Below are 72,089 nucleotides of genomic sequence, written 5' to 3' on the forward strand. Positions count from 1 at the left end.
AAGAACTGAACCTCTATCATGAGAATTTCAAAGTCCTGAAAAGGAAATTAACACAGAATTAAGGAAGCAGAAAAACCTCCCATGTTCCTGGTTTGGGAGGACTAACATTGTGAAAATGGCAATACTGCCAAAAGCTATCTACAAATTCAATGTAATAACCATAAGTATCCCAACCTTATTCTTTAATGAAATAGAGGAAGCAAACCAAAAATTCATATTGAACAATAAAAGACCCTGAATAGCAAAAATAAACCTTACCAGAAAGAACAATGCTAGAGGAATATCAATACCAAACTTCAAACTCTATTACAAAATTATAGTAATCAATACAGCTTGGTACTGGCACAATAACAAACCTAAGGACCAATGGAATAGAACTAGTTAACAATTTCTTCTGATAAAGTCATTTGTTGAATGAAATTTTCTACCAGGCTATTGATACCCATTGTCTTGTTTAATCTCTTTACAATTTTAGAATTTATTCCCTTAAATTCTCCTAATCAGGGAGTCTTGTTTCCATTTTAGAGATCTTGAAACAAAGTATCCAAGGAGTTAACTAACATACACTAGTTAAATTCACATAGTCATATCTCTGAATATAAATTTCATCCTTCTTCATAGTTTGTAAAAATCTTTAGACATCTAGTTGGAGGAGAAAATGTATTCTATATTAATGATTAGAAAATAAAACAAAATTTTGAGTATTATAATTGATGCTTCATCATGGTAAATGAATGCCACACAGGATTGAATATTGCTGGCCATGAGGTGAAACTTTGTTTTGCCTCTCGCTCTTCTGTGTAAAGTACTGCTTTACCATAGGCCAAAGGCAACACAGCCATGGACTGAAACCTCTAGAACTTTTCCCTTTATAACCCTTTTCTCTTTATAAGGTAATTATCTCACATAATTGTTGAAGTGAAGAGCTAACTAACACATACCAAGGGAACATGTCTCAGATAGAATCATCCCCAGTTGTAAGAGAAAAGACACTCGAACTTATTTATTTAGGAATAACATCGTATCAGGCTCCCCTCATACTCTTATAAAACTAAGGCACAGGAGCTCATCAAGACTTTGTCCTTTACCTCTGATTAGCTCATTCTTGATTTTACTCTCAGGCACACTTCCTGAAAGCAGGGGCTCCGGGCATTTCCCCAATACATTCAACCATGAATTTGTGCCCTGAAACTTGTTAAGATATGAGCTTCTGAATTTTGTTCTGGCAAATGCAGACTGGACAGAAGAGCCTATTAAGGGATGCAGAAAATGACAGAAAGGTACCTGATAGAAAATTACAGGATATGGGCACAGAGCCTACTTTAGATGCCAAGATGGGGACATCAGATGTGCCCATATTCTCTTGACTTCTTAGACAACAGCACTAAAGTGGCAAATAGACAACTGTTGGGATTCCAGTTACCCACATTTATGAATGATGCTGGGTGTACTCAAAATATCACACTCGACTGCTTTAACAAGAAATCTCTTCATAACGTAACAGACATTGAACCTAATTGGGCAGATTTAAGACCCATGCTGATGTTGGACCATATACTTGCAGCCAGAGAACTGTTTATGCTGATTAGCAAGTCTTGTTTGAAACATATATCTGGAATTGGTCTTGGGGTCATTACCACAGAGCCAGGGTAGCAGGATCCTGTCAATCCATCTAAAGTGAGAAATGAAAAATAGGAGCCCCTTGATAAGATAAGTGGAATAGATAGACTCTATTCCAAAAATACTTCAAAATAAAAAGCAGGAGATGTGTCTCAGTAGTAAAACAAGCAATCAGTTTCAAGGCTGAGTTCAAACCCCAAATATAAAAAAAATAAACAAATAAATAAAGCATAGTTCTGGAGCTTCTCCTTGCAGATTACAAAAGTTGCTATTTGATTTTGACTTCAAAACATTTTTCCTTTCCTCTGTCTAATTTTTAATTTATTTTTAATATGTTTTATTGTAAACATACTGTACAGAGGGGTTACAGTTACATGAGCAAGGTAATGAGTACATTTCCTATCAAGCATTGTTGCCTCCTCCTTTGTTTTTCCCCTATCATCCCTTCCCTCCCACCTCCCCAAGTACACTCTCCCCTCCCCCTTCTCCCCTGTCTAAATTGTAAAGTTCGTGTCTTGCACATCTCATTGTTACAATGGGTCAACCTACATCCCTATTTAAGCACTTTGTTTTTTTCCTTCTCCTCCCTAAATTAGAGAAGTGTATATACAAGATGCAGGGCATTGACATGAAATACAGTGAAAACAGGGGTTATACCCTGGGGGAGGAACATACAAAGGAAAAAATCACATGGTACATTATAGTGAGCCAGGCCCAAAGAAACACAGGTCCCATGCTTTCCCTCATTTGCAATAACTAGTATATGTCTGGGACAAACAGAAAATGTCAAAAGCTATGTACATATGACCAGATAAGATGATGTTAAGCGAAATGTACCTCAAGATAGGGACACAAGTGCCTTTTTTCTTGCATGCTATTGTTTCTTTCTAATTTTTAAAAGTATGAACTTTGTAAATAATTTTATTTGCCTAAGGAACATGAGTTGGAAAGAATAATGAGAGACAAATTTCTGTTAAATGCTTTAGGGGATAGTTTCATAATTTTAAAAAAATAAAAGCTGAGAAAAAGTCTTTTCCTTTTGTTTTATTTTTATTATCATTATTTAAAATATGCAAATACAGAAATAATTTAAAAATTTTCATTTGTGAATTGTCAGTATAGTAAATGGTTCAAAATCAAACCAATGCAAAATTAAAACATTAAATTAAAACTTTCTATCTATGGCCTTTCTGCTTTTTTTTGATAATCACTCTAATAGTCTTTTGTACCTTTTAGATGTTATTAAAATTATTATACAAAACAATTCCAACATAACTGAAGATTTTCAGTTTTCCACATTCTTTAGAAGTGTTTCATGAGCAAACTTGAGTCATAGTTTCATGTCCTTTATATGATATTTTTTGTCCCCTGAAATATTGCAACTTAATTTCACCTACTCTTCATCCTATGTAAATGAGAACTTTAGTGTCCATAATATCTAAGTCCAGATGCACAGTCCAGGCACCATGACTAAAAGTGATTTTCCAGAAGATATCAGATAATACAGAGCAGCTATCACCTGTCAGTATCTCAGAACCATGGGAATTGAACTGTTGCATACCTGGAATTTGTAGTTAAGTCATCAAGAGCTAACATGTAAAAGAAGAATACTACTAGGAAAGTCAGAAGGCAGAGGAGAACAGGATGGATGTTGAAGGCATGTGGTTTTGATATAGCCAAGGGGACAACAGACATAGTTGCTCATTTAATACCCAACTTTCTCATTTTTTGTTGTTTCTTCTCATACACTAGGTTTCAAATCATACAGACACATTTTGTTTCACTAGTTTAGGACCAATTTATTCCTTTTATGGCTTCTGTGAAAGGGAGAGTTTTATATCAGAAGGGTTTCAAAATACACTTAGGTCTATATCTTCATAAAAGTGGAGGTGATCATCTTTAAATCTCCATGCTACTCTAAAATTCTACACCACTTAATGTGATGACACAGGAAGAATAGCAGCACGTTGTGAAAGGGAGAGTTTTATATCAGAAGGGTTTCAAAATACACTTAGGTCTATATCTTCATAAAAGTGGAGGTGATCATCTTTAAATCTCCATGCTACTCTAAAATTCTACACCACTTAATGTGATGACACAGGAAGAATAGCAGCACGTTGTGCAGAAGAGTTTGGTATTGGAGACACCGACAAGCACTTCTACACTTGGAGAAATCAGTCTACTCTCTTACTGCTAAGGAAGTCAGGATCGGAGCTTGATGTATTGGAGAAAAAGTAAGTGGTATATAATATTAATATTCTTGTCAGATAAAAAAGAAAACAAAACAAAAAATGAGAAATAAAAACAACACAAAATGAAGACATATAGGAGGGAATAGAAAAAGAGATAGAAGTCACAAATCAGAAGCAAATGGGAGTGGAGTACTGGATGTTTGCTTGCTTGATTGCTTGTTTTATTTGCCTTCTTTAACTGAACTCTCCAGTTGAAATTTTTCATTCAGCATCTAAACAATATGGTAAACACCCACAATAGATTTGATACTAAATTCAGTATGATTCAAAGTCTACTAGTCCAAAAAGAAATCTAAATAGAAATCTGATGTAAAGGAACTTCCAAAAATATAAATTCTTACCTTTTTTGAATATGTAATTATTTCCTAGGAGATGGCTTTCCTTCCTCTGAGGAAGGGATTCAGAACCAAGAGAAGCTGAGAGCTAAGCATGTGCTAAGGGAACTCTGATTCACAAGATTCGCAGGCCAGAACCTACAGCTCCTTCTAGAACAGCTAGATCCCTCCACAGGGAGGCCAGTAACTGCCATCCTTAACCACAGCTTCATAGTTAGAGAGATAACACAGGAATTAAATTATCCTCTAATTAATCTGCCTTTAACTCCCCCCCATTGTCATCTCCATCCTTAAAGCTAGAATTTCTCTTCTTAGGATGCAAAGAAATAAAGTGGTCATTAAAAAAAATCATGTCACTTAATATTCTGGAGACATTGTACCTCATCCCTAACCCCTAACTTTAGTAAGCATAGATTTGGGATCTAGCAAGCATTATTTTTAAAGGACCATGATTATATGGCACGAGAAACGGAGAAAAAAGCAGCTTACAATCGGGCCCTCTAAATCAACCTCAGAACAGGAGTATTTCTTAGGACAGAATTTAAAAGCTTGGCCCTTGATGGCCTGTTACTTCCTCTCTGTGAATTTTTACTTCTGAGTGGCTGAGGATAGAAATCCTTTGGAGATTTAGAATGGGTGGGGGTGGAGTAACTAGGTCTCAGAGTAATTAGAAAGGCAAAATAGCCTCCTCCCTCTTGTTCTCCCTCTCCCTCTCCTTCTTCCTTCCCCTCTCCCTCTCCCTTTCCTTACTCTCCCTCTCTCCCTCTCTCTCTCAAAAAAGCATCAAAGTATACCGCCACCTTTTCTGCTCATAGCAGAGGCTGCAATGCCTCACATTTAGGCATTTAGAACTAAGTTGTAACAAGCAACTTGTCAAGGAGTGCCATTAGTGCAGATGGGCCATAGGCACTCGGGGATAGAGTGGAGGGCAACCTGAGATGAGCTCAGAGGAGAAGGCATCGGGTGGTAACAACTCTCAGTCATTACTGACCTGGGCTCTATTCAAACCAGTGACCTAGAAATGCAGGGCTCCAAATCCCATTACTAATTCCCCGAGCCATCAAGTCTCCCCTAAGGCCTGGATCTTGTCCTAAAACCCAGGTCTCCTGTTGAAATAGCATTAGAGAGCAGCCACTGCATTGGCAGGCAGGATTTTTTAAAACTAAAGAGAAGAGTGGGGAGGGGGGGCTGTACATGTAGAGTTAGCTTTAATTATTACTTTAAAGTTTTTGAGCTCCTTGAACTTTAAAATCCTGAAACTTGTCTAAGTTGAATGCTTGCTAGGGAGTACAAGGACAGTGTTCAAACAAACACAGCCTTCTGTTTTGTTAGAATGGTGAAAATACACATGCCCCCTCCAAAACTGAGGAGTAATGAGAGGAGACCAAATGAGAGGAAGTTGTTGAAAAGAAAGAAAGAGATTAAACGAGTATTTCCAGGACCAGAAGAATATTCACTGCCAATGAAAGGAAAAGAGCTAAATAAAAGTCCCTCAACAAATTTCCGCTCACTTATGATCTCTGTGTGGCTGTCTAGATTCCTTAATCAAAGAGAGACCATTATTTTTCTGTAAAAAAAAAATAAGTAGGGTATTTTGAGTGAGGTTAAAACCTCAACTTGCAAAGCAAGCTGGTTTAAAAATTGCAGCTAAATTTCTGTCTTGGGTTTTAAGCAAAAAGGTCCAATTTACAAATTGCCCTGTAGATGGAGCTACACTCTGCAATTCTAAGATCACTGCTTCAACAATGAAGCAATTGTTTCCTGTCTCCACTTAGCAATTCCTCCCTCTCTTTCAGTTCTTTCTGGTTGCATGTTCTATTTATTTTAATGTATACCTTTGTGTAAAGCCTGTCTCTGAGTGGTTAGATATCCCGTTGATATGTGGCCTTCAGGGGGGAAAAGGGAGTGCAGCCTATTCCCATGACATCCTAAGGCTTTGTAGAGCCAAAAAAACCTTCTCAGGAACACCTAATCCTTGGGCTCCATCCAAGTACCACAATCTCTCTGCACAACTGACATGGGCCACGTGGGACCCTTGAGAGTTTTAGGTGTGTCTCTCTGAAGTCAGCCTCCGCCAAGCATGAGGCAAATGTGCCCGACCAAAGAAAATAAATTTTGTGGACTCCAATTTTCAGCAGTTATGAAGTATTGAGTTACACATGCAAAGAATTCACTTCGTGATTAACCCTTTGGAATCATAACAAAGCTTGTCAGGATGTCGGTGAGAGGAATAAACTCTGTGAAAGGCCAGTGTTTCCAAAGATAGCCAGTTGGCTGACCAAGAGCAAAAATGCTCAGTTACGGGAGATTGTGATTAAACATGAATGTGTTAAACTGACCCTATGTTCCATAAAGTATAGTAGGCAGTTTTTCCCTGTCTCAGGTTGTGCTGGTGCTTTACACCCTGAGTTTTCATAGCATTGTAAAGTTTAAAGATGCCCTGCAATTGCCACTTTCATTATTTAATCAAAATGAATTTTAGCATAATTTTCACAGCCGCTAGAGCCACTTTTTTCATGCAGATTTAGACAAGTGGTTTGAGAGCCAGTGGAAATACTCCAGAACCCTTGAAATGGCATTTGTCCTCTGTGACTCAGTGAGCAATAGGAAAGGACATCAACTCTGCCCTTTCAAGAATGCCTGCTAAGCTATAACCCTCTGAGCACTAAGCTGTTAGTACATGATGTGACTGCAATTTAGCACATGAACCTTGTAATACTGAAACAAAACCTGGATTATTTCCTCTTTAAAGCTACTTATTTACCAAATGACCATAGAAAGAAAATTTCCAACAAAAACAGAAGGAAATCAATCTCAAAGAATTGTAAAAAAAATAAACTTAATAATACAGAAAACTATATGTTTTGATCATACAAAGTAGGATTTGTAGAAATTTATACCCCTGTTTGTCTCTGCAGGTTCATATAAGAAAGAGTATAAATTCCAGGAGGGTGCCACCTTTGGAGACTAATAAATCTTATTATAATGCAGATCTGACACCTTTGTCCCTCACATGTACCTTTGAAGAGATCTAAGTGTACAGTGCTATCCCTAAGAGACACTACATAACCCATCTGATTATTTTGTTTTAAACAAGGAACACAGTGAGGTTGGCAGAGTTTTCATGAGTCTCTGAAAGCCACAGAACTAGGAATAGAAAACATTTCTAAATCAAATCTTCAAGTAGAGAACTATGTGTGTCCTCTCATTTCACACCATGCTCATGTCTCTTCAGAGAGATGTCAAATCTCCTTTTCAAAACCTGCCATTTTGAGTTATATGAGATATTATGAAGCACATGTAAAGATTTGAGTGCTAATAAGTGTATGCATGTGTGTTTGTATATGTGGAGAGACAAGAAACGGGTAGAGATGAAGAGGACAGGAAGAGATGATATTTCTGACATCATGTGGTTTTTGGGTGGAGAAACTAATAAAAGTAATTGCTAAATTCTGTGAAAATAGATTGTTGTGTAAAGCTAAACCAGAATGAACCAAAATTTGCAAATGTCATGAAACTTATTTTCAACAGGTGGCATTTAAGAATGCAAACTATTAGCACCAAAATGAGAGCTCAGTTCCCCTCAAAGGGGAAGAGATATGGGGATTTACACACTTAGGAAATTGGACTGGCTCAAAAAAAAATCATTCCTCTTGTTCACTTTCCCAGAGGAATTGCTGATTGTACTTAGGAACTATTTAGAAAAATGTACTTAGAAAATATTCCTACTTCTTTTCTGATTTCGGGTTAATGTAGGCTTTTTTTTTTTTTTTTAGTGAAGAACATCAAAGTAAGAAAATTTCTTAGGAAACAAAGGTGAAACCAACTGACTGTTCATTGACAAAATGTGAATGAGTCAAAAACCAAAATGATGAAGGCAGTGAAGCAATACCAAATCCACCCCTTGCAACTATCCAGACATTTTAACCAGATTGCTTCTGAAGCACCAGATCCACCCTCATATATTTACTCAGATAAGAAGGAACTTTTTACTGGCAAGCCTACGTTTGTTGTATCACTCACAACAGGAAACAGCTGCCAAGTAAGCCTTTATAATTCCCCAGCCCTTACAGTTATTCTCATCATTAAGCCAAGAAAGAAGATTATGGAAGAAGGTAAGGATTTGCACTGACTAATGGTAAGAAATTGGTTTTTGAGCTAGATCTCTCCACTTAAAGATATCATGAAAGGGGAACCTTATTCATGCCACACTCAGGAAACATTCCTGTAAGCAGCATGAAAAAAAACCGACACAAAAGGATTTGTGTAATGTGGCAAATTCCTTATGACTACATTATTTCTCCAAAACAGGAAGTAAAGACTAAAGTGTTCTTTTTGATAGTGATGGTTATCTGATTTGCTTGGACAAGGAATTCAAGTTCTCAACCCAAGGACTATAATGATTAATTCAGTGAAATCTGAATCCTTCTCCGAGTGTTGAAGACCTAATTTAATCAACTGGGATTTTTTCTTTTGAATATCCAAAGCATTAGGCCTTCAGAAATTTGTTCCACAGCAAGGAATTAGATAATGAAATATGATTTAACTTCCTCTTCTCCAAATAGCCAAATCCCAGCCTAGATGGGGTGTGTGTGTGTGTGTGTGTGTGTGTGTGTGTGTGTGTGTGTGTGTGTGTGTGTGTGTGTGTGTGTGTGCGTGTGTGTCTGTGTCTGTGTCTGTGTCTGTGTCTGTGAACCCAGTGTATGTGCTGGTACTGGAGCTTGAATGCAGAGCCTGGATGTCATCCCTTAGGTCAAGACTGACACGCTACAACTTGAGCCACACCTCCACTTCTAGTATTTTGCTTGTCAGTTGGAGTTAAAGAGATTCGTAGACTTTCTTGCCAGGGTTGGCTCAAACCTTGATATCCCAAACTCAGCCTCCGAAAGTAGCTAGGATTACAGACATGAACCAAATATAAGTTTCTAGAAATCTTGTCTTCCTAGATCTTCCTCACTATGTTATAAAAAATAGGTTAGAGTTTAGGTTCTCCCCACTTAAGACTTCGTGACATTAGCTTTTAAAACAACTTTATTTCAAGTAGTTAGAAAGCTCTATATGAAGAATGCACAATTTAATGTGCATATTTATTTTTGTGAGGTGAGGCTTTGGCCTGTTATCATTAAAAGTAATCTTCAGTATCTCTTTTACATTGTCTCCTTTGTTTAAACAATACATGAACACTAGCTGTTAGAAGATTTTGATGAGTGTATATATGATTTTTTTAAAGCAGCCAAAGGCATTTTAATGAATATGCATTTCGAGAGCAGAGATTATACAAACATATGAATATAAAATACATACATTTGTACAAGACTGAAGCAAATCTGCATTCAATATAGAAATATTGGTAATTATTTCTTTGTTTATTTGATATTAAAGTTTGAACTCAGGGCTTGTCATCTATTTGGTGGGTGCTCTACCCCTGAGCCAGACCTCCAGCTCTTTTTGTAGTCGTTATTTTGAAGATACAATTTGTTTACCTCTGGACCACAATCTATCTATTGTAAGCTTTCCTTTGTACTTGGCATCACAATCACAAGCCACCACACTCAGCATTTTCCATGGAAATGGTTTCTCTCAGACATTAGAACTGTAATCTTCCTGATCTTTGTTTCTCACATAGTCGTGTCCCTTGCTTGAGAAGGCGTTCTTGTTTGAGAAGGGGATCTGTGTGTATACCAAGGCTCGACTGCAATGGTAGTCTTCACAATCTTGAGATTGCAAACAGGAGGCATTGACACAAGGCTTAGCCTAGTTTGTAAACTTTACTAAGTGTAGAGAAACTCCTTTCAATTCCTCATATATGGAGAAAAAGATAGATTATGATGTGAATTAATCTTGACAGGAGAGAAAATAAATAGGTCTTATCTTTGAGACCACTATCCTGAAATAAGACCTATTTATTTTCTGTCAGGACTCAGATTTGTTAATATTCTGTAATGAGGTCCATCAGCAAGGGTTTTGAAAAATGGTCTTGAACCCAAGACATGTGACTCTTACAGTGTTTATGGCTATGCCATCTCTCTATCGAGAATACACTGATGATAAATCCATAATCACTTGTATTCATTCCAAAGTGAAGTAAAGCTACTTATGTAAGTATGTAAATTTGATACGATACAATTTAATAAGTCAAGTAGATTTAGGAATCAGGATAAAGGTAGAAATGATAAAACAGGAGAAGTGAGATCAGTCAATACAATGTGCCTCTTAAAGTACTTGGCAGTTTCTTGGATAGCTAACAAATTATGCTTTCAGAAGCAAGATAAACAGGATTTATAAACTATTTTATGACTCTTAGTATATATTATAAACCAATGAATATATCTCAGGAGAAGACAATTGTACACTAGTAGGAACTAAAAATAACCTTCTTTCATGAAGTCTCAAAGACATAAAAACAAACTGAAAAATACCAATTTGTGGAGTAATAGTCCCCAAATCTGCTCCTGACACTTACTGTCTCTTTCACCACAATCATTGAAATTTTCTGAATCTCTCTGTGAAACAGGGATAATGCCAGTGAAGACCAGACTACAGTGTGCTATATATTCCCTAGATTAAATGAGAAAGTGCTGTAATATGTGCATACAGGAACCATAAAATTATGTCAGATTCTCTTTTTTCAATTTCTGGCTGTAGAACTTGCTGAATGTGCAGAGCAGTTATTAATACAAGGAGCCATGTTTTCCTAGTGTCCAGATCTAGAAAGTCTAAATTATGTCATCACATAGTTCCTTTTGTTCTTGGCAGAGATAAGAAGTTTACAGCAAAGGTAGATTTGGAGAGCCATATCATTATCATTTTTGAGCAAAGCAACTATTTCTCCAAAAATTATACTTGGGATGCTTATACAGAAGTTATTAATTGCTGTGCCCCCATCGCTCTTGCCTGTGATCTAAGATAATCAGGAGGCCTGATCTGAGGATTGGGGCTCAAAGATGTCTAGCAGAAAGTCTGTGAGGCTCTTTATCTCAATAAACTACCTCTTCCCCACTCCCAAGCTATGGCTTAAGTAGAGGAGTGCTAGCAATGAGCAACAGAAGCTCAGGGTAAAACTCAGGCCCTGAATTCAAGCAACAGGTCTGACATTAAAAATGATTAATTATGGGGCTGGGAAGGTGGCTCAGTGGTAGAGTGCTTGCCTCACATGCATGAGGCCCTGGGTTCAATTCCTCAGCAGCACATAAGCGGAAAAACCCGGAAGTGGCGCTGTCGCTCAAGTGGTAGAGAGCTAGCCTTGAGCTGAAGAGCTGAGGGACAGTGCCCAGGCCCAGAATTCAGGCCCCACCACCGATCAAAAAAAAAAAAAAAGATTAATTACGGTATCAAAATGTAAAGCACAATTCAAGAGCATATCGCCACATCCATTAAACGTCCTAGAAAACTCATCAGTTAAGAGACTGAGTGACATAGAAAATTAAATTCTTAGGAATCATTGTTATATGGTCCCTTTGTGATAGTTTTCACCTTACTTTCTATGGATAATGGTTTTGAGCAGTTTATTGTTATAAAAAGAAAATCTTAGAAGAATATGAGAAATCTATAAGGAAGAAAGACTTGTGTTAAACTGATTTCTCAAAATTAACACTTTTTCTTGACTTTCTTTTTCCAAAGAATATTAAAAGCAAGGGGATGAGAAGGTGGTTCAGTGGTAGAGTGCTTGCCTTGCATGCATGAGGCCCTGGGTTCCATTCCTCAGCACCACATAAGCTGAAAAAGCTGGAAGTAGCGTTGTGGCTCAGGTGGTAGAGCACTAGCATTGAGCTGAAGAGCTGAGGGACAGCACCTAGGCCCAGAGTTCAAGCCCCACAACTGACCAAAAAAAAAAAAAAAAAAAAAACCAACCACACCTCAGGTAAGTAGAACATACTTTAAAAGAATATTAAAATCATTCACAAAGAGCAACAGACTCACAGACACAGACACACACAGACACAAAGACAGACAGACAGACAGACAGACAGACACACACACACACACACACACACACACACACACACACACACACACACAAACAGAGCTACTCTTTCTCCAGGAATTTCTTGAAAGTTAATTTTCATCTACATATCTTTAGCAATCTATGCACCATTTTGTCTATAGGAGTATATAGGTACACTGATGTCTATCTTTTAACAACAAGGGAATTATTATCTTTTCCTATAATGTAGAAAATCCAATAAGAACTTTTATCAGGTTAACAATATAACAAAAGTCTCATGTTTTCAGCATTCGATTTGAATTTGTAGAGTTGAAGACACATAAGTAGAAAAATGGTAATTTTACCTTTGTGGATCTTTGATATGTGGGATTTTCCTCTGCGTACTTTCTTAAATGTTCACTGCCAATTAAAGTAAAAAAAAAATGTTTCTCTTATTTTTTCTTTTTCTTTTTCTCAGCGTTCCTCTTTGCTTGAGAACATAAAAGAGTTTCAGTAAATGACTTGTTTGGCTGGCTAGTTTGAGTTTGTCATATACCTGCAACGTTGCAGGTAGGGTAGTAGAGAGATAAGACAAAGGAAGAAAATAAAGAGGTATGAAAGACCCTATTCTTTCCTGGAGTAACCTCCTCATTTAGATGGACAATTTGTGTTTATGTTGGCATTCATCTTTATTATACTTACCTCAAAGTTGTACATTAGAAATAAATTCCTATAGATCAAAAGCAGTGTAAGATACAAGCACTGGACTTAGTTTCTTTGTCCTAGTTGCAATATTTAGTATCTCTTATAAACAATGCTATATCACAAAATAGTTTTAAATCAATTACTGAGTAGGAGAATTCTATTTATTATTATTATTATTATTTGTCTGTAGTGGGTCTTGAAGTCTGAGCTGGACACTGTCCCTCAGCTCTTCAGCTCAAGGCTAGTGCTCTACCACTTGAGCCACAGCACCACTTCCAGTTTTCTGGTGGTTAGTTGGAGATAAAGAGTCTCAGGAACATTCCTGCCCAGGCTGTCTTTCAACTGTGATCCTCAGCCTTGATTTTTTAATTTTTTAATTGGTTTTCATTTGGGTTGAATTTAAATCAGGCTAGAAGTAAATAGGGATCATGATATAGAAAGAAGTTACTTTACAAAATTTAAGTGGACACGAAAGATCCGTTCTATGTCTAGTCATTATTTTCAGATGAAATTCAAAAAATATAATCATAATATATAGTAGAAAAGTTGCTATTACTCTGCAATTATCTAACTATTATGTATATTGTTCTATACTGTTCCAACAGTTATGAAAATGCTAGAAATACAACAATTAGAAATATACTGGTCTATCTCCCAGGGAACACTGACTGGTTTTGATCAATAAGGATTTATTATTGCTTTGCAAATATTTGCTTTGAATTTAGAATCCAAATAATATGAATTATACTGTAGTCAAATAATTAATAAGCTAAAGTAATTGTTGTGATGAATTAATTAATTGAAAACCTATAAATTTATCTCTGGCAATTTCCATTTCTGAAAGGAAGAAACACAAAAGTTTTCCAATTGTAGGGTGATTCCTTCTTCTACTTTAATTCAGAGTATATTTTTTTCACAGTGTATCATATTACATTGATTTGCTCAGTAAAGGTACAGAATATAATTGTGAGGGAAAATAGTACAGACAAAATGATTTAATAAAGTTGTCTTTGTGTAATTATAATTAGCAACTTACTATTAAGAAGTCTGGGCTAACATTCTGAGTCGACTTCCACTCTGATTTTCTTCTGTCTCCCTCCTTCACAGAAGAGGTCAATTAAGATGGCAATACCAGACCAGAATTTTAGATCTGTCTAAAGATTCTTATATTTTTTAAAACATTTTTTCCCTTTTTCTGATCATGCCATCTAGGAGGACTGCAATTCTGCAGATATTAACATTGGACTTCCTTGGAAATATTAACCCTGTTGATGCTGAGACTCACGTAAGGCTCTGCCTCTAAATTCCCATGAAGTAGATTCTTCAGCCAGATGTTCCTATAAAACCTTTGCCACAATTATTTATATGTTTCAGGCAAAATGTACTCTTTTGGCCTGTGTTGTTGAGCTAATGACCTCAATTTTCCACAACCATTGCATATTTTAGCACAGCTCTGAGCTAGAATGTGTAGCCATTCAGTTGTTTTTTAAAACTGATTATGAATAGCTGTTCCTTCAGCTGCATCTATTCATAAGCAACTCAATTCTTAATCTCTTCTATTAGCAGTAGATCTCAACATGAAGAACCTTGCTAAATTTGTTTCCTTGTTAAGAAGAGGGTATTCAGTGATGAATCCTTGTTATGTGGGATCTGTAAAACACTAATATTAGTTTGGAAGTATTTTCTTTTATTGGGGGGTTGGAGAGTGAGGAGTGTGAGCAGTCCTGGGGCTTGAACTCAGCCTGCACGCTGTCTTTGACCTTCTTTTTGTTCAAGACTAGTGCTCTACAGACACTTGAGCCACAGTGCAACATCAGACATTTTCTGAGTAGTTTATTGGAGATAGGGGGTCTCACAGACTTTCCTTCCCCAGGTTGGCTTTGAACTGGATCGTTATGTTTCAACCTCCTCAGTAGCTATGATTGTAGGTGTGAGCATTGGGGCCTGCCTAGAAATATTTACTGTATTAGTCATTCTATCATTTTTCCTTTACAGTCACAAGTTGATGTTAATCCTAGTGTTTTGAAAAGCAATGCAGTGCCACTCAGAGGAAGAAAGGAGAAGAAGACATTCTAGGTATGTAAATAGATACATAACCTGTGAAACTCAGAAATAGAGAAGAGTTGAGAAGAGTGAAGCACTAGATAAGACCAATTTGAATGATTAAATTTTTCCAGAATTTCACAAATTGAAAGCAAAATAAAGCTCCACCAATCAATGAAAAGGATCCAACAGGGGTAAAAACAAATGAATATGAGAAAAATACTGGAAAAATAGGAGCCATGGAGAAAGAAAATGACATTGCCTAATCTGGAGAAGAAACGGTTTGAGGGGAACAATAGAAATTTCATGAAATGAAGAGTTATTTTATAGATGATAGGGTCCAGATGTTTCCCTGTCCCCTTAGCTAATACAGAATTATGTGACAACAGAAATTTTAGGTTAATTATTGTGACTGCACAGGCTGAGAAACCCTGAAATTGTTTATCAAGAGATTTGTATAGGAAGATTTATTCAACCATGCAAATTGACATGGGGCCAGGTACCCACAGGGCCTTATTAAAATTAACCTTCAAACAAGAAGCTGAGGTTGTGATGGCCCTGAGCAGTACAGATACATTCATATATGTAAGACATACAAATTTCTTTGAAAGGAATTATATATCTTTCTACTTGAGTTTATTCAGGATTGTTATTCTACCTTATCTATATCTGAGAACAGCCAGTTTCCTCAGGCGTGTTTTCTATGATTTTAGTGCTTTCAAGTAAATGCTTCTATGAACCCAGATATCTAGGAATGAATTCCAGTCAGGCATATCTAGGTAGATCCTGTTTAGACACAGGCACACAAACATGCACACACACACACACACACACACACACACACACACACACACACACACAATAAAACTACAGTACATTCAGAATAAAAAGATTTTAATCAAGAATACAACATTTCCAAGAGTTGTGGCTCAAGTTTGTAACCTTAGTTACTTGGTAAGCAGAGATGTGGGGATCATGGTTGAGTTAAAATGCCACGACCACCAAAGGGGGAAAATTACTGAAATGTATACAATAAACTCAAGATTGCCTAGTCTTATTGAAATTCAGATCCTTGGAAAAATTCTAATCCTCATTTTTCATGGCATGATCCCTGGACAAGAAAAAGAACATTCAAATATAACAAGATGGTTGCATAGCTACATCAGTTTGAATGGAAGGGTAGATTTTAATTTTTTATTTACCTTAGCTAAATGTTTTGTTCGGCAATGTTCTTAGAGATAATATTCCAAATCACCAAAAGACCTGTATATTCAGAATCAGATCATAAACACTGATTAGATCCAAAACAATATTTGAGGTTATCTTGACTCATATTTTAGAGTGAACCATCACAACTCATGAATGCCATTGATAACAACAAAAAAGGACTAAAATATTGCTACCTAAAAATACTAATAGACAAAACTACTGCTATTGTACAGCAGATAAAATTCAGAGAAGCAATTTATATGAGGATGTATATACACACTGGGCTTGAATTCGAGGACTTGCACTTTTGCTTTTTGCTGGTTAGAGATAAGTCTTGCTGGGTACTGGTGACTTATGCCTGTAATCCTAGCCAGTCAGGAGACTGAGATCTGAGGATCATGATTCAAAGCCAGCCTGGGCAGGAAAGTCCATGAGAGTCTTATTTCCAATTAACTACCAGAAAATCAGAAATGGTACTGTGGCTCAAGTGGTAGAGCACTTGTCTTCAGCTGAAGAGCTAAGGGACAGTGCCCAGACCCAGAGTCCAAGCCCCACATCTAACAATAACCAACAACAAAAGAGAGAGAGAGAGACAGAGAGAGACAGAGAGAGCAGAAAGAGAGAGAGAGAGAGAAGTCTCATGGATTTGTCCACAATTACCTGATATATGAAAGTCGCAAACTAAAATAATTAAAATACAAAACTCTCAATGCATTGAGTAAAAACTAATGATGGCAGAAAAAGAAGAAATGGATAGAAAAAGGATTTAAACAAAAAAGCAGTTCAAACAAATTGTAGACTGAGACCTTTGCAACAATGTCGAATTGTCAAACAAATATATTCCTGGAGTCCTACAGGAAGAAACATTGAAGCTGGAGGTAATAGATAAAACTGTCCTAAATTTTGTAGGGGACATAAATTGACAAATAAAGAAACCCTCAGAATTATGAACATAAAGCATTTGAAGAAACCACACCAGTATTTATCATAATGCACATGCTGAAATCAGAAGTAAGAAATTGTATTAACAATACCTAGAGAAAGTGGCATAATAGGTACAGGAGAATAATGATTCTAGATGATATTACATTTGTCAACAAAATTACTGGAGATCAGAAAACAGAATCATTTTCAAAACTGAAAGTTCTGTTCATCCATAATTAGCATCATGGGCAATGAATTTTAAGAATGAAAGTAAAATGAAGCACAAAAATGTAAAATTAATCCGGGCACTGGTGGCTCACACCTGTAATCCTAGCTACTCAGGAGGCTGAGATCTGAGGATCACGGTTCAAAGCCAGTCGGGGCAGGAAAGTCCTTGAGACTCTTATCTCCAATAAACCACTAGAACACCGGAAGTGGTGCTGTGGCTCAAGCGGTAGAGTGCTTGCCTTGAGCTGAAGAGCACAGGGACAGCTCTCTGGACCAGCATTCAAGCCCCACGACCGACCAAAATCAAAACAAAACAATAATATATATATATATTATATATAATTACATTAAGCCTTTAAGACTGTTCAAAAATGTTAAAATAAATTGTCTAAATAGATAAGACGATGTTAAGCAAAATGAACCCCAAGATAGGGACACAAGTGGTCTTTTCTTCCTTGCTATTGTTTCTAACATATTTATAAGGTACCATGTGATTTTTTGTTGTTGTTGTTGCTTTGTATGTCCCTCCCCTACGGTACAACCCCTCTTTTCACTGCATTTGATGTTGGTATAATTTGGGGAGGGAAAGGGAAAAAATTGTTTAAATAGGGATACAGATTGACCCATTGCAACAATGAGATACACAAGACACTATGTCGAAAAACGAACTTTACAATTTAGGCCAAGTGGAGTGGAGGAGTGTAGCTGAGGAGGTGGGAGGGAAGGAATGGTAGGGGAAAAACAAAGGAGGAGGCAACAATGCTGGATAAGAAATGCACTCATTACCTTGCTCATGTAACTGTAAACCCTCTGAACAGTATTTTCATGATAAAAAATTTAATTGAAAATAAATTGTCTAAATAAAGGAAAATAATGATAAATTTTAGCTTCTAGAAATAAACACATATGGAAATAGTACATGATTTTAAGAACAACGTAGTTAGGTGGAAAACATCTGTACATGGGTATACAAATGTTCCATTTGATAACATCTTATGGGCTTCTAAAATTTGTAAGTTTATTTAATGAAAAATTATGTTCTTTGGTGAAATTCTTAATTTTTATGACTGTATATTTATTTACATATGTGTATGTGTGTGTGTGTGTGTGTGTGTGTGTGTGGCTATTCTGGGGACTGAAAAGAGGGACTGTGTGCTGTCCTTGGGCTTTTATGTACAAGGATAACTTTTTATCACTTGAGCCACAGCTCCACTTTCTGTTTTTTGGTGGTTAATTGGAGATGAGAGTCTCACTCATTTTCCTGCCTGGGCTGGTTTTGAAACATGATCTTCAGATCTCAGCCTCCTGAGTAGCTAAGATCATATGCGTGAGCCACTGGTACCCTGCATATGTTGTAAATTTTACAACTATAACTTAAGTATCCATAGGAAATGAAATAGAAATCTGATACTTTCAGAACTTAAAATAGGTTTGACTTTTCTTCAGTATCAACTATATAAAACTGAAAGGCATTAAGCATACAGATTTTTCAAACAATGCTCTCATTTTTTCTGTCTCTCATCAAGACACACATGCATACTCACACACAAAGAGCAAACAGAAGATATAGCAAAAAAAAGAGCAAACTTTTAATTTGGACTGAAATGTTAAGAATATTAACTTAGGGCTAGGAAGGTGGCTCAGTGGTAGAGTGCTTGCCTTGCATGCCTGAAGCCCTGGGTTCGATTCCTCAGCACCACATAAGCAAAAAAAGAAAAAAGCCAGAAGTGGCGCTGTGGCTCAAGTGGTAGAGCACTAACTTTGAGCTGAAGAGCTGAGGGACAGCGCCCAGGCTCAGAATTCAGGCCCCACAACCGGACCAAAAAAAAAAAAAAAAGAATATTAACTTAATCAAATGGAGGGAGGGAGGGAGGGAGGGAGGGAGGAAGGAAGGAAGGAAGGAAGGAGGAAAGAAAGAAGGAGTGATGAGCAAGAAACAAGGAGAAACTAACTGTGGACATATTCTACATAATTACATAAAATATGTTTTGGTTTGATCAATAGTACTACAAAGTTAGGATGACCTAATTATACAAAAGCAAGACTATAACTAATAAAGTCTTCTGACTATAAGGAACATGTTTTAAATATAAAAGCAATAATGTTTGAATATAAATGACAGAATAAAATTAAAAGAGCATGAAAAATTGGAGTGGCTGTTTTTTAAAAATCAGATAAAATAGACTTTTAGGAAACAAACAAACAAAAAAACCCAAGACAGATGGACAAGACTTTTCACTACAATAAAAATATCACCTCAAAAATGAGGATGGAGGTGTGGTCAGGTTGGTAGAACACTAACTAATGAACAATAGCATTAGGCACTGAGTTTAAGTCTTGGACTCAGATTTTTTTTTTAAATGCATGAAACAAAATTTTATTTAATTGCATAATGAAATAAACTACACAATCATTAATGAAAAGATTTTAACACCTATTCAATGAGAAACGGACATCATTTTAAACATTTTGTTGACAGCTTTTAAGGAAGCTGCCCTGTTTTTCTACATACTACACAAATGTGTAGTCTATTTGTGTAAGATCATAAGAAAGTCCTGGTGAAAGCTGCTTCTGCTCCTAAGGAATTTCAAACTCCATATTCCCTGCACCTCAATGGTTAGAAATTGGGACCTCAGTTTGGTCCCTGTCTAACCACAATTGGGTATCCAGACCCTTCTTCTAGCCTTGCTCTCCTTCTTGCTTGAAAGGTAGGTTTTGATCTTCCCAGAAAGTTCAGCTGTATAAATTAGGGACCTTTGCATGTCCTTTTAGCCAGTATGGAATCAACAGCCTTGATAACCATACCAAATTCTAGGTAGGGTTTCATCTACCTCTCTACCTCTACCAAGAAAGCACAAGAACTCAGCTTTCAACATATACTCAAGCTCATTTAAACTATAAATTTCCTATTTTGGCCACCGATTCAATCAATATATTTTTTCAACTATATTACTTTATAAATTATAAACAAACAAAAGAATTAGAGCAAATATTTATAAAATGTTTATCAAATAGCAATGAATCCAAACTGTATAAAAGCACATTTTTTATAATAAACAAGAAAAATAATTAAACCTTTTCATAGTTAATGAGCAAAAGATTTATCAATAAATAAGAAATATATAAAGAGATATTCTGTTTTTAAAGAAATCAACATAGAAATAATAATACCATAACAATGTGATTACTAAACATGGACTAGCGACACTGTTAATGTTAAATATTTTTCACTGAACCAAGTACTGGAAAGGATAAAAAAAAAAGTGACTAGAATTTTGCTACACATTTTATTTGTTTATTTATTTATTTGTTTGTTGTCAGTCATGGGGCTTGAACTAGGAGCCTAGGCACTGTTCTTAAGCTCGGTCAATGAATGCTAGTGCCCTACCATTTGGGGACACAACACTACATCCAGTTTTTGGGTAGTTAACTGGAGATAAGTATCATGGACTTTTCTTCCCCAGCTAGCTTTGAACTGAGATATTAATATTTCACCCTTTTGAGTCACTAAAATTACAAGCGTGAACCATTAGCACCTATTTTTCCTCCACATTTGATGAGAATATTTATTGTATTCTTTAGTAAACAATTTGGCAGTATGGATTTTTAATTAATTAAATTATTTTTTATTATCGTTAAGTACTTGTGCCAAGGGGTTGCCATTGAACGAAGGTGTTAATGAATACCATGCATCTTGACCATTGTCAGCCCTTCCAAGATTCTCACCCATCCCTCCTCTTCCCCCTTTCCTTTGGCAGTTTTTAAAAAGTTAAATATGCACTCAACAGAGCATTCAACTATTCCATACTTCACTATTTTCTCAAGAGAAACAAATCCAAAAACATATGTCTGCAGGGACTCTCGCTTGAGTATTCATAGCAGCATCCTTGTAATTGTCTGAAACTGGAATTATACAACTGGTGAATGGATACTAGTATATCTATGGAGCAGAATGTTTTTTCTAACATAAGAAAGTATTTGTGCACATTAAGCACTGAATAATATAAAAATAATAAAATTGCAGGGAAGAAGCCAAACAGAAAAGTAAAATCAAATGCATATTTCCCCACTGTATAAATCGTTTGTAAGTGAAAATTAATTTGTAGTTACAGAAAGGATTTCATAGGTCAGAGAAGGGATAGAGTTTGAAGAAATTTGAAGAAATATAGTAGTTTCAGTAATAGTAGTTTCAGTTAGATAGGTAAAATCCAGAAAAAAAGCTTTACTTATTTATTAATCTTTTGATTTTCTGTTTAATATTCACCCTTTGTCCCACAATTTCTGTAAATCCCCTTTCTTTCCCCAAATCAGATAAACATATCGGAGACAAAGGGTATCAAAATAAAAAAAAAAATGACAACAGGATATTAACCAAAAAAAAGAAAGAAAAAAAGAAATAACTGAGAACAGTAAAATAAAAAACTCATTTTTTCCCAAACTAATGTATCATTAATATTCAGAGATGATTATGAATGTAGGTAAATTCATTCTTCATGACATTATCTGAATAGTCTTATGGATATTTATCTCTCTCCTTCTGTTACAATGCTCTCTATTCATCATTAAAGTTTTCCCTGAGTTCATATGCTGACCTATTAAATGCCAAAGCCCTCATTAATATGTACTTTCAAATAACATGGAAACAAAATTATGTGAGAGAATGAGAGTTCCTGGACAATTGGAGCTGCATTAGGATATACGGAATTCATGAAAGAAGAGATGTCACCAAAAGAAGGAAAGCACATTAGAAAATAGGGTGCTGTAATAAAGCGATCCAATTATGATAAGTTTCATCCCTTATCTAGTTTTCCAACTTGCACACTTTTAGCTAATTTTATCTTTCTAACACTATAATAAGCAAAATAGATTAAAATAGAAAAGGCTAAAAAGATTCTGAAACTTGTAAAGATTTATATATTTTAATGTACTTATCTAAAGCAGATTCATTTTAATGATTGTACTTTAATAGGCTCATGATAGATATATAAAAGATCAAAATAACCACTTGAGGCATAATATATATAAATATATTTATCAATTTAGATAGACCAATATAGATGGATGAGTTTATCCTTCATATCTATTGAATACTTTCAGTTTCAGTGTGTATTTAGTGACTAAGAGTAGAAACTGAAGGTAGGTTTTCAGATATTTGTTAATAGAATTTCCATGAAAAAAAATGCACACTTCTACAAAAGCTGTGTCATAAAACTGACACTGAAATATTTACATAGTGTCAACATGCATTTAAATGTATACTAATATTATAGTAATCTACAAGATACATTATTTAATGTATGCTATTATATTGAGAAAGTATTTATAAAGGTATATCTTTCACCAAATTCTACAACAAGAGAGCTCCTGAACTGAAGCAGAGACAATGAATTAATCTATGTTATTTCTGTATCCTTACTCTGTGCAAGGTGGAGTGCATTAGAATGGTTTGACTCCACTCACACTACTTTTTCCATGTAACAAGTGGCTTGTATTGAGATACAATGACCATGCTCTTTCCAAAGCCAACAAAGAATAGCATCCCATATTATGAATATTTAACAACACAGTGTCTATGACCCTTGTGGCAATGGCAGATAGAGAAAAATGCAGGAGTAAAGTCTCAGATGACATCGAAAGTCTGACAACTAACATTTACAACAATGTTAATGATTCACAGATTGCAGCTCTATACCATCAAGAGAGCCTCCAGTGATGCCATCACCTGCATGATTTATATGCTGTCTTCCCTAGAACTGAAGAAGAAAATAGAACTTGAGATTGTTTAAAAATTGAGGGACACAAAATTCAGCCAATCTCTTGTAATTGGTCAGTATTTATTTTAAAAAACTTTAAAAAATCATGCATTTTCTAAATTGACATTATGTACATTTACATTATCATTATATATTTATGACCTTAATATATTTTGCATTTTTCCCTATGTATATTAAACACGAATGCAATAGAAGCAGGGAAGATTTTGGTTTTTGCTTTTATTTTAGGAACTGTGGTACAGATTATAGCAGAAATCAACATTCTGTACTCTAGGAGGTCTGAAGGTCCATAACAATCTAATTTTATGAACTACTCTAGTGTCAAAATTTCTTGAATGTCATCTGTACCCCATTTCTTATTCCTAGCCATACTCAAGAGTAATTTTATAATCAGGAGTTAACCTTGTCTTAATTTTTTAGATTTTTGTGAAGGCACATTTTGGTGGTGCCTCTATGCCTTGGTTTTGCAAACATATTAAAAATCTTAGGTGCATTTGGGTGCTCCGTTGTTTGGTGAATAGATATTTAGAATTGCAATATCCTCCTGAAGGAGAGATCCCTTAATTAGTATGTAGCGACCTTCTTTATCTCTTCTCACTAATTTTAATTTGAAGCCAATTTTAGCTGATATTAGGATTGTAACTCCTGCCTGTTTTGGGGGGCCATTTTGCTTGGTAGATTTTATTTCAGATTTTCACTTTCAGAATATGTTTTTTAAATTTTTTATGGGCAAGGTGTGACTATTGAAGGCAGCAGATAGAAGGATCTTGCTTTTTAATCCAACTAGAGTCTGTCACTTAATTGAAAAGTTAAGTCCATTAATGTTGAGAGTTAGGACTGAGAGGTGTTTGGTAGTTCCTGCCATGTTATCCATCTTCTTAGAGGCTGCAACAACAGGGTTCTTCCTATGGTTCTTGGATTCTCAGTTTGGGTGTGGTTTCTTGGCCCTTATTATGGTATTGTTGGTTTTCTATGTTTAGGATATCTTTAAGTATCTTTTGTAGGGCTGTTTTGGTGGAGATGAATGTTTCAGTTTTTCTTTGCTATGGAAGGTTTTTATTTGACCTTCCTTTATGAAGGAGAGTTTAGCTGGGTACAGTATTCTTGGTTGATAGTTGTTTGTCTTTAGAGCATGGCATACATCATTCCAGGCTCTTCTTGCTTTAATTGTCTCTACTGAGAAATCTGAGGATATTCTAATTGTTTCCCTTTATAGGTGATTAATCTTTTCTCCTTGACACCTTTAAGGATCCTTACCTTGGTCTGAATTGATCCTGTGCAGATTATTATGTGAGGATGGGATTTCCTATTCTGGTCTGATCTATTTGGGGTTCTAAAAGCTTCTTATATCTGAATAGGCCTATCTAGGCATGTTTGGGAAGTTCTCTGCTAGGATCCTGTTAAGTAAATTTCCTAGATCATTAACTTCGGTCTCTAGGTGCTCCTCTATACCCATTATCCTCAGATTAGGCCTTCTGATGGTGTCTTCCAAATGTTGAATAGATCTATCAAGTTTTTGTAATCGATTGTTAAAATTATCAAAATTAAGTAAGAATTTTACTATCCTGGTTTATGTTTATTTCTCAATAATATGTCGATTTAAGAAATTAAAACTAAAATCATTAATCATGTAAGTTTCAACATAGTTGATGATTCTGGTTAATTGGCAAAATTCAGTCAATAATAAATGTAACTTGTCACTACATAGAAAACAATAATTAGATGTTTTTATAATTTGTGAAAATAAATTTCACAGCTCTTGTCTTAAAATTAAAATGATTCCAATCTTAAAAATAATCAAATTAGTTTAATTAGTATTTTTTAAATTTATGAATTTACTTATATTGTAGAGGTGGAGTACAGAAGTGTTACAGTTACATAAGGTAATAAGTACATTTTTTTAACAATATTACCTCTTCCTTCATTTTCTTCCAAGTTTTCCCTCCCTAGTTAGTATTTTACAAATGAAGGAAGTTGTGGTCAGAAAAGATGAAAATAGATGGAAAACCAAATGTAGCAATGTTGACACATTGTACATATTTTATATGATGCAGAGTATTTACAAATACATCATATAACATATGCTAGCTTCACAAAATAATTACATTATTAATGCTATCAAACTGCATGTTATATATACATTATTTCATTAGCTACTAACATATTTCTGCTACTGAAATGTAGAGCCAGTTCTTTATTTGTTATTTAATTTCACTAGCTATGCTTTAATAGGAATAAACATCATAGATTTCATATAAAATATATTATATTGTGTTAAAGCATTTTAAGCTTCCAATTATTCACTAAGGCTTTATCCGATATTTTGCTTTCTTGGTTAACTTTACAAATATTTTATGTTACCAGAAATTGAACTCCATTACACAGAACACAAATAGACTCTCTAAGTTTGTGCACAATTTGACCAAAAAACAGAGCAAAAATTTTATTTCTTTACTTTTTCATTTTTAAAATCTTCTATTATTTTTCTAATTGAGAAGACAATAACTTTTCTCTAAGTTTTGACTTTGTGAATTTTTAACATGCCAATAATTCTCTTTTGAATATTCTATGCATCAGAAACTTTCTACTACCATTCTAGTTATTTCTATTCAATCTGAACATACTTTGTTGTTGCTGTTTTTATAATCTATGCATTCTGTCCATTTGGCATGTTAGAAATTCACTGTTTCTTATATCACATATCTTCCTATTTCTTCTCTCTTTTAAATGAATAATAGAACAGCAAACTTTTCAATTTACTTGGAAGTCAAATATTCTAAGTTTGCATGGCTAACATTACCCAGTTGGATCTCAAACCAAATAGGATAATAGTATTTCTTGGTATCAAATACTCTTCTAAAGTTCATTTGCCTTTAATTTTTTATAGAATTTACTTCATAAATTCATAGAATCTAAAGCTACAATTAAAAAGCTGGTACTGATTCATATCATTATTAAAATTTCATTTTCTTTGTCCAGTAAGAGAATATGTCTAAATAAAAATCTTTCCTTCATTTGGTTGGGCAAGTGATAGTCCTGTCCAAGTTGCATTTGTAACTCTAACAACATTTCATGCTTAATTATTAATCCTTTTTATAGTTCTCTTTTTGCTCTATGACTGTCATGACTTCTTAAAAACAACAAATATTTATAAAAGTGATATCTATTTCTGTTCTGTTTTCTATTCCTAAAAATAACTTTTATTCATCAAAGATCAGTTCTAATGTTTTTTTGATTTCACATTACTTTCCATTTTGTTGTATTTTCCCATATATCTGGAGATTCTTAGATTTCATTCATATTTAAGATTTAAGAACTAGATAATTCATGTGGTGTTCCAGTATTAATTATAAATAGATAAATTCTACAAAATTCATCTTCTATAAGTTAGAATTAAAATTGGAAATAACAATAGAGTGAGTCTCTGTCTCTGATTTTTCTTTATAATAAATGATTGAGGAGCTGGTTTTCAGAATGAAGTCTCTATGTTGCAACTTGAAGAAGAGGAAACTGAATAAGGAAAACATTTTATAATATAAGTTTTCATTAGTAAAACGTTATAATAAAAGTTTTCATATAGCACATGATAATTTATGTTTACATATTCATGATTTACCTATATAACTAAAATTCTCTTCATTTTCTTGAGAGATGAGAGAATAATTATGTATCAGTTTTTCCACTCATATTGTTTTTCCCCTTAGGTTCATATTCCTCTTTTCAGCTCTATGGTTTATACTTCATCATATCTAAAAAATGTATACTTGACATATCTTTAGTGTTCTTAATGAAATGTGTATTTTTCAGTATGTTTTAGGTGATATCTTCCTCTTATATCTCCATTATAAGTGTTATAAGTGTAAATTTAAGCCTTTCCTCTACTTAAAATCACTTATCAATTCTCTTTTCTGTTTTAACTCATTCTATCTCTATATATTTCCATTTACTAATGTAAAGTAAGCATACTACTTCAGTACCTTGAACTAGGAGATTTTTAATACTGCTAAGTGATACATTTAAGTAATTTTTGAAATTATACATATTATCTTGTGAGTTTCCAAGTATAAAAAGAAAAATAATGTCCTCACCATGCTTTGGTGAAAACCTTTTCTTTTTCTTTTTTCTTTTTTTTTTTTTGTCTGGTCATGGGGCCTGAACTCTGGACCTAGGCACTCACCCTCAGCTCTTCACCTCAATGCTAGCGCTCTACCACTTGAGCCACAGTGCCACGTCCAACTTTTTTTTTTCTGCTTATGCGGTGCTGAGGAATCGAACCCAGGGCCTCATGCATGCAAGGCAAGCACTCTACCACTGAGCCACCTTCCCAGTTCTGGTGAAAATCTTTTCTTTCCTACTTTATCTCAAATCCTCTCTCTTTTACAATTGTTTAAGTCATAAATTTAATAACTTTTACATCTTTATGAGTACAATAAAATCTCTCATATTATTTTGTGTAATGATCAGAACTGAAAACCAAAAAGCAGTGTTCTGATTGTCTGTTGCAGAACTTGTTATTCAGGAGATCAAAAATATTTCAAACATTAACATGACATTGAGGATGATAAAATGTTTCTCAATTTTTTAAGCCCTATTTATTATTTTAATAAAAATGAAAGCTGATGTTGTAGAGAGATTGATCAGACATACCAATAATGTAAGTTCTCTATTATTCTTTGTTAAATAGTATTCCTGAAATCCAGATGCAAACACAACAAACTTTTTCCACATGCTTTTCTACTCAAAGACTCTGAATGAGGAGCATCAAACTTCTGTGTGGATTTACTACACTGTTTTTGCATTTCAAGTATATGATAGCTTTGATTACTCTATAAGCATAACTTCTATTCCTCATCACATACTTTTAATTCTAAACTTCGGGTTTGTGTGTGAGTCTATTTCACTCACCATGGTTTTGTGTCTATTTGGTGAGTGTTTGATCAGTATTTCCTGTAAATTTTTGACCATTTTCACATAAATGTTTCCTAGACACCAGAATAGAAATAATTGTTCTTTCTATTCCCCTCTACCGTGAGATATGTCCCTTATGTGTTTCCTATTTCATTCATTAAATCAACTTTGCCAAGTCATTCAGTCGAGGCACACATTCCTACTATTTTCCTGCCATTAAAGCTATCTACTTTGCCACAGGGTTTCTTTTACTCGTCTCTTCCTGTCCGATTCCTTTTTGGGTATGCAAATTAATCTCACAACATGTTTTGCCTATGTTACTACAATAACATTCCAACTGATCTTTCTAGCTTCAGTCGATGTCTTCTCTCAACATGTAGTTCATAATAGGCCATATTACCTTTATTCTCAAACATGCAAATGCTGACAAGTGTTCTCAGAAGGAAGTCTGACATTCTCACTGTTAGCACAAAAGGATTCATTAGATACTGTATGTTTCAACTTCATTCCTGCAATTGTCTCATTCACTGAATTTTCTAGTTAATTGATTTTTGTCCTTGAAGTGTGTCTCATCACACTGTCTGTCATAACCATACTCATCATTCAAGATTGAATCCAACTATTTCCCTTTCCTACCTTCTCTGTTGTATCTTCATTGATATTTGTCTGACTTTTTTTTTGGGAGGGGGGGTATCCGGTAGTGGGGCCTGAACTCTGGGCCTGGGTGCTGTCCCTCAGCTCTTCAGCTCAAGGCTAGTGCTCTACCATTTGAGCCACAGTGCCACTTCCAGCTTTTTTTCCTTTTTGCTTATGTGGTGCTGAGGAATCGAACCCAGGGCTTCATGCATGCCAAGCAAGTGCTCTACCACTGAGCCACCTTCCCAGCCCCTATTTATCTGACTTTTAAATTCCCCTTTTAACATCTTGTGTACAATGTGCTAATGCTGATGTAGGAATGATTTGTTTTTTCTAGGACATCTCATATTCTGAAAGCATTATTTTTCTTTATGAGTTAAGGAGAAATGGAGAGAGAATTTCATGTTACTTTTAGGTAGAGGCTAGGAATATTACTAAAAACTCGATTCAGCATAGTTATCTCCCTACCATAAATATCAGTGGTTCTGGGACTAAGCAAGCTTGTTCTACTGTATTACTTGGTATAGTTTTCTCAACTCTGATTATTTGTAACATTTAACACACTGAAAATATAATCTTTGATATATTTTGCTTTCTTTTTTTTGACTATGTAGCCCAATAATTTGAAAAGAAAATTGGCATTAAATTAATACTTGTTCAATTGAAATAAGAATCTCATTAACCCACTTGTAGGTTACAAACTCACTGGTCTTACCTTTCTATACATTCTTCACTTTCTCTAATAGTCATATAGTTCTGTAATATCTATATTGTGTCAAAGCAAACTTTATTTTTCTTTAAGTGATTTTTCAAAGGATTAGCCATTCAACAAAGTAGCTTATGAAAACAATGCATCAGGATCTTTTCTGTTTAACAACATTAAAGCTTGAAATCAAGGCTTTATGATTGCTAGGCTGTCACTCTATACTAGTCATTGGTTATTTTTGGAGCAGAATACTGCATTTTCCTAGTCATGTCTGGATGACTTGCTTTCTGCCATAATTGTGATAGCTAGTGCATGACACCATGTCATATTCTTGTGAGATTTGAGTCTTATTTTTTTTTTTGGTCTGGAAACGTGATGTTTCTGATCTCAGACTCCTGAATGGCCGGGATAACTGAAATGCCTTACCACAGGCTGATGTTGGTTGAGGTAGGGTCTTGTGGGTATTTTCCCTGGGGTGGGTGGCCTCAAAACGCTATTCTGTTGGCCTCTGTCTGCCTAGTAACTAGGATTGCTATTCAGCTGGCTTAGGCTTCTGTAGTTCTTAAAGTATTGCATTTGGTTTTATTCATTTCTCAATTAAGTCGGACACTATATCCTTACTTTTTTGGAGTTTTTGGTGGTAGTAGGGCTTGAACTCAGGGCCTGAGCACTGTCTCTGAGCTTTTTTGCTCAAGGCTAGTGCTCTACCACTTTAAGCCAGACTATTACTTTCAGTTTTCTGGTAGTTAATTAGATATAAGAGTCACTCAGACTTTGCTGCTCCAGCTGGCTTCAAACCTCAATCCTCAGATCTCAGCCCCCTGAGTAGGTAGGATTACAGTCATGCCACAAGCGCCCTGATCCTTACATTTTTTTTAAAGAAAAGGAACAATGTACCTTCATCCCTGTAACTCTATAATCTAGGACAGTGTCTAAGTGATACTTCAGGTGATATAATTGAATGAACGTATTGTACAAGATAATTTCAAGCCAGGCATGGTGGCAAATCCTTAAAATTACAGCATTTGGTAAGTTGAGGTAGGACCACCTCAATTATTAATTTAGCGTCAAAATGTAGTACCATGCTTTTACAGTCTAGAAAGTAATCAAAAATAAATAAATCAAAATGAAAATAATTTAAAAGATGAGTGTTTTGCGAAGGTTTACATAAATGTTTCCCCAAGGAAAAATGTGGAAAATGGGAACCTTTCCATTAGGTTATTGGGATGTAATGGAAAAAGGGGTGAAAGTCAAAATCAAGTTGCATTGTATTCATAAACTGATAAATGCAAAAAAGTCAATCCATACCCTAAAAATTCAAGGAAAGTGAGGGAAAGGGTAGTTTGAGAGAGGTGTGTGAGAATGTTGAAAAGAATAATGTTGATGAAGTCATACTGTATTCATAAACTGCTTTGTCGAATGGAAACTCCTTTGTACAACTACTTTAAGAAAATAAAATATTCAAAAGCAAAAGAAAACCACAAAATTGCATTCTTTAAGTTGATATTAGTATCCAATTCCTTTCCTCTTCCTCTCTCCTTCCCTACCATGCTTTGAGCAATCTACACAAACATGGTTCTTATTGGCATGTATTTTCTCACTTCAGGGCCAAAAGCAGATCAATTATGGACTAGAAGTTTTATAAATGTAAGCCAGAATAAAGCTTTTCCCTTTAGAAATTATCTTTAATATTTGTTACAGTAATGGATAAATTATTAGCATACGAATTCATTTATATTGCACCTAGAAACTTCTATAAAGAAGTTATAAACTTAGATGGCTTTTAGCTGATGCTTATATTGTATAGCCTCGAGAAATAGCATAAATGACATCAAGACCAAACTAGGTATTTCCAATCATTGATTATAGTAGTTAGGTTCCTTTGTCAGCATTCCTATGAAGGAAGTGTTTTCTTCAGTGTATCTCAGAGTCTAGTCACCTGTATCAGAATCACTGGAGGGCCTTATGTAAAACAAACAAACAGTTTAAGTCTTTAGAGGCAGACTCCCAATTATCATTTGTATAAGCAAGCAAGCATGCGTGTGTGTGTGTGTGTGTGTGTGTGTGTGTGTGTGTGTGTGTGTGTGTGTGTGTGTGTGTGTGTGCTGGTCTTGTTCCTTGAATCAGAGTTTGAGTATGATTGTGATTAAGGATAATGCTTTATCACCTGAGCCACAGCTCTACTTCTGGCTTTTTCATGATTAACTGGAGAGAATAGTCCCATTGAGTTTCCTGCTCAGGCTGGCTTCAAACCAGGATCCTCAGATCTCAGCCTCCTCAGTAACTAAGATTATAAGTATGAGCCACTGTCACCCAGCCATTTGAGTGATTATTAAACACAGAAATATAAGAGCCATCTTTCTTGGTTTTTTTTCCTGGAAAATATTCTATTCATCTTCATAACAGTTATTTCAGTTTCATAATAGTATGGATGATAAAAATAACTAAGATGTTTTCCTTACATAGAAAATATTCCATGAAATGTATTATGTCTATATAATTATCATTTGCTACTTACAACAAATTTACCAGAGATCAGTTATGTCTAGTGAGAAGACATGAGATTCCATTTGTAGAAAATTATATGCCTAATGTCATATATATATACAAAATTCTCTATCCTGATTTAAAACTTGTTATTTAAAAATGATAATTTTATGCTTCTATATTATTTGAAAAATCAATGTTTATTTATTTATTTTACCCCCAAATATTCTCCAGATTTGGAATTCCTGTTTAACTTCAGACAGCTCAACTATATTTTAATTGGCTTCCTTGTTTGTGAACCAAAAGATTAATGTATATGCCAAAGGATATATTCCGTCTGAAATCAAGGTTGAATGTCTGATGTTTCAATTTCCTTAATTGATGACGGTTTTCAAAGTGTATTCCTTTCGACATATGATAGAATCACTAGGAAATATAGATTTAGGACTGCTGTGAAAAGTTCAGCTAAATTGCCTATCAGAGTTCAGCAGTTTGAAGAAAACCTCAAAAAGGAAAACCTTTTAAAATTTACTACTGGGGTAACATGAGCCAGCCAAGCTGTTATCACCTGATAATGCATTTCTAGGTGAGCTAAGTTTGCCAAGGACTGTGGTATCCTGGGGTGATGATGGCTTCTTAGCTGTGCAGCCCACTGGGCAGCCTTGAGAGAAAATGTCTTAGGTCGTATAGAGAACAACACAAATAATGTGCTCTGTTCCTCAGAAAAGCAGGAGACATACAACCTTTGTCAGTGTCATTTAAGAAATCACTCTCCCCTTAGCGAAATACTTCCCACATAGATTCTATCATTACTTAAAAGCGTAGGAGCTACCTTTCTGACAAATACCTGGCCCTGACATATACCACATGAGCCTCCTGGTTTTAGGGGAGGGAACCAAGAGCAGACCCCAATAAGGTCACCTTCTGTCCCTGCCACCTGTTTATTGACTTGGAAACATGAGCTTGTTTGTCTTTATCACTGCCCAAACTGATCTTCATCTAGTATTTTTCTTGGCTGTCTCATTCTGCTATCTCCTGGCTGTGTGGTGTATGGCTGTAACTGGAATTCCGATGGCTCTCATTTTACGTCCAAACAGTGCTAGTTTCCCCTTACCATATGGTCATCCTGATGTTACCATTTGCCTCAATCATCCTTTTTGTAGCTGCTTGAACATCTTAATTGATCTCATGAGCTGTGTTAGGGATTTATAACAGACATCAGTATAATTCACACATACACATGGACTCAGTCTTTTTTCTGATTGGATGTGTGTTACATATACATAGATACTTACATTTCTCTAAAACCTAGCTTTCACCTTAGTGATAACATGAATTAGCTTTCAAGGACTATAGCTCATCAGAGAAAACTATTACCTGTATTCTTCTGTGAAATACAAGGTTTCCCATCTCCCTGGAGTGTTTGTACATTAGAATAAATTTAAGCACTTTTCTCCTGTTTAAACGAAGTGGTAGATATACTCAGTTTTGAAAGCTTTCTGGATTAGAGTGTGTTTTTTTTTTTTTATTTTACTAGGCAATCACTCTGTTTTCCTTATTTTCTCCCCCATTCATTTCTACTGTCAGACACTTAAAAAACCATTAAACATTATGTATTTATATTTTAACCCCTAAGATGCACTAAGATACAAGAGATAATTCCACATTCATCAGTGATTTTGCTTGTTTCTAAAGGCTGCAACAAAATATATTCTCAAAGGAAGATTTTTATAGTTATGTAAACTCACCCTGGAACACATCCCTAACAAACCCACTCAAGTGAAAGCTAACACTATAGAAAGAAATAATAGGCTATGAAATTTCCTACGTAGTACATTTTAGGCACTAAAAAGGGAATATGTAACTAAGTCACTCTTTCCAGAGGAAGATAATTGACTAATTGAGTCATTTTCAGTGTTTGAAAATTAGATCTTTGATAGCTCATCTTTGATAGGTCTTCTTTGTTCCTCTTAATTTTCTATACTACTTTAAATCAGTACTACCTTTAATCTTTGACTGCCCTTCTCTGTACCTCTTAATTTTCTGTTATTTTAAATCAGGATTACCTTTGTGTGTTTTCAAATTTCCTCTATTTTATCTGCTGAGTATAAAATATACCTTATGTGTTATATAGGTTAATCCATACTAGAAAACTGATTTAAAATTGTGAAACAAAAGTATCCGTCTTTAGGCTGAATTTTGACATTTTAGAATTGATTCGTTTTTTTTGTGGGCCCATTGGATGATCTGGTTTCTTAAAATGATATGCCTCAAGTGTTATCTCTTGTGTCTAGTGTATCAGGCAGATTTTTTTGACTCTGCCTAGGGAAGGCCTGCTGGGCCTTTTAAAATCTGAAGTCAGGTCTTTCCAAGAAGAGAAAAAAAAAGAACACTGAATGTCTTAAATAAATAATACCAAAATGGCTCTGAGGCGATATGAACCCAGGGTTTTTGCTTGCATTTTGTTAGTCCATTGGGGAATTTCAGTGAATAGATTAGTCTCCATAGGCAGTATAGTCCATAGAAGCTATGTGCAACACCAAGGAAACTTCACTCCAAAAATCAAGGGACTTCAAAATCACACCCTTTGGTTGCTTACCTTTGTGATTTAACATTTCATTTAAGTGCCTTAACTTGACTAATGAGGACAAGCACACATCTGAGCATTTACTTAACTCCATGGATTTATTTTGTGTATTATGCTCATAACTTATTAATTTCCTAAAATCAGAACATTTGTATACATGTTCATTTCTTGTATGTATGGCATATTATGGGGTGAATGACAGTTACCAATGACCAGCAGGTTTATACCCATGATGTGATTTCCACATAAGGAAACAGAGGAAGTCTTTTATCTTTGGAGAACAGAATTGCTGTGGTAGGAGCACACAAATTCTGTTACTTGCTCTGGATTTACTAGGGAGGTATTTAACCCTCAATTTCTTTAAAACAGAGCTTACATCAATGGGTGGATGTTTATACAAAACTCAGTGATAGGCAAAGAGGGCTTTTCCCAGGTATCAGTTTCCTTCTCTATCAGTGTACCTAGCAATGATTAATTTTTCCCTATATCAATATTTTTTCCACAGAGAGATTATAGAATATGAATGAGTCTAGGAATAATGCTATCAATATAGACATACTTCCTTGTAAAATAGAAACAATTGAATTGATGATTATTCAATTGGGTAAATGTACTAAAACGTGACTTATAAATAGAGGTAAAAGCTTGAATGTGAAACTCAGAAATTCATTGGAAGGATGCCAAAGGTAATGGATTAAAATACTCATTAAAATATTCACACAAAGATAAAAATAGAGAAAATAAACACAGCAATTGGTGCAGATAGAGTTTCATCCTAAATTTAAGGTATGATCAAAAATATTTGGAGACTACAAAGAGATTCATGAATGGATCATCTGTCATTCCTTAAGGGTTCAGTTAGAGATTCAAATTTGGAACTCTTCCAAATGATGAGCATGATTGAAAGATTGGATTGATGAGGAATAAATAAATAATAAAACAAAATAATAAAAAATATTGTTAAAGAATTTAAAACTAGGAAATAAATACAACAAAGATAATCTTACGAATCAGGGTAGAAACTGGACTGGCAATGTCTTCAAGGTGACTCAAAAGGCCTGTTGATAACAAGGACAAAAGATGGAGAAAGTAGCATAACTGAAGGGGGTAATCTTCAAAGGAACTCAAGATTAAGTAAGCACAAAAAATGAAGCACTGGAGAGCAGCAGGAGTCATTCCCACAGAGGTGATAATTGAAGCCGGAAATAGATGTGATTGCCAATGGCTAATATAGGGAAGTGGACTTCAAGGATGAATCCTTGAAGCCAATGTAGATGACAGAAGTAGAATTGTTTTTATTTTATAAAGTGGATCACATTGAGTACTGCATCTAACAGTATATGATTGGTCCTTGTGTGGAATTATGATATATATATATGTATATATATACCATCTATATATATATAAATGTTGTTAAATCAGATGTCTACTTGCCTAACATCCTTATGATAGATACCTGTTACACAATAATATTCTACAATAGTTTCTTAAATAGTATCAGAGTAGTTACTATCTTCTTACAGTTTGCAGAGACATTATGTTTACCTTTTATTGAAAGCACTGTTGTTCTGAGATTCATTATCATTATTTAGTTAAAAATCAGGAAATCTATTAGAAAAGATACTATGACAGTTTAGGAGTCAGTGGTAGAACTAGGTAAGAAAAGTTTTGAAGATGAGGTAAAAATGTTTTCCCCTTAGCTATACAAATCATATATATATATATATATATATATATATATATGTTTAATTCAATTTTATTGTGAAAATACTGTACAAAAGGGTTATAGTTACATGAGCAAGGTAATGAGTACATTTCTTATCCAGCATTGTCGCCTCCTCCTTTGTTTTTCCCCTACCATCACTTCCCTCCCACCTCCTCAGCCCCACTCCCCACCCCTCCACCCCACCACTTCCCCACCCCTGCCTAAATTGTAAAGTTCGTTTTTCAACATAGCGTCTTGTACATCTCATTGTTGCAATGGGTCTACTTGTATCCCTATTTAAACAATTTGTTTCTTCCCTTCCCCTCCCCAAATTATACCAACATCAAATACAGTGAAAACGGGTTATACTATGCGGAAGGGACATACAAAGAAAGAAAAAATCACATGGTACCTTATAAATATCTTAGAAACAATAGCAAGGAAGAAAAAAACCACTTGTGTCTCTATCCTGGGGTTCATTTTGCTTCACATCATCTTATCTGACCTTTTCTGCTTGTCCCAGACATATATTTTTAAATTGATATCTCGTCCATTGAATTTATTTTTAGTTCAATGATTATTGTATTTGCTTGCCTTCATCATTAGAAAGTAAATGTATTGCATAAGTCATGATTCAGCAATAGGCCAATGTTCTTAATACAACAGCTGAGATATCCCGAGTTTAGCATTTTTTGTGCAATTTTTTTCTGATCAGATAAAAGCTGAATTATGAGTTTGTTTAGAAACATTTTCCAGGAGAAGGATCAGAATTTTCAAAATAAATCTCAGAAATCAAGATTTTTTTTTCTTATAGAGAGTTTCTACACATTTCAACCCTTTTTCAAATATGTTGCGTTCAAATGATAACAATGAGTTTCTTGGAAGACATCATGTTTTATGGCTTATCTTCATTTCTTACAGCTAAAATACAGTTCGTGAATTTTTATTATTATACAACAAGCATAACTAGAATATTTCAAAAAGTAAAAGAAATGTTAGTAACAATCATCCATGTATGTAAGTCACACTAATTATATCTCCTCTAGTTATGTAGAAACTAAAGCACAGAGTTTATTTTAAAAAAGTCATAGCCAATGCAATGAGCATGCTCATTTCATATTTTTAGCAGTCTACAAAATTCATATGTAAATTATTTAAATGGATTTATTTTTCTCTATAGTAGTTTAATCTTTAGAACTGTTAGTAATAGAAGTTTAATCCTAGAATGGAACCACTTCTAGCTTAGAATTGTGTCAGTCCATATTCAGCTGAGCATTCTTTATCTTTATCATTTCCCTTAAGGAAGACAGAGATGCCACCTGGAGGTGAGTGAGAAAGGATACTTGGTGAATGTCCCTTCTCCTACATTGCTTTCTCTGAAATAGAGACTGCAGTTGCTAAATTAACATCAATTCCTCTAAATCCAACCATTTTAGAGCAGCCCCAGGTCACTCAAAGGTTTTCTACTTTAACTCTGAGAACTACAATAGGGATCTTACTCATTCTGAATTCTTCTCTTCATTTCCAGGGACTCAGAGACTGTGTTTTGTCCACATCATACAGAAGTACACTTGATCTTATGAGGCTGCCCTCTGAGGTTTCAGACTAAGGGACCTTCCCTATGTTTGTGCCTATAATGAGGCATAAAACTTCCGAGGATTTAATATGGGAAAGCAGCCTACGCTTGCTTCTTTGGAATTCTCTAAATCCATCTGGGGTCCTGGCATGTATCTCTACAGCTTGTCCCAGAAGAATGAGGGGTTGTACACCTTCTCAGATATGCCAGTCCTTTTATTCCGACTTACACCCTCACCAACTGTTCTTCTCTTACCATCTGGTCAAAGTTTTATCCCCTTCTACAGTGCCAAAAAGTATTCCCCTATATCCTTATTCTTTACATATTCTGCTCTTCCTCTGTAGTTTGTGGCTTAAAGTCTAGTTATTAATTTGTTAAGGCAAAACTAAAACTTGATTGCATGATCAAATGATACAATTCCTGTTTAGTAATAGCTAGGACTTGAGTTCAGAGCATAGCACAGGAAAAAAGCAAAACAAAACAAAACAACTCTTGAGAATTATAAAAAAAAAAAGTGAGTAAAACTCACAAAGAAATGAGTGAAAAAAAGAACTGAGTGAAGTATAATTTATGTCACAAAAAAGTGCAATTCAGTATTCTCTGTGAGAGAAAAATGTTTACAAATTAACATAACAAGAATTTGAAATGTTGTCCTGTGATCTTATGCCTTGTAATTTATAAGACAAGAAGGTTGAGTCCTGCAAGTTCTGGGGGTACAAAAGTATAATAAAGAGTCACTGAGAAGTTCAAATGACTGCAAGAATTTTCTGATCTTCTCTACAACCGGAAACAGCAGAGAAGAAACAAATGACAGTATTTTTCTCCTAAGGTTTACACTATGTTATGAACTATAATATGTTTTAACAGAGCTCAGTGCAAATAGAAAGTTATTTATATTTGGAACTGGTTGTTGTTTCTTACTGATTTTTCAATAATTGTTAAATTCACTGTATAACATGTATAAGACTAAACCACATGATGTAGAAATTGAATAGCCATATTCCTTCTCCTTAAATTTTCTACAACTGTATTGAAACAGGTTGCGAAATAAACAATTATATAGAGTTCTTTTGAGATGACTTTAGCATTTCCAATAGGAAGGTCTCCATTATTGCCTTTGGGAGGCCAGTCAACTTGAATTTCCATAAACTGTCTGAAAGTTTTGTTTTTCCTTTGTAAGTACATTCATTGTGTAACAGGCTGTAAAAACGTAAGTATTTTAATCTTATGTTCAATGGTAGCAATCCCCAGATAGATATTAATACTAAAAACAATAATTAAGGAAAATAAATCCAAACAGGAAAAAAACTGCGAAGAAAAAAATAACAAATATTGGGATCTTATTTTATAATACTTAGATTCTTCTGCCATTTGAGAGCATAAAAGAATCATCTCCACACATAGAGAATTGAATAATTTTAATTGAACATAGTGTGATTTCTAGAAAGAATGTCCAGTGGTATTAGATGTCATAGAGGACTGAGTGATCTCTAAATCAACAAAAGTAGCTGTTGACCACATGAGAGTGATGTGGGATTTTCCCAGATCCCAGAGTTTACTGGGGGAAAGATGTATGCGAATTTCAGGGAAGTGAATATGAGCCACACAGAGAAAGTAGTGGAATACATTGCCAGAATTGCTGAAGAATGCCACAGAAGTCCAGAGGCAGACTGTATGTAAAACATCATGAGCATCATGAACTTTGTGAACAGTGGGATGAGAAATTCATCTATATGTCATTAAGGAAGTCCTCCACTCTCATATCATGCAGTGCAGAGATAACAAAGCTAGTGTACACAAGTATCCATCACCAGCCAAATAATCTATCCAGCTTCATACCTTTATGTTGTTCCTGGTACTTTCTAAAACCCAGGGTGTCTGACATAACAGCTAGGATTCTGGATGGAAGGGAAAAAGAAGAGAGAGAAACAACAGCACCTTTCCAACCTCACTATATTTTCTGTAATAATTCCATTTCAAAGGGATTTAAGCCTGTTTATAGATGATGGGTGTGTAAAAAAATGTGAGTATCAGTTTATCTAGAGGAAGAGTGGCCAAGTCCCAAATACTATAGTTTAAAGCCACAGTGGAAAAAATAGAAAAAAGGAAGTAAATGGTACAATTTGATTGTATTAGAAATGAGTTTACAGAATATAATTTGTGATATTTGCAAGGATTTATTTTTGATAAAGCTTTAACAATTTATGTGTTGAGCAATATATAACCTTGAACTTGACATCTAAAAATTCTTAGCCACAATTTCAACTGCTACGGAAAAGTTCCAATTAAAACTAAATGAGAAACATTACTAGAATATTTTTTAGGCTTTTTTTGCTTCAAGTACTTTAAATCAGTTTACAATCATCTTCTTCCAAATAACTTTATATATGTTTAGCCCTTTGAGTTATTTGATAGAATGTTCAAACTAAAAGACATTTTAGTTAGTCCATGATTTTAGCAGAGAATTGCTGTTACCTGCAAACTCAGACACAATTTTCACATCCACAAAGCCTCCAGGTGGCTCCCTTTTATTCTAAGTGTAGATCCCCTGAGAATAATATTGCGTCTTTCTCCTATAGTTATCATTGCGCACTCTTAAATTTGTAATTTTCTCTCTAAAGTGTGTCTATCAACAGGTGAATTCAATATCCTGCTCCTGAAAAAAAAAAAGACATGACTACATGGAAGAACACACATTTCTGCCCGTTCATGTAAACAAAAGTACAAAAATTATGGACAACTCATACACAAACGTGTACACAAGCAAGCATAATTTGTATGTATGTATGTGGTAAGAGCATTTTAAGCCATGGTGAAGAATGTAATTTATGACTGACTTATTTTGAAAGTCTAATACAAAAATCAATGTCAGAGGAAATTTTAGTTTCCAAAGTTGAACTAATATTTGGACATTATTAGTTGTGTGATTATAGTAAGCTTAATTCTTTTTCTGAACACTAATTCTTATTCAGGAAAGTTGACATAATTAACATTCTCCAATTCAAAATGTGTACTTATTAAAGGCACTGAAAGTAGGAAAGTACATAGTGTTGTCTTGTAATAAATGGTAGCACTGTTTCCTTTGTTGTTGTTTTGTTGTTTGCTTTCCTTGTTTTTCTTTCTCTTTCTTTCTTTCTCTCTCTCTCTTTCTTTCTTGATTTTTTTTTTACTTTTCTTGGACTACTAGAATATGAAGAAGCAAATGAAATACATAAGTACAAAATGGAATTGTAAATTGTTACTATTCCCAGCCCCAATCTTCTGTGTGTGTATGTGTGTAGAATTAGTTCATCACAGAAAAAAATGAGATTTAACATCATCCCCTGACATTACTTACCAATTCTTATGGCAATCAAAAGAATTGAGTCTTTGTTTCCTTATTTTTAGGATGGCTATATAATGAGTTGTTGGATGAATTAAAGACAATCATGTATGCAAAATGGACAACATGAAGTCGAACTTCATTTAATTAAAAATGTCCTTTTAAAAAAAATCATATAGCTCTGCTGGGTGCTGGTAAGTCACACCTGTAATCCTAGCTACTCAGGAGGCTGAAATCTGAGGATTGGTTCAAAGCCAGCCTAGGCAGAAAAGACCATCAGACTTTTATTTCCAATAAACTACCAGAAAACCAGAAGTGGTGCTGTGGCTCAAGTGGTAGAGTGCTAGCTGTGAGCTGAAGAGCTGAGGGACAGCACCCAGGCCCAGAGGTCAAGCCCCATGACTGACAAAAAGAGAAAAAAAATCACATAGCTCATAAAAATCCTCTGCAGTGCTACATGAGGATGAGAATGAGGATGTTTTAGCTAGTTACACTAGATCTTCAGTAACTTCTTAAGCCAATGGCATTGTTCTCACTCCAAGGCAAGGGGTATTATGTAATGTTATTAAATGGAACATTTCCCTTTGGAAAAATAACTTCTGTTTTTTTATCAAACATTCTTTCTCACTAGATGTGTTGCTTGGGCAAATTTGATTCTTAATTTCTTCAACTATAGAATAAAATTTAACATCCCTCTCAACAGAATTGCTCTTATATTCTAATAATGGATTATTTAGAAAAAGAAAAGAAAACTAGGACTATTTTATGACAAGTAAAATGTATCTAAAGGAACAGTATATCCTTTCAACCAAAATTGTTTCTGAGCATATCAATGACTTCAGTTAAGAGTTCTTTCATTCCAGGTCATGGAGGGTTCAAGACGTGGTTCTAGAAATGTGGGCATGCACATCTCATTCGGGAGCCCCTCTACCATATAAAAAAGAGAACAAACCTTAAGCCAGAGCTGCTTAGTCTATATCTAAGCTTGAATAGTGTGAACAATGTTAATAATTATCATCCATTTACTGTTTATTACATAGCATAGGGTAACTGGAATAATGCAAATATATTCTTTTCTGTCACATTGAAAATATATTTTCCAAATAAATTGTATTTATAATCTCTAAAGCAATTTTAACCAATGTTTATTGAATGAAAAGCACTTGGTATACTAATTTGTGGAGGGGAAGGGGAAAAACAAAGCGTTTAAATAGGGATGGAGGTGGACCCATTGCAACCATGAGATGTACAAGTCGTTAGGTTGAAAACGAACTTTACAACTTTGGTGGGGGGGAGGGGAGAATTGGGTGGGAGGGATTGGGTGGGGGGGGAGCAGGGGGAGGATGGGAAGGGATGGGAAGGGGAAACAAAGGAGGAGGCTACAATGCTTGATAAGAAATGTATTCATTTTCTTGCCCATGTAACTGTAACCCCTCTGTTCAGTCTTTTCACAATAAAAAAAAGAAATAATTCTTTAAAAAAAAATAAAAAAATAAAAAGTAAATACATAAAATCCTTAATTTTAAAATTATTTTCTGCTTTATTCATTTGGTTGCAATTTATTTATGTTGTATTATATACTATACTATTCTTAAGTTAGATCTGTTGGGTTTTTTTTTACACTTGCTGTACTATATAAGTAATATTTAAAATAGTTGTGCAAGAAAAAGGAAAAGAGTGCAAAAGAGGAAAATATATAGAGGGAAACTGGGGGAAGAAGCACTAGGAAGGGAAGAAACAAGATTCTCCCTTAGCCAATTATCAAGATTATCCAGAAAATGAGAAGGCCCCAAGAGAATAATGAAACAAAATTATAATAAGAAATGCTTTTAGTAGTTGAGTAAGATATGAACCACTCTAGTTCATATCCCTTGAACATTTTTTTTCTGTGACATTAAAATAGATCAACAATTTGTCTCTACCTTTCCTGCCACTGCCAATTATCAGTTTATTTTGGCTTAAGACTCTATTATCTGTTTACACATTTTGTCTGTTTGACTTATGCTCTCTCCACTTCTATTTCACCTCAAGTACTTTCCATATGTGACTTTGATTCAAATTCACTAGAAAGGAATCTTATTACCTCAGATAATCACATCATCCAGGTTAGGCCTTCAGGGTAGGCTGACTCACACCTCAAACAAAATTGGTAATCTAATGAATGTCTGTCCTTGATCAAGAGCTCCTTTGTTCCAGCTCTGGGAGGATCATGCATGCATCATTTGTTCTGATAGAGTCATCCACACACAACTTGATTGCTCCTTAGTTGTCTCTCAAGAACAGTCTAATACTTAGATGGTTTTTCTAAAGAGCCTAAAACTGGGAGGGTTTATGCCCATGCTTCTCAGAATACACAAAAACATCACTTACACAGACATTGTCTTTTGTTCCCCTACTCACTATCAACACTTCGGTCATTATTACACAAAATTAGCAAGAACTTTCTTCTAACAGTTTGCCTTATTCTAACCTCATTTATTTTTCAGTTATCTAACCATGAAAAGCCCAATGAACTGTGTTGATTCTGTTTATTTCTTTTAGTCTTCTAGTAATAATGAACACACAGTTCAAAATTTCCCTTAAGTTATTGGATTCATTTTTAATCCCTTCTTACAAATCTATGCCAATTGCCTACCATTCATTAACATGTCTTGTTTACAGTGTTTTCTTTCAAAATTCTTCCTCTCTCACCTGAGCCTGAACTAAGCATTTCTCAAAACCCATATTAAATCAGTGAAATATCCTTGAATGTCACCTTTAGAAATGACCCTCACTTTTTAGGATAACCTATTTGCTTGAAAGGTGGCTATATTATTATAATTACATAACATATTATATAATTCTCATTGATCATAAGCTTCTTAAAGACAGTAGATTCATTTCTAATTTCATAATTGTTTCCCCATTTCACCTACCAGTATATGTAAAATATGACTCAACAAGTATAAATTAGTAAATAGCTATACAATTATCAACTTTCTTACAAAGAACAATCTGAAAGAATACAATGTGGATAAATTTATTAACATAAGTAAAATGTATTGAAATGAGTGATCTAGATATCAATATTTAAGGATACTGTAATTTTAAATGTTAGGGAATTGTATTTGGGATAATGTTTTTATACGTCCCATTCCTTGATTCACCTGTCCATTCATTTATTCCGCACATTGTTATTTTACATTTACTCTATAGTAGGAAATTTATGAAACTGGCCACACAATCTAACAGCAAATGCCATTATCTTAATCAAAACTTCTGATATTAAACCAGAACAATGAATCTATAATTAAGACCACAGTGCTGACAAATATTGTGAAAGTCCTCAATGTAAAAACAAATTACCTTTTTCTGATTTTTGAGAAGGAAAATAATTCCACCTCTTTTCTTTAAAGAGGTGAATAAAAGTGAAAAATACTTCTTAGAAAGTCTGAGGGAAAATGTTTTCAAGCATAAAAACAATAAGAAAAAAATAGGCCAAACTTCTTTTTTTTAATTTTATTTTTTTTTATTGTGAAAATACGGTAAAGAGGGGTTACAATTACATGGGCAAGATAGTGAGTACATTTTTTTATCAAGCATTGTAACCTCCTGCTTTGTTTCCGCTTTCCATCCCATCCTCCCCTGCCCTCCCCCAACCCTCCTCTCTCCCCCACCCACCAAAGTTGTAAAGTTCGTTTTCGACGTACGACTTGTATGTCTCATTGTTGCAATGGATCCACCTGTATCCCTATTTAAACGATTTGTTTTTTCCCTTCCCCCCACAAATTATACCGACATCAAATACAGTGAAGGCAGGGGTTATACAGTGGGGGAGGGACATACAAAGCAACAAAGAAATAATCTTATAAATGCGTTAGAAACAATCGCATGAAAAAAAAAAAAAAACATTTGAATACATAGGCCAAACTTCTTCAGTTAGAAAAGCCAAGATGTCAATGACACTACAGCAAATTAATGGCTAAGAATCAAGAGTAAAGCAAGTATTGGGATGTGTGCATGTGTACACTTGATCACATACACATTCAATCCAGAAAAAAAGTGAATATTGTTGTAAGGTTTTGATGACATCATTGGAGAGTTGTGATCAGGAATGAGCCAGGATTTGGTTTATGACTTCACAAAAATATTAGATAGCCGGGCGCTGGTGGCTCACGCCTGTAATCCTAGCTACTCAGGAGGCTGAGATCTGAGGATCGCGGTTCAAAGCCAGCCCGGGCAGGAGAGACCGTGAGACTCCTATCTCTAATAAACCACCAGAAAACCGGAAGTGGCGCTGTAGCTCAAGTGGTAGAGCGCTCGCCTTGAGCTGAAGAGCTGAGGGACAGTGCCTAAGCCCAGAGTTCAAGCCCCACGACCGACAAAAAAAAAAAAAAATTAGATATTTTACTAGAGATACTTTATGAGGAGCTAGGTATGAAGCAGAAACCATAAGCCAAAACAAAACAAAAAAAAAAAACTAGTCAAGAAACATGCAGGAGTTCAAAAGCGATGATGATGGCTTGGAAGTTAGTGGCAATGGTAAGAGAGCATCAGATTCAGGCTTGGTTTTGAAAGGAACTACATGACATGAGAGCACAGAGATTAAATAGAGTAAGATTAGAGTCATTTCAGTTCTCTTTACCTGGATAGGCAGAAACATAGCACAATGAGGCGAATTTTCATGTTTTCTTTGGTATATTTTATGTTATTTAGAAGCACACATTTAAATGGCTATCTCCAGGCATGGTAGGAAACACATATAGTCCTAATATTTGGAAGGTAGAGACAGTAGGATTACATATGTGTGGATAGCCTGTGCTACCTAGTAAGACAATGTAGGCTCCAAATAATTTACATATCTGTCTGCATTTGAAGCACTATTTGTAAATTAGTTGTACTCAAAATAACATACAAATAAATAACAAGCAGAGTATGTAAAGTTTTACATAATTTTCATTTGAATTTAAGAGCTTTTGTTTCCTTGAACAAAATTCATTTTAATTTTGGACCTGGCAAGTGAATTAAGAGTTATAATAGGGGCTGGGAAGGTGGCTCAGTGGTAGAGTGCTTGCCTTGCATGCATGAGGCCTTGGTTTGATCTTCAGCACCACATAAGCAAAAAAAGCTGGAAGTACACTGTGGCTCAAGTGGTAGAGCGCTAGCCTTGAGCTGAAGAGCTGAGGGACAGTGCCCAGGCCCAGAGTTCAGGCCCCAGGACTGACAAAAAAAAAAGTTATAATAGTAGGCAAAATTTCATGCTTTAGTGGTATTTACAAGAATTTTCTTAGGTCATATACGTTCTCACATGTCTGCATTTTATCCATCTCATTTAATTCACATGTGTTCCAATGTAAAAGAAATTGATAATTAAATAATCACAATTTCTCTCATATATGAGCATCAATCAAGAAATATTTAAGTATGGATGGTAGTTATTGCCTAAAAATGACTTTGTGTTATACACAGATTCTTTACCCTGCTTCCTGTTAATTTCACCAGATAATTTCACCTGTTTTGTCCTTACATTGATGGAGAGTATTTTTTTAATTTATTTTCTATTGATTTATGGAATATGTACTATTTTATCTTTTTAAATATTTTTACTTTTATTTTGCTTTTAAGTGTTCTGTCTGCAGTTTCTTCTTGCCAGTTTTAATGGTCCATAATTTCCAATGGAAAGTCTGCTGCCAGAACCTTCTTTCCTCCAGTGTTAATGGCTGCTCTTGAGAACCTGCCCTGCCCTCCCTCATCTAATTTGAGTCGATGAGGGGGCAGACAAAACAGATGGTTGGCACAGGATGGGATGATTCACTGTTTGAAATCATGGTGAAACATTTTTGAAATTGGTGAGGGAGAGGGAAGCCTGACATTTGACAGAGCCGTGTAAAAATTGCAGTACTCAGACAAAGTTCAGTTTAATTTTGACTGTTATTTTCCAGATGTCCTGATCATATGATTATAATTTTAAGATTATATAGAGAATATACCTTTTCCCAAATGTACTGTAATCATTTCAGCAAATAAAGTGTATCATTGTACTTCAATATCAGGACTAGTCTCAAAGTTACATAGTTGTCCTACCTTACTGCTTAATGCTTTCATGACTTCTTAACAATGTGTTTGTTTACATTCTTGGAAGACTATCCTTTGTGCATGCTGTCTTTTCATGTTCTGTAATTTCTTTATTTAAAAATCATGTTATTATATGATCTAAAGTAATTCATAAGGGAATAAGTAATATAAATGTATGTAAATGTAATTTATGTTATATCTGTATTTGGTATTACGGATTTATGCCACTAAACTACAAAATACTAATCATGGAGCAAAATCATTATAAACACATAGATGGAATGATTGAGCAGTGAAATTTAACTGAAATCTGAAACTATGTAAATCTTCCCATACAGAAACTATTTGGGCCTGGCGCTTGTAATCCTAGCTACTCAGGAGGCTGAGATCTGAGAATCGTGGTTCAAAGACAGCCAGGGCAGAAAAGACTGTGAGACGCCTATCTCCAATTAACCACTAGAAAACCAGAAGTGGCGATGTAGCTCAAGTGATCGCCTTGAGCTGAAGAGCCCAGGCACAGTGCCCAGGCCCAGAGTTCAAGCCCCACGACCACCAAAAAAAAACACAAAAACAAAAACAAAAAAAATCACACACACACATACAATTTGGACAAACACCCACTAATGAAAGTAACTTTCTAAAAAACTAAGATTCTGATGGTAGGCTTTCAGTACCCAGCTAAGAATTTTGTAAAACTTCCAAAAGTAGATATATCAAGGAACATCATAACAGTTTATATATATATATATATATATATATATATATATATATATATAGTATATATATATATATATATATATATATATATATATATAGTAAAGATACAGTACAGAGGGGTTACAGTTACATGAGCAAGGTAATGAGTCCATTTCCTATAGAGCATTGTTACCCCCTCTTTTGTTTTTCTCCTTCCCCTACCATACCTTTCCTCCCTACCTCACCCATCTCCTTCCTCCCCTAACCTTCCCCACAAAGTTGTAAAGTTCTGTTTCAACAGTGTCTTGTACATCTCATTGTTACAATGGGTCATCCTACATCATTATTTCAGCATTTTGTTATTTCCCTTCCCCTCCCCAAATTAGAAAAATGTATATACTAGAGGCAGGACACAGAATCAAATACAGTGAAAATAGGGATTGTACCATGGGAGAAGAACATACAAAGAAACAAACAACACATAAAAAAGATCACATAGTACATTAAAAAGAACCACAAGAAAGATAAAATTACTCGTGTCCCTAGCTTGGGGTTCCTTTCCCTTAGCATCAGGTTATATGGATATATGTACATAGCTTTCCACCTCTTCTGCTTGTCCTAGACATATACTAGTTATTGCAGTTAAGGGAAACTATCAACCTATTTCCCTTTGATTCTGGCTTACTTCACTTAATATAACTTTTTCCCAAGTCTTTCCATTTCCTAACAAATGGGGCAGTGTCATTCTTTCTGATGGAGGCATAGAATTCCATTGTAAGATATACCACATTTTCTTGATCCATTCATCTACTGAGGGGCATTTGGGTTGGTTCCATATCTTAGCTATGGTGAAAATGCTGTGATAAACAGTTGTACTGGTAGGTTTAGTATAGCCTTGTTTGTGATCCTTTGAGCTCTATGTGTAGTCTTTTCAGGAACCTCCATAGGGTTCCTTTAGGCCACATACCCTCCAGAATCTGTTGTTATTCAATTTCTTGATTATAGCCATTCTATCTGGGGCAAGGTGGAATCTCAATGTTGTTTTGATTTGCATGTCTTTTAAGGCTAGAGAAGTTGAGCATTTCTTCATGTGTCTATTGGCCATGCTTATTTCTTCTTTAGAGAAGTCTCTAAGTCTTTATTCCACTAATTAAAAGGGTGGTTATTTCTTTGAGGATATGTTGGGGGATTTAAATTTTTTAGTTCTAAGTATATTTTAGGTATGAGATGCTTGTCCATTGTATGGCTAGTGAAGATCTCCAATCTGTGGGCTTTTTATTGATCTTGCTTGCTATGTCCTTTGCCATGCAGAAGCTCTGCAGTTTCATGCAGTCCCATTTGTCCAACATTTCTGTGCTTTGTATAAGAGTTTTATTTAACACATCATTTGTTCTTGTGTAAGAAAGGAAAATGCAGTAAGAACGTGACTGTTACAAACATGAAAAAGATCTAAGAGCCAGGAGTAGGGGTTGGGAATCACAGTAGCTATGTAGAAAGCAGCACTATGACATGATTTTTACATCTCCACCCATGAATTGCATCATCCTACTATGTATAAACTCAGTAAGCTGTAGCACCTCAAGAGCCCTCAAATAAAAATTAATGGCTGACATCTTTCATGTCCATCCTCATCTTTCAGAGCTGGTTCCTTGCATGTGGATCCATGTACTATATGAGAATTTCTGTATGTGCACAAACATGCACACAGCTCTGTTGACTGCAGAAATGAAGCCCTATTGGAAATAGCCCTAGGTAATATAAACAGGAAGGTGTCATACCTAATCTGGTTTTCTGAGATTGAGAGAATATATATAATTTAAATACTCTTTCTCCTGGCCTCACAAGAGGGTAAAAAAGGACCAATGAAAGATTTAATCATCTCTCTTATCTGTGTATTCACTTTGATTGATGATCTTTCCATCTTGAAGCAAGCCAAAATGACTAGAAGATTGGAGAGATAATTGTTTTTTCAAACCCAAGGAAAATAACATAAACTTTTGTTGTATTTGAAAAAAAAAAATAAGCATGATACCAAAAATTTTAATCCAATAACCTGGTTTTTGGGGTGTGTGTGTGTTTAGGTAAAAAAGACTACATGATTACCTTAAGATAATACTATTATCAAGACAAAAAGCTCTAGAAAGATTGTACAATCTTGTTACATTGTGAAATATCAAAAATGAATGAAAGAAAGCTAGGTGCTGTTGGCTTATGCCTAAATCCTAGATACTCGGAGGCTGAGATCTGAGGACCGCAGTTCAAAGCCAGCCCGGGCAGGGAAAGTCCATGAGAATTTTATCTTCAATTAACTGTAAGAAAACTGTAAGTAGTGCTATAGCTCAAATGGTAGAGCATTTGCCTTGAACTGAAGAGCTGAGGGACAATGCCCAGGCCCAGAGTTCACACTCCAGGACTGACAGTAAGAAAAAAAAAAAAAAGAAAGAATAAAAGAAGCAAAGTAAACAATACACAATCTTCCAGGATCTAGAAAATACTGGGAGAAAAACTGACTTTTCTCACAATAAAGAAGATGAAATATTATTTAAATAAATACAGATAAGAGATATCATTTGATCTGATAGATTGTAGATGGAAATAGAGAAATCTAAACATGATCAATATATCCATGTGAAGAGACAGAATAAATGACTTAAGAATCAACATTCAGAAAAAGATGCAGAGTAATTGCAATTTTTCTGTAATGCAATATTTATAAATATGAGTTTATAAATACTAAATAAAAGGTAAATGAAAAAGGTGGAATAGCTATTTTTGGTATGTCTGTATAGATTGCTCATAGTTACAGATATAATCAAAAATATTGAAAGGCATATTTTATTAGTTAGAATATCATGTCATTATACAGTAAATATTTATTAAATATGTTCCTATAAAATATTATTTTAAAATAATATATAGCTGTTTTTAGGCTGAAACAGAATAATTAACATAATGAAAATTATTTCACTGTTTTGTGAATATCTGGAAAAACAAGAACTTAAAAATACTTCAAATTCTATATGTACAAATTGTTCAGGTTTATCAATAATTGAAACTTGAAGAACAATTTGAAACAGTAAGTTCAGAATCCTAGTAGGAATATAAAATTATATTGATGCATTCTTAATAGGAATCTAAAATTATATTGACACATTTTAGCAAAAGTTACATACAAGATAGTGTGAGTGGCTCATTCCTATAATACTTGTTATCTAAAAGGCTACAATCTGGTTCAAATCCAATCCAGGAAAACAAATCTATTAATGACTTCATTGTACCTGTGTACATTCAGAGTAGAATTTAGTGTATTTGTGATAGACTCCAAACAATTAAAAATGTATTAATTTTATGACAGTTTGCTCTGGGAACACATAACAAACATTGCTGGTTTGTATCTTGAGGGTCTTTGTCCACAACATTAAATACAGGATAGAAAAATTTCAAACCACATCTAAACAGATTTCTATAAAAATTAAAGATGGAAAAGAATTATTACTAAAAATAATATCTAGCCAAGGTATGAAATCAGCCCAGATGCTCCTCAATGGACACTTGGATCAAGAAATCTAGTATACATGCATAATGGAATTTTACGCATCCATTAGAAAGAATGCTATTGTACTATTTGTAAAGAAATGGAAAGACTTGGAAAACATTAAGAGAAGTCAGTCCCAGAGATAATGGATATATGCTTTCCTTTGTATATGGAAGCTAGATTTAGCTTACAAAGTCCTAAGAATATAATATGGGTGATATGCAAGTATATATAAGTTTCTTAAGTGAAATATGGTAGATACAAAGGCAATCTCAAATGATGTAATTTCTTAGAAAGGCAAAATCAAAATTCAACAAAACACTACCAAGTGGCTACTAGAAAGAGGTGGGGTGGGGTTTAGGGGGAATAGTAGATGAAGAGAAGGGGGAAATTGTTGAAAGGGGTAACATTTATTAAGATATATTTCTAAACTGCTCTGTTACATTTCAATTAATTTATTCAACCATTTAAAAAGTAGATAGATAGATAGATAGATAGATAGATAGATAGATAGATAGATAGATAGATAGATAGATAAGCAATATTTGGTGAGAATTTTCCTGACTCAATAAAAGTTGATCAAATATACTGATAAACCAGGTGCTGCTGGCTCAGACCTGTAATCCTAGCTACTCAGGAGGCTGAGATCTGAGGATCATGGTTCAAAGCCAGTCTGGGCAGGAAAGTCCGAGAGTCTCTTATCTCCAATTAACCACCAGAACACCGGAAGGAGCACTGAGCTCAAGTGATGGAGCACTAGCCTTGAGCTGAAGAGCTCAGGGACAGTGCTCAGGTCCAGAGTTCAAGGCCCAGGATAGAAAACAAACAAAAACAAACAAAAAACAATTACTGATAATAAACTATAGAATGGATCCCTGAAACTATTATGTTTCCAGTACTAATTTTAATACTAAAAATATCAGAGCAAATGATCTGAGCATAAACTCTTCTTTCTTTAATCCATTCAAATTAGTAAAGCACAGCCAAGCGTAGCCTTCCCATAGTACCTTAAACATGGTCACACAAATTTGGATTTCTAATCATACCAAGTGCTAAATTCTTTTCAGTAAGAAATATATAAGCCACAGCAGAAACAGTTATGTACATAAAATTATTCCTTCTAATATTTATAGTAATTTCTAACTTTAGTACTTTCCAATTTTGATATTAATAAAAAACAAGCAGCTGCTTGTGATTGTCAAAACCTGTTATTTCTTAGATGTGTTACCCCACACCATTCACCCAGGAAGCCAGCTAAGCCTCCTGAATACTATACGTCCCCCATGGTGGTCAGTGAGTCAGCAGTGTTATGGGAGCTTAGGGTATGATGCCAGGTGCTATTTCTACAGTCCTTCTTTCACAATGCTTAGGGTGGGTTCTCTACGTTAGACCCTGATAAGCTTACTGGAACTGAGTTCCAAGGTCATCATGTTAACATCTACACTTACACTCTCTGAGTATTCACAGTGGTCATAGTGACCTGATTTTCTCTCTCCTTCCCTTTTCTTCTCCCTCTCCCTCTCCTTCTTTCCCTCTCCCTCTCCCTCTTCCTGTCCCCCCCTCTCTCCAAGAGGCTATCAACCACAAGCTGCTTATTAAACTCTGTCTGGAAAATATTATTCACTGAAATCATGTCTCAATAGTACCAAGTGTAATTTTGTAATTAACCAAGCCATCTGCCATTACAAGGCTTTCTTAAGACCATCCAAATGGAAGAACTTTTACTTGTAGAACCTTGTACGGTAAGTGATGTTTTACATAATGGGTGACTGAGAAAAGGAAATCATGTGAAGTTTTTGATGGCTGTAAATATATATTGTCACCTTTCTTCTGCTTTGGTTAACTTACCAACTCAGAATAACTACTTCCTTCAATCAAGTTCATCAGCACATAGATATTACAGCAAAGAGCCATCCATTTGAATTTTCACTGTGTAAGTAAGGTAAGTATATTTAGAACTTAGGCATTAATAAACAACCAACAATGAATATTATTAACCTGTTAGGGAAATTATTTTGCTTTTTGATCTAATGGATTTCTCTCTTGGTGCAGTCATCATTCATAGGAATGCACACTATATAAAAATGATGATATTTAGGAATCAGACAGCTAGATGAGGTAAAATATTTTATATAACATATGCCTTGGAGCCACTTCAAATCATGAATATTGTCTTCTGCATTTGGTTCTGACATTGAATAAACAGCCCTGGTCTGCAACAGTATTCAAAATTGGATTTTGTTTATTTCTGAGAAGGTAGGGAGGGGTGTTTAACCATGTTGCCAAACCTGGCCTTGTAGTGTGCCAGCCTCAATGCCACATGCATACTGATTCTTTCAGGACTTTTTTTCTCAGTTTGGCTGATCTTGTTTTGAGGCCTACATTTTTAGTGTATCAAAAACTGCAAAATTTAAAAAATACATCATACACCTATTTGCTATTATATTTGCCAATGAGGTAATGTTATTTAGCTAATTTTTTCTCAGCAATATTTTTTACAATTCTTTTGGTATATTACAAGTTTTGTCATTAAAATTTGAAACTCCATGGTCCAGACATTGTGATGAACACATATGGATCATTAAGTTTATTTTTTTATTGGGGGGAGGAGGTTGTTACTGTTTCATTCACTTGTTTTTACAGTACAGAATAAATCTCTGCTCATGGTAAGCAAGTGCTCTACTGCTTGGTCTAAGCCTTAGGCTCTTTTCTTTTCTCTATTTTTTCCTCTCTCTCCGTGTGTGTGTGTGTGTGTGTGTGTGTGTGTGTGTGTGTGTGTGTGTGTGTGTGTGTGTGTGTGTGTGTTTCTGTGTGCATGCTGAGGCTTAAACCCCAAACCTCTCTTATTAGATTTACACTCTACTTAGAAGACAAAGTTTTATTCATCACAAAATACATATATATTTCATGATTAAGTTTGAGGCTTAGTACTAAATTATCTGTACAGCTTAGATTTGGGCATTTATTTATTTATTTATTTATTTATTTATTTATTTATTTATGTATTTATAACTTGAGTTACTGTAACTCAGCTAGTCTTGAACTCAAGATCCTTCTGCCTCAAATTCCTAAGTACTGGAGTAAAACTTGATGCCGTCACAGGACTTAGACTTAACCTTAACATGTCCCTAGCATATAGTCTTTACTCCACTGTTGAAGAATGCTCTGGAAAACTGCTCTAGACCTTGAAAAGTTATTTTGCATGGGTTAGCTATTTTCCGATGAGATCAGTCTAGCTCTGCCACCTGCACTCTAGAAGATTGGTCTCAAGAGAGTGATGATGTCATTATGCCAACATCATCACAACTCAGTGTTGTTGCATTGAGTCAGGCAAACTTGGCCCATCTTGATCTCAATTTTGTTCTTCCAGCATAAACCCACAAAGTTTGGAAACAGACTTTTCCAAATTTCAGAAATTAGGTATTTTTAGTTTTAGACGAGATTAATATTTTCACATATAATTAGCCTAACTATCAGTTACTCTTTGAGAATGTTACCTGACAAAGTGACTGAAATTATGACAACCTCAAATAGAACATTGTAGGTTTTACCTTTTAAAAGTAACATAGCTAATATCCCATTTACAGTAACTTTTTCAGCATGAGTTTGGAATGTGAACTTTATTCATATAATCAGTTGCCAGAAAGTAATTGCCAGTAAAGGCGCGGTAGACTAAAAGAGATTAATTAGAATTGAATTTGAGACAATTTCAAGCAATGGGGAAGAAAAGGGAGAAACTAATCAGGTAACTAGCAGTTCAAATTCACAAAGAGAGTACCACTGGATATCTGAGAGGGACTAAGAATCCCTGCCCATGGAAGATCTCCTTGCCTCCTTCTTAGAACTAATCATTAGAAAATAAAATACAAGATGAATAACACAGTATTCTATTATGAACTTACACTAATTATCTTTACATGAAGATAAAAATGGCATTTTCTCATCTTGTAAAAACTCTTACTTCATTACACTATAACATTTCCAAATTGTTCACATTAAGGAAATTTTATTTATGTTTTTAACATGTTTTATTCTTGAAAATAAATCATAAATCCAATTAAGAATAAAGAAACCATACATTTGCACTGGAATAAATAAAACATTGGAAGAAAGGAAAGGCAAGGAATTATACAGGGAAAGCAATAAAATTATTGTGTTAAAATCCTAATTTTGTAATTGAATTATATATGGCATATTTATCAGCAGCCTTCATTATAAAATTAGTACAGACGGGACTGTTTGCTACTGACTCATTCCATTTGGGATTGTACCAGTAACAAATCACAATTCAACCCCCTTGCTGTACCTCCACACATAATGTTAACTATAATCACAACAAAACCAAGACATTCTATACAGTTTTAATTTAGTTCAAGGTTCAAATACTTTCAATGAATTGATTCTAAAACAGCATGTTTTTTTCTTCCTTATGACTTTTTAACTCACTCAACACCTATTTTTCAATTAAAAATAGACAATATATAAGTCAAATTATGTTAATCAAAAGTAACATCTCTGTTTCACTTCAAAAGCTACCAATGAATTTGCTATTGAAAAGACAGAGAAGAAAAATATTTTGAGTATGATTTTGGATTGAGTGTTAGTTTACATTTAACAGAAGTGATTGCTCTAGAATTTTAACTTTATACACTTGTCATTGGTTGACTTCACCAAAAAATGTTAAAGATCTTTTAATTCTAAATCATTTTTAGTTTAAATCTCACAATAATTTATCTTTCATAAAATACAATTTTTTGGGGGGGGGCGGTCGTAGGGCCTGAATACTGGGCCTGGGCGCTGTCCCTCAGCTCTTCAGCTCAAGGCTAGTGCTCTACCACTTGAGCCACAGCACCACTTCCGGCTTTTTTCTTTTTGCTTATGTGGTGCTGAGGAATTGAACCCAGGGTCTCATGCATGCAAGGCAAGCGCTCTACCACTGAGCCACCTTCCCAGTCCCCATACAAAAATTTTTAAAGGCTAAATGTCTTTAATTTTTATTTCAAGAGAAATAGTAAACATTACAAATTGTATTGGTGGTAATAATATCCAATATTTGGAATATTAGTTTATTTTGAGGTATGATCATGCTATATAGCACAGCTTGGTCATAAACCCACAATTCATTACAAATTGTATAGTTGGTAGTAATAACCAATATTTGAAATATTCATTTATTTTGAGGTATGATCATGCTATATAGCACAGGCTGGTCATACACTCACAATTCTCCCTTGGCTGCCTTCCCTGTGTTGTATTGTTGGTTTGTGCTAGCATATCCCGCTTTCACAGGGGATTCAGAATGAAAAAAAATTATTGTAATTTAAATAATTGTGAGAAACAAAGCAAGTTGCTTATTGTATATGTTCCATCAAGTACTTTGAATGTGTTTTTGAAATATATTAGAGCTTAAAATAAGTTTTATTTCAGTCTCATTAACTTTTTGTTTCTATAGACTTCCAGATTAGATGATAGAATAAAGATATTAAAAGGAGACCTGGACAACTTAACACAATCATTTGAGAAAAATCTTCTCTCAAAAGATCACTTTTGATGATATCAGGTAATATAATTATATTGGTTCTACTGTTAAAAGTGTCTCATCTCACGCTTTCCATCACGATTTTTGGATGTTAACTAGGTCAGACAAGGACAATCTATGTATTAGAAAGAAAGTGAGTATAATGTCATAACATATGTTGAGTGGGTCTGATTCTGTCTAGTTATAGGTTTTCATTTTTGTTTGTGTTCACTGATATTCTGAAGCCCTCATTATAAAATTTCTAAATGTCTACCCTGTTTTAGGAACCTGGACCAATATTCATTGGTAATATTTCATTATAGACTTCAACAAAAGAATGTTATACTCCCTCAGCAAAATGTTTACATAGATGCATCAATGTAATTCTCAATCAATATCTGTCATTATAGTAAGCAATTAAACCAGATCTCAATTTTTTTTATCTTCATACAGATTCTGAGTGATAAATGTATTCTTTGTTTCTATGAGTGGGAACAAAATCAAACTCAGTTTGATGTGCAAGTTTTGTATAGCAGGTAGAAATATGTACAGAATAATAAAATAATAGATCTAATCTATTGTTTCTCCAACTTCTCTTAAACAGTAACTCACAAGCAAAGTGAGATGTAGAGATCCTGTTTTGACTGTGGGTTAAAACTCAGGTGGTAATTTCTTATTCTAACATTTCCACCCAGTTTGCAAATATGGTTGAAAAACTTTTTTCCCCCTCTACTGTCTGTTCTTTGCATTCCACCCCCAAAACACACCACCTTCCTCAAATTAACACCTCCTACCCCAACCCCAAACATTCTGGCTCATCTTGATAGCTTATAAACCCTGTATCAAACACCTGTGTGTGCAATTTGTTCCAAGAGAAAACATGATCTCTCTTCAGAAGCAAATAAAACATATGGCATTTGATTTTCTAAGCACACCCTCAAATATTTTAAGCAACTTCTTCATTTTCATAATTCCGACTTCTGAAGTGCTTCCTTTTTTTAACTTCAATTTCAAAATTACTAGGTATCATATGATTATTGTAAAGCTGTACACTTTGCAAATCAATCTCAATTATTATTAGCCTTTGCTTTTTCAGCAGAAAAAAATAAACTCCCCACAGCCATTCATTTGCCTCTCAGCATGATCTTGTCCCTAAAGAAACTTGAATCTAAATCTACTTCATTTTTACTGGTTGCAAAGCAAATGCTTTGATTTGAGGTGGGTAGACATGTGTGTTTTAAGTACAAGTACAGGTAGTAGCACATTCTCTAAATTATCTACATTTTAAATTCCTAGGAATGGGATTTATTTCACAGGAAATCAAAGTATTGCAGATTAGTTGATAAATACTTTGGAGAATTTAGGAACTGCAAGTACTCTCAGCCCAATAACTTACTGCACTCTGCCCTCATTCCTTCCCTCAAACTAGAAAGACTTGGGGGAATGCTGCCAACCCATTAGCATTTCCAGAACTGAACATACTTTCTTGGAAATAGTCTCTTCCCAAGATAGTACTATTGGAATGATAACAAGAAATATTGAGCCCAATATTCCTGTCTCTCTTCAGGTTTGTGGAGGAAAGGGTTGCTTCACTAACAATCTGATTTTGGAGTCACCTATGTTAAAAAGTTGAAAAGTTGAACATCAGCAATATATGATTTTTTTCTCTTTCTTTTTTCCTGCTAAGGAACATTTTTTTTTTGGTCTAAGGGCTACATGAAATAAAACATACACTCTGACAACCATAATGTCATACTATTCTCTTTTTTATAAATTTTTTATTGTGACAATACTGTACAGAGGGGTTACAGTTACATAAGCAAGGTAATGAATACATTTCTTATCAAGCATTGTTGCTTCCTCCTTTGTTTTCCTCTACCATCACGTCCCTCCCACTTCCACAATTACACTTCCCCCCCACCCTGCTTAAATTGCAAAGTTCATTGTCAAAAAGTGTCTTGTACATGTCAAGTCCTATGTCATATTTCAAAGAGCTATAGTATGAGGAAAATGCTTAAGACTCTAATTAACAAAGCAGCAAAGAACTACTCAAGAGATTTTTTTGAATGTTGCATTTAGATCCAACTTCAGTGGAAATTTTTATATAAGCAATAGAATTTTTTTCAAAAAACTTCCTTGCATTGGAGAAGAAAAGCTTAAATATTTAAATAAGATATTTTTCAAAAGATGGTTAAGTCAATTAATTTCCCTTTGAGTTTTCATTAACAACTTCTATTTCCCTCTATTCTCCATGTGAAGGCACTGTAACTTTTAATGTCTACTGACTTAAATACTTCATCCCAAAGATGAATATGTGATCAATTTTTATATAAAAGCCTACAGAAGGGTGTGCCTATACAGTAAATTGCATAAGTTGTAGCATTTATTCCAAGAAGTAGTTATTTTATGTTCTAGATAAAATACAGTATAATTGGTTTTTATATTTACAATAGAGATATTTGAAGAGTGTCCTCTGGAGTTGTACAATGAGACGGGTCTAAAACTCTCTTCTGCGCTAGTCACTCCTGGAACACAAAGCTGTATAGGCATAACTTTAGCTAAGAAATGCATTAAAATTCAAAAACCCTTAATAAGAGAAAAATACAGAAGACTTTCTCTTCCTCAAAAGGGTAAGTTTAAATAAATACGAATATACTTTCCAGTATGTGTGCTGTTCCTAGAGGGTGTTCCCCCTGAGCTTTTGTGCTCAAGGCTAGCACTCTACCACTTGACCCACAGCTCCATTTCTTGCTTCTGGATGCTTAGTTGGAGAAAAGAGTCTCACAGATTTTTTCTGACTGACTTAGCTTCAAAGTGGAATCTTCAGTTCACAGCTTCCTGAGTAGGCAGGATTATATGCATGAACCTCTTGGCCTTGTCTTAGCATATGTTTTAATAATGTTCCTAGAGTGAAGTTTCTTAGGCATATCATTTTGGCTCTTCATGTGTATTTTGTGACTTTCATTGAGTCATCCTTACAAATTGTGCTATTAGCCTACTGATACCATTCAATCTACACAAATCCCATCTGAGTCAAGTGCAGAGTAGATACCTGCTCTAGATCCTTCACCCAGAATTTTCTGTGTCACTTTTAATTTTGATATTGCCTTATCTGTCCTACTGAATTTATAACTAAGGTCCATTTGAATACATTGTTGTTGCTATTTGTGACATTTGGGAAGCAGTTAAACTAATCCAAAGTGATCAGAAACTACTTACATTCTTTGTTAATCTATGGCAGAAGATGGTGTCACAGATCATATGAAGTACATTCCCTGTGTTTTATGACATGATGTAAAACCTCATGGGACAGGTCATATCGTCTAGGTGTCATTACACCTTGTGTCAAGAATCTGAAATCTATTTTGTCATTTGGCTAATTAGCTTATGTCTCTTGTAATTCTCATTTATGTGACATTGGAAATCAAAGTTCAACAAGGGTAATAACATACCTATTTCTGTGCTGACATAACACCCCGGCCCTTGAGTAAGTATATCATTCTTTTCCTCAGCCCCATCATTTTATTTAATCTGAATAAAGTGTAAACTTGACCAACTCAAAAACTGTGTAAATAAAGATAGCATAGAAAAGTACAGTAAAGGTGAGGTAAGAATCAGAAGCAGAAACTTGACATCTTACGAATAGACCCCAGAGGGCTATTTAAGGTTAAAGAATTCTTACATTTTCTAACTTCATAGATACAAATAAAATGATGCATTTCAACAACTGATTTATAATCTATTTCTTTCTATGTTAACAGTGATTTTCAAAATCTTATCGTGGTTACTTTGGAGTGTCTATAAATGATTCTAAAATAACTACTCAGGGGCTGGGAAGGTGGCTCAGTGGTAGAGCGCTTGCCTTGCATGCATGAGGCCCTGAGTTTGATTCCTCAGCACCACATAAGCAAAAAAGAAAAAAGCCAGAAGTGGCGCTGTGGCTCAAGTGGTAGAGCGCTAGCCTTGAGCTGAAGAGCTGAGGGACAGCGCCGAGGCCCAGAGTTTAGGCCCCACGACGAGACCCCACAAAAATAAAATAAAATAAAAATAAAAATAAAATAGCTCCTCAGAAGGATTTTTTTAAGAAATTGTTTGCTTTGTGATATGAGAGATAAGAAGTTATTTTAATACAGAAAGATATATTATTTAGTAAAAACAGTTTATGAATCTTTAAATTGTACATGTATGTTCATATATACCAAAATGCCAAACAAGAGGCTGGTTTTTATAGGTTATTTTGAATTTTTTAAAATTTGTTTTATTATTATCTCAAAGTAGTCATAGAGAGGAGTTGCCATTCAACAAAGCAGTTTATGAATACAATGTATCTTGATCAGTGTCACCTCTTTCTTTCATTTGTTTTTTATCAGTGATGAGAATCAACCTTGGTTGGTGGCATAATAGAAAAGTCCTCTACTAGTCAGTTACATTATTACCCTAATATATTTTCTTAATTTTCCATTTTAATATTAAAAGGAATGTATAACCACAAAGGAAGAGGAATGCCAAGAAATAAAACATCACTGCTGCTAATAATAATAGAATGTCAAGAGAAAATTTTTCATTAGAACATCATATTACAAGCCCACTGGTCACACAGCAGTGAGTTTTCCTTTTGTCTTTCTTTTTCTTTCTTTCTTTTTTTTTTTTTTTTAGCTTTTTGTTCAAGGGTATACTGCATCAGTGGAGCCATAGTTCTTTCCTTCAATGTGCTCTTAATATCTTTTTTGGTAGGTTACTGGGAGATAGTAGTGTCATGGACTGTCTGGTTTCAAACTGAGATAGCTCAAGTGTTAGGATTATGGATGCAAGCTATTTGTACAGGTCTTTCACTTTCATTTTTACATTCATTTCATTCATGGTTGAAAGCTACTGGCTCAACCTAATATGTGCCATAAATACATAATCATACTTTTAGAGATTTTTTTTCTGTTCCTCGTTTTCCACCATTTTATAAATGGATGTAATGGTTAGAATTAAAAAAAATAATAGAAAGAACAGGAGATAGGCATGCCTCACATTATATAATTCTGTCAAGTTGTATTGCCTTTCTTTAATGCCCTCTTAATTACTAAGTATTATTTTATCTAATAACAAGTAGAAGCAGTTCAGTCAAATTAAATAATATGTTTTAAAAATGTAATAAATATTTGTCATATTTTAAGCCATTGAATGCTAAAAATGGCTGCCTATGAAGCTCTTTACAGAGACTTAGCATTCAAAGTTCAAGATAAGTAGGAGAAGGAAAGAGAGACTGAGAGAGACAGAAGTAAAAGATAAAGACAAGGAAAGAGAGAAAGATAGAGACAGAGACAGAGAAAGAGAGATGGTTAGAGTTCAAGCCCAGTACTAGTACATACAAACACACCACACAGAAACACGAATGTTGAATGTTGAATGTTGAATGTTGAAGGGATGACACAGGTTAAGATGTATACATAAAATACCCCATTACTTAGAAACAAATTCAATATGTACCCTAAAAAAATAAATAAAAATAGGCTGGGCACTGGTGGCTCAGGCCTGTGATCCTAGCTACTCGGGAGGATGAGATCTGAGGATCACAGTTCTTTTTTTTTAATTAATGTTTTATTGTGGAAGTACTGTACAGAGGGGTTACAATTATATGAGCAAGGTAATGAGTACATTTCTTATCAGGCATTGTTGCCTCCTCCTACAGTTCTAAGCCAGCTAAGGCAGAAAAGTCTGTGAAACTCTTAGCTCCAATAAACCACCAGAAAACCAGAAGCGGCACTGTGGCTCAAGTGATAGAGCACTGGACTTGAGCTGAAGAGCACAGAGATAGCACCCAAATCCAGAGTTCAAGCTCAACAACTGAAAAGATTTAAAAAAATAATAAAAATAAGGGAAGGAGTGCTTTGGTAAGGGTGGGTAAGAATGTTGAAAAGGTTGATATTGATCCAGACACACTGTATTCGTAAACTACATAGTTGAATGGAAACCTTTTTTTGTTTGTTTGTTTTGGTCGGTTGTGGGGCTTGAACTCTGAGCCTGGGTGCCACTTCTGGTTTTTGGTGGTTTACTGGAGATAAGAATCTTATGGACTTTCCTGCCCAGGCTGGCTTTGAACAGTGATCCTGAGATCTCAGCCTCCTGAGTAGCTAGGATTACAAGCATGAACCACCCATGCCCAGCTGGAAACTCCTTTGTACAACTAGTTGGAGATAATAAAAATACTAAAAAATAAATCAGGAAGTCAACAATGTATATGCTGTTAATTTGAAATCACTTTGTAGGAGTACATAAAGATACATTCATCTAAGACATGATTTTTAAATGGAATTAAAATTATGAATGAGGTGGCCAGTAGTGTGTTAAATAGAGGAAGTTTGGGCACATTTTGATAACAGCAATATTCTCATTAGAAAAATCAGCCAAAATCCAGAAACAGACAAGCGAAGTGACAGGAAAAGCTCAGGTGAGACAGGGGATAAAACTTACATGTGATACCTTGTTCAACTATGTTATAAGTCTACTTCCAGTTCTTCTATTCCAAGTCATTTCTGAAAGATTTCAGAGAAAAGAACAGACAATCCAGTGATGTTTTCCAGTTAGATAGTGGCTCATTAAAATAGTCAACTGGTAACACTTTCAATTAAATGCCCTTACCTCCTAAATATGCATTGAATTCATATTTAAAGAAACTAGTTATGCATGGGAATTATATGAAGCAGTGAGCTGGACAATTCAAGCTTCTAGGAGCACAGTTCTAGATTCTCCAGGGAAACTGGAAAAATCAACCAAAAGCCTCCCAAAGATAAATTCATCACTCAGTTTAAAATCAAATTCACCTTCTTTAAAAATGAAAGTGTTATGTTCTTTATGTAAACATGGAACATCATAAAATTTATTAAATTAATCTTTGCATAATAACTTTGTTTCATACAATTTGAAATAATATTTGCTATTAAAGTTACTTATAGCTTATAGGTTTTTTATTGTACAGAGGGGTTACAATTACATGGGCAAGATAATGAGTACATTTCTTATCAAGCATTGTAGCCTCCTCTTTGTTTCCCCTTCTCATCCCTTCTCTTCCTCCCTCCGCCCCCCATCCAATCCTCCTCCCACGCCCCCACCAAAGTTGTCAAGTCATTTTTGACATAACGACTTGTACATCTCATTAAAACAGGTAGCTTATATTTTACTTGTACTCTTTAGTACTGGAGTTTGAACTTGTGACCTCTATTTAAGTACTGGGGTTTGAACTTGTGGCCTTATACTTGTTAAGCAAGTTCTCTACCAACTGAATCGCAACTCTGACTCCTTAGTTTTAAGTTATTTTCTAAATTGTCCTGAACTTTGACTCTCCTTTTTAGTCTCCATATAGCTAAGATGACAGATATGAGCTACCTTGTCAAACTTTGTACTTATTGAAATGGGGCCACATGATTTCCCCCACTCAGGCTAACTTCAATAAGAATGGTGTGCCTTATCCTTGTAAGCTATTTGGAAGGCTGAGATCTATCTGAGGATTTCTATTCAAAGCCAGTCTGGGCAAGGAATGTCATGAAATGCTTATCTCTAATGAACTACCAAAAATCCTGACATGGAAGTTTGGCTGAAGTGATAGAGCATTAGCCTAGAGTGAAAACTTCAATTCAAACCCCAGGACTTGCAGAAAGTGAGAAAAAGAAAGAAAGAAAGAAAGAAAGAAAGAAAGAAAGAAAGAAAGAAAGAAAGAAAGAAAGAAAGAAAGAAAGAAAGAAAGAAAGAAAGAAAGAAGAAAGAAGAAAAAGGAGAGCAAAAGAAAGAAAAGAAGAGGAGAGAGACAGATGGTGAGAGAGAAAGACAAAGAGGAAGGAAGGAAGGAAGGAGATAGAGAAAAAAGAAAAAAGAGATAAAGAAAGAAAGAGAGAAAGAAAGAAAGAGAGAAAGAAAGAAAGAAAAAAGAAAGAAAGAAAGAAAAAGAAAGAAGGGGAGAGAGAACGAGGAAGCAAAGAAGGAAGGAAGGAAAGAAGGAAGGAAGGAAGGAAGGAAGGAAACAGGTGTAATTTCTACATGCAATAAGAGTCATATATTTTTCTTTCTCTGACCCAAAGAATAATTTCTGGAGTAGAAATAATGTATTCTCTATTTTCGCTGGGTGCCTATCTTCCTATCATTTAAAAAATGTGAATTAATATTTTACAACATATAAACTCCAACTTCTACTGAGACCTTCATAGTGAATGTGCCTCATGATTCTCATAAGCCACAAATAGGATGGTGTTATATGGAAGTCTAGAACATCCTCGGCATCCTTTAAGAAGATATGGAGAATTTGGTTCTTGTATAGAGTGTAAGCCAGATGTGTTGGACACAGGAAATTTTTACTTATATCATAGTATATCATTTTTCTTCTTATTTTTATACTGTGAAAAAAGTTTGGAAATCATGCTTTTCATTTAGGAAAGGATTTACTTCATATTGTCCCTATAAATTTTCTGGGCAAAAGTATCCTGTCCAGGTTTATCTCAATAAGAGGAAAATATCAAGTAAGGCCTGTTAAGATTTACACAAGATGCTACCTTCAGTTCATCATAGGATAAAGTACAAATTGAAAACATTGTTCTTTTAAAATTTCAGATTTTGATTTTCTATTTACAGAATCCCAAACCCAAATGATCCACCAGCTGATTTTCTGGATATGTCATTTAGATATCATCCTATGTACAGACATCTTAATCCCTAACATATCTCTCATGCATTTTACCATAACAAGTTCCATTCAGTCTGTTTAATATCCTACTAACTGTCTAGCAATTAGGCAAAGCATTTGTGATAAAGTGGTTTGATGTACTAGTTTATTTGAATAACATTTGCATTTTACCAGGTATTTTCAGGCCTCTTGGATGGCAGAGAGCTGATTATAGTTTCACTACTGGCCCAATTGTTTCTTTTTTAGTTAGAGCTCAAATTTTGTCTTTCATGTTGCTTGTTAATGAATTAAATGGCATACTCTAGAAGAGAATATTTGAAGAAATCATTGTAGATTCCCAGTTGGTTATGTTTCCTTCCCATAAGATTGTCAGTGAGGTTTAGAACAAGAATAATAAATTTTTTTCTTCCAGGAACAGAATAGAAGAGAATTTACACATGTTTGAGAGGTAAAAATGAGTAGTTATTAAACTGTCATGTCTAGACTGTACACTGTGAGGGAATTATTTCTTTGACATTTCTTTCTAAATGATTCAGATTCACCACATGAATAAGTACATGATTCTTCTTATTAAGAGCGCTTTTTGAAGGTTTCTACTATGTATCAGAATTGATATGCTGACTGGTAATGAAAAAAAGGATCTTTCCACTTTTGTTTCTTTGCTGTTGTGACACATTTTATTTTGAAATTAAATTCTTCACATTTGGACGGGAACAGGGTATGTTCTTTAAATCCTGGTAAGGAAAACATGCAGAATGGCTTGGAATAAAGGACATAAGGTATTTCTCTCAGTAGCAAACGAGTTTTCACGAGGGGGCGGTGTGCTCCCCAGCACCCATCTGGAAACATGTGAACAGACCTTCCACCAGGTGTCCACCCCCTGCACACACAGAGACAGAACAAGGAGGTGTCCCCACTGGAGAAAAGGAATGACCCTACAATAAATTACAAAAACATGGTGTTCTTGCTAGAAATTTCACTAAATTAAATGGAGAGGGAAAGCAAAAACACATCATGAGGCATTATATACAAAGCATCCCTCAACTATAGGTATTATTTCAATGAAAATAGATTATTAAGAAAATAAGTATTAAATACCACAGTGCATTATGCTTTGTAATTCTCTGTAATACAGAGAATATCTATAGACTAAGAAGTCAGAATTTCTACCTTCAAAGAATGTGCAATCTCCTTGAAGGGTTAAGTACACTTTAACATGAAAAAAGAGGAAATATTTGATTAAAATGAACATTTAACATAAGGTTTGACAGATGATACCAAAAAAGTTGTGTACAAATTTCCCTCTTTGTTAATAGGAAGTCAGGTGAGCTTATAGCTAAACCAACCCCTCCTCCTAGTCATACTCTAGGAGACAACAATGAGTCCTTTCTCCTCCATAGTACCTCTCATACCCACTGTTCCTTGGGGCTTAATTAGTGGTTAGTTTATAATTCTCTTTGGAAAAACTTCTGCAAGATCTAACCAAACCAGTGAACCCCTGTGCAATAGAAATTCTTGCAGTCTTAGCCTGACTTTGCACATGAAACTCCTAGTTAAGACTTCATGTGTATGGGTTATAACTCATGCATATACTTAAAACTATAGGATAGCAGCCTTGCATTTTCACAAATCCCTTCCAGATATCTGCCAAGTTATGATGCTTCATTTCTCTAAAATCAACCTATTGCCATAAACGTTTCCTACATTCTCCAAATCCTAATAAAACTAAAATAAAATTTTAAGCTATTTTCCCTTTTTTTCTTTTTCTTTTCCTTCTTTTTCTTTTTCTTTTTGGGAAGTTGTGAGTCTTCAACTCAGGGCCTGGATGCTGTCCCTGAGTTTCTTGTGCTCAAAGCTAGCAATCTATCATTTGAGTCATAGCTAAATTTCTGGCTGTTTTGGTAGTTCATTGAAGATAAGATTCTCACAGGCTTTCCTGTCCAGACTGGTTTCAAACTGCTATCCTCAAGTCTCAGCTACCTGATTACAGGTATCAGGGTCAGCTGCTACTTGTTTACTATTTTTCATTTTTAATATATATTTTATCATTATTGTAGAGGTGATATACAGAGGGGTTACAGTTACATGAGTAAGATATTCAGTACATTTCTTTTAAAACCATTCAGTACATTTCTTTTTTCACTTTCCTTCTCTCCTAGTTTTTCCCTCCGATCTCCACCCACAGTTGTATAGTTCAATTTCCACACAGTGTTTAGTGAGCACCACTGTTGTTTTTGTTTACCCTTTTTTCTATCTTTTAGGTGTCCCCCCTTATCCTCCCACTGTAAAATAAACTAGCAAACAAGAGAAAAGGATAAAACAACAAAAACAGCAGCAGCAACAAGAGAAAATATCTTGTATACTTTTCTTGGAGCTCATTACATAAAATATTATTTTATATGATAATACGCACATAGCTATTGAGCTGTTGTGATACAGTTTTATGCATATCCTACTTTGGTCTCACTGTGAGAATATCTAGAGACCTGTATGATTTTCCATGAACCATTGTATCTTTTTTTAACCATTCAGTGAGGTTACTTGTAGATTTATAGGCACATTCTAGTTATCATAAGTGAGGGAAACCATGCAACCTATGTTTCTGGCCTCACTTCACTTCTTATATTATTTTCCATGTCTTTCCATTTCCTTACTAATAGTACAATATCATTCTTTCTGATAGAAGTGTAGAATTCCATTGTGTATGTATACCCTATTTTGGACCATTCATCCACTAAGGGGCATCTGGGTTGATTCCATATTTTGGCTATGGTAAATAATGCTGCAGTTAACATGGTTATGCTGGTTGCTTTACTGTGGCATCATCTGTGTTCTATTGGATAAATGCCCAGAAGTGGAATTGCTGGGTCATAGGGAAGCTTTATGCTTAGTTATTTAAGGAACTTCCACACTACTTTCCAGAGTGGATGAACATTCCCAGCAACAGTGTAGTAGGGTTCCCTTTTGGCCACATCCCTGCCAGCAGTTGTTATTGTTCGTTTTATGGATTATGACCATTCTAACTGGTGTGAGGTGGAATCTGTTCTGGCTTGGATTTCTTTCTTTCTTTCTTTCTTTTTTTTTTTTTTTTTTTTTTGGTCCCGTCGTGGGGCCTGAACGCTGGGCCTGGGCTCTGTCCCTCAGCTCTTCAGCTCAAGGCTAGCGCTCTACCACTTGAGCCACAGCGCCACTTCCGGCTTTTTTTTTTTTTTTTTGCTTATGTGGTGCTGAGGAATGGAACCCAGGGCCTCATGCATGCAAGGCAAGCGCTCTACCACTGAGCCACCTTCCCAGCCCGGCTTGGATTTCTTTTATGGCTAGAAATGTTGAACATCTCTTCCTATGTCTATTGGCTATTCTCACTTCTTCTGAGGAGTCTCTAAGTCTCTAGCCTATTTATAAATTGGGTTGTTGAGTTTTGGATGGTTTGTTTTGGAGCGTTTAATTTTTTTGAGCTTTAAGTATATGTTAGATATGAGGCCCTTGTCTGATGATAGCTGATAATATTATCCCATTCTGTTGTTATTCTATTTACTTGCTAGCACTGCCCTTTGCAGGAGTTTTTCAGTTTGATGCAATCATATTTATCCAGTCCAGTCTTTGATTTGTTGATTCTGAATCTTTACTGAGCAGTGTTGTCCAGTGCCTAGAAGCCCCAGTCATTCCTTACTCCTTCTGGTAATATTTTCACAATATTGGCCATACATTGAGGACTTTGATTCAGTTAGAATTGATTCTGGTGCCAGGTGATGTATAAGGTTCTAGCTTCAGTGTTCTGTACGGGGATAGCCAATTTTGCCAGCAGAGTTATTGTACAGGCTTCAATCTATGTCTTTGGCTTATTTGTTGGTCTTTCATTCTATTTTATTGGTCCTCAGGCCTATTCTTGTGACAGTATCAACCTGTTTTTTGTACTATGGAATTGTAATCAAGCTTGAAGTTTTGTACTGATATTCCTCCAACAATGTTGTTTCTGCCAAGGATTGTTTGTTACTATTTAGGATCATTTATTATTCCATATGAATTTTAGGATTGCTTCTCTATGAAAGGATTTTGATCGGTATTGCATTGAATTTGTAAATTGCTCTGGGAAGTATTGCCATTTTTATGATATTAATTCTTCCTACCCAGGAGCTTTGGATTTGTTTCCATTTTATTATATCTGCTTTAATTTTTTTTCAGATTTTTTATTTTAGATATATATATATATATATATTATTGTACAGAGGGGTTACAGTTATATGAGCAAGGTAATGAGTCCATTTCCTATAGAGCATTATTATACCCTCCTTTGTTTTTTCTACCATCCCTTTTTTCCGACTTCTCCAACTCCCCCCTACCAGCGAAGTTGTAAACTTTCTTTTCAACATATTATCTTGTATATCTCATTGTTACAATGGGTCATCCTGCATCATTATTTCAGCATTTTGTTAATTTCCTTCCTCTCCCCAAATTAGAAAAATGTATATACAAGAGGCAGGACACCAGAATCAAATACAGTGGAAACAGGGATTGTACCATGGGAGAAGAACATTAAAAAAAATAACAAAAGAAATCACATAGTACATTATAAGTCTACTAATAAAAAACAAGAAGAAAGATAAAATCTCTTGTGTCCCTAGGTTGGGGTTCATTTCGCTTAGCATCAGGTTATATGGTCATATGTACATAGCTTTTTTTAAAAATTTTATCTTTTTTTGTGAACAAACTGTACAGAGGGGTTACAATTACATGGGCAGGATAATGAGTACATTTCTTATCAAGCATTGCAGCCTCCTCCTTTGTTTACCCTTCACATCCCTTCCCAGCCTCTCCCCCACCCAATCCCCCCCACCAATGTTTTAAAGCTCATTTTCGACATGACAACTTGTACTTCTCATTGTTGCAACAGATCCACCTGTATCCTTAAACGACTTGTTTTTCCCCATCTCCTCCACAAGTTATACTGACTGTACATAGCTTTTGACCTTTGCTGCTTGTCCTAGACCTATACTAGTTAGTGCAGATAAAGGAAACCATGAGACATATGTTTCTTTGAGTCTGGCTTACTTCACTTAATATGATCTTTTCCAAGTCTTTCCATTTCCTAACAAATGTGGTGGTGTCATTCTTTGATGGAGGCATATAATTCCATCATATATATATATATATATATATATATATATATATATCACAATGGAATTCTTTTTTCAGATTTTTGAAGGTTTCACAATAGAGGTCTTTCAAATCTTCCATTATTTCCTAGTTTTTGTTTGTTTGTTGTTGTTTTTGTTTTTGTTTTAAGGTTATTATGAAAGGAGCTGCTTTCCTGATTGCAGTTTCAGTCTTCATTGTTAGCATATAGGAAAACTACTGTTTTGGTGGGTTGATTTTATAACCTGTTACTTTGTCAAAGTTTTTTTATCAATTGAAGTAGCTTATGTGAAGAAATCTATAGGGCTCTTTAAATGCAGGATCATATCATCTGCAGAGGGATAACATTTCCTCTTCTTTTCCTATTTGGATCCCTTTATCTTTTTGTTTTTGCCTTATTATTCTTGTTAAGAATTCCAGTAATATGTTGAAGATAAATAGAGAAATGGACATCTTTGTCTAGTTCCGGATTTTTAGAGGGAATGGTTTTAACTTTTCACCATTGAGTATAATGCTGGCGGTACTTTGTCATATACAACCTTTATTATATTGAAGACTGTTCCATGGATTCCTAGCTTCTCCTGAGTTTTTATCAGAAAGAGGTGTTGAATCTTTTCAAATGCTTTTTCTGCATCTAATGAGATGATCATGTGGTTCTTGTCCTTGCTCCTGTTGATGTGTTTTATTACATTAATTGACTCATGTATATTGAACCAGCCTTGCATCCCTGGAATGAATCTCTTTATCATAGTTTATGATTTTTTTTGTTTTAATTTGGTTGACTAGAATGTTATTGAGAAGTTTTGTGTCAATGTTCATCAAAACGATGGGTCTATAGTTCTCCTCTTTTTTTTTCTTTTTTTTGATGAGTCCCTATCTGGTTTTAGGGTGTCATTCTGACTTCATAGAATAGTTTGGTAGTGAACTTTCCCTTTCTTTGTTATTTTTATGTTTTTTACTGTAAAAATGCTGTACAGAGGGATTACAGTTACATGAGCAAGGTAATGAGTACATTTCATATTGAACATTGTTGCCTCCTCCTTTGTTTCCCCCTACCATCCCTTCCCTCCAACCTCCACAACTATTTCCCACCCCCCCCCGTCCCCCTTGCTTAAATTTTAAAGTTCATTTTCAACATAGACTTTTGTATTTTTTACATCTCATTGTTAAATGGGTCAACCTGTAACCCTATTTAAGCATTTTAATTTTTTTCCTTTCTCCTCCCTGAATTAGGGATGATGCAGGGCACCTACATCAAATACTTTGAAAACAGGAGTTGTACTGTGGGGGAGGAACATACAAAGCAACAAACAATCACATGGTATATTATATATACATTAGAAACAATAGCATGTGTAGGACAAGCTGAAAAAGCCAAAAGCTATGTACTTATGACAATATAAGATGATGTTAAGCGAAATGAACCCCAAGATAGAGACACAAATATGTTTTTTTCTTTCTTGAACTTTCTCTCTATTCTGTTGAAGAGTTTGAGAAGTATGGGAGTGAGTTTCCCTTTGAAGGCCTTATATAATTCAGCTGCATATCCA

The 72,089-nt window shown here is 34.8% G+C and overlaps 1 long non-coding RNA gene across 1 annotated transcript; it reads left to right on the plus strand.

Moving 5' to 3' along the window:
* The first annotated feature begins 14,843 nt into the window (after positions 1-14,843).
* LOC138838073 (uncharacterized) lies at positions 14,844-40,349 on the plus strand. The gene is made up of 2 exons (XR_011375558.1): positions 14,844-14,912; positions 40,256-40,349. It is a non-coding gene; the product is annotated as an uncharacterized lncRNA (long non-coding RNA).
* Positions 40,350-72,089: the final 31,740 nt, after the last annotated feature.

This window comes from Dipodomys merriami, unplaced genomic scaffold (assembly GCF_024711535.1).
Source record: "Dipodomys merriami isolate MVZ:Mamm:240054 unplaced genomic scaffold, mDipMer1.0.p SCAF_1, whole genome shotgun sequence".
Taxonomy (NCBI): domain Eukaryota; kingdom Metazoa; phylum Chordata; class Mammalia; order Rodentia; family Heteromyidae; genus Dipodomys; species Dipodomys merriami.